We start from the raw sequence: 72089 nt of genomic DNA on the forward strand, positions 1-72089 counted from the left end.
TGCCTTCAAGCAACCCACCTAACATAAAGGTTCTTTTAGATTAAAGGTAAAGAAGTGGGAAAAAAATTCTATGCAAATGGAAAATAAAAGTGAGCAGGAGTAGCTGTTCTTATATCAGGAAAAACGAACTTTAAATCAACAGCAAAGAAGACAAAGAAGGTAATTATAAAATAATATAAAGTCAAATAAGGTCATTATATGATGATAAAGGGATCTATTTCAGAAGAAGATATAACAATCCTAAATATATATGCACCTAATACCAGAGCTTACAGATTCATAAAACAAATACTATTAGACCTTAAAAAAGATAGAGGCAGCAATACAATAATAATGAAGGAGTTCAACATTCCATTAACTGCACTAGAGAGATCATTGAGGCAGAAAGTTAACAAATAAATACTCAACTTAAACTGGACTCTAGAACAAATGGATCTATCAGGAATTTACATAATATTCTACCCCAAACCTGAAAAAGATACATTTTTCTTATCAGCACATGGAATATTCTCCAAGATAGGCCATATGATAGGCCACAAAACAAGTCTCAATACATTTTAAGAAAATCAAAATTATGTAAAGTATCTTATCAGACCACAGTGAAATAAAACTAGAAATCAATTCCAAGAGGAGCTCTCAAAACTATACAAATACATGGAAATTAATCTGCTCCTGAATACTCTTTTGGTCAATAATAAAATCAAGATGAAAATTTCCACAATTTATGATAACAGTAATAGAAGTTATAAAAATCCCTGGGATAGAGCAATAACAGTGCTAACAGGAAAATTTATACTGCTAAATTCCTACATCAAAGAAACAGAAAGATCACAAATTGACAAGCTAATGTTACACCACAAGGAACTAGAGAAACTACGACAAAGCAAACCCAAAGCTAGCAGAAAAGAAATAGCAAAGATCAGAACAGAAATAAATGAAATTGAAGAAAAAATTACAAAGGATCAATGAAATAAAAGGTTGTTTTTTTGAAAAGATAAAATTACCAGACTGCTATGTAGATTAAGCAAGAGAAGAGAAGATTCAAATAAGATCAATCAGAAATGCAAATGGAGACATTACAATGGATACCACAGAAATATGAAAGGTCATCTGAAACTACTATGAACACTTCTATGTACAGAAACTATAAAATCTAGAGGGAATGAATAAATTCCTTGAAATAAACATCCTCACAAGCTTGAATCAGGAATAGATAGAAATCCTGAAGAGACTAACAGAAAGCATAGTCATTAACTCTGTAATAAAAAATCTCCCAACAAATAAAAGCCCAGTACCAGACACATGCATAATTGAATTCTACCAGACATTTAAAGAACTTACACACAAAAGCTATATGATCAATTTAATAGATGCAGAAAAAGCATTTGACAAAATCCAAAGTTCCTTCATGATAAAAACCTTCAACAAACTAGGCATAGAAGGAACATATCTCAAATTAATAAAAGCCATATATGACAAACCATCAGCCAGCATCATACTGAATGGGGAAAAGTTGAAAGTATTCTTCCTGTGATCTGGAATAAGGCAAAGATGCTCACTTTCACCACTTCTATTTAGCATAGTAATAGAAGTCCTAGGCAGAGCGATCAAACAAAAGAAAAAAATAAAGGGCATCCAAATTGGAAAAGAGAAAGCTAACCTATCTCTGCTTGTTGATGATAAGATCTTATACCTGGAAAACCCTAAAGACTCCTCCAAAAAACTCTTAGATGTGATAAATGAATTCACTAAGGTCTCAGGTTAAAAAATATATGTATACAAATCTGTAGCACTGCTATATAACAATAATGACCAAGATGAAAATCAATTCAAGAACTCAATTCAATTTACACTAGCTGCGAAAAAAAAAAAAAAAAAAACTAGTATACATAACCAAGGAAGTGAAAGCTCTCTACAAGGAGAACTACAAAAACACTGCTGAAAGAAATCAGAGATGTTACAAACAAATGAAAAAACATTCCATATTCATGGATTGGAATAATCAACATTGTTAAAATGACCATACTGCTCAAAGAAATACACACATTATATGAGATTTCTATTGAAACATCAATGCCATTTTTCAGAGAATTAGGAAAAAATAAGTTCTAAGATTCATATGGAACCACAAAAGAGCCCAAGTAGCTAAAGCAATTCTAAGTAAAAAGAACAAAGCTGGAGGTATCCCATGACCCAAATCAAAATTATACTGTAAGTTTATAGTAACCAAATATGCATGGTACTAGTATAAAAGTAGATACATAGACCCATGGAACGGAATAGAGAACCTAGAAATAAAGCCCAACATGTATAGCAACTGATCTTTGACAAAACAGACAGAAGCATACACTGGGAAAGTAACTGTTCAATAAATGGTGCTCAGAAAATTGAATAGTCAGTGGCAGAAGAATGTAACTGGTTCCCTATCTCTTACCATATACAAAAACTAACTCAAGATGGATTAAAAACTTAAATCTAAGACCTGAAGCCATAACAAACCCAGAAGGTAACAGGAAAAGCTCTTCTGGATGTTGGATTAGGCAAATAATTTATGAGTAAGACCCCAAAAGCCAATGCAATAAAAATACAGAATAAATAAGCGGGAATTAACTAAACTGAAAAGCTTCTGCACAGCAAAAGAAATAACAAGAAAATAGACAACCTACAAAATGGGAGGAAATATTTGCAGTCCATATATCCAACAAATAACTAATATCTAAAATCTATAAGGAACTCAAATCAAGAAATAAATGAATAATGTTATTAAATAATAGGCAAATGCCATGAATAGAAATTTCTCAAAAGAAGATATACAAATGACAAACAAACATATGAAAAAATGTTCAACATCACTAATGATCAGGGAAATGCAAATTAAACCACAATGAGATAACACCTTACCCCAGCCAGAGTGACTATTATTAAAAAGTCAACAATAGATGTTGGTGTGGATTTGGTGAAAGGGAAATGCTTATACACTGTTAGTGGAGTGTAAATCAGTACAACCTCTATGGAAAACAGCATGGAGATTTCTCAAAGAACTAAAAGTAGATCTACCACTCAACCCAGCAATCCTACTGCTAGGTGTCTACCCAAAGGAAAATAAGTCGTTATATACAAAATACACCTGCACATGTATGTTTATTGCAGCACCATTTACAGATGCAAAGAGTTGGAATAAACTTAAATGCCCAATAACCTATGAGTGGATAAAGTGTGCGATATATATACACACACATACACACACACATATATATACATATACACACACATATATATACATATAAACACATATATATATCTACACATATATATGATGAAATATTAGCCACAAAACAGAATGAAGAAATAATATGTTTTGCAGCAACGTAGATGGAACTCGAGGCCATTAACCTAAATGAAGTAACTCAGAAATAGAAAACCGAATACCACACGTTCTCACTTAAAAATGGGAGCTAAGCTATGGGTACATGACGGTATACAGAGTGGTACAATGGACATTGGAGACTGAGAAGTAGGGAGTTTGGGAGGGGGGTGAGGGATGAAAAATTACCTGTTGGGTACAATATACACTATTCTGGTGATGGGTACACCCAGAGCCCAGACTTCACCACTACACAATCCACCCATGTAATGAAAAATCTCTTGTACCCCTAAAAATATTTAAATAAATTTTAAAAAACCTAAAACATTAAGATGTGCAAAGGAAAAAATATAATCAAAGTGGCAAATTTTATGTAATATATATTTTACTACAAGAAAGAAATCATCTGTGAAATTTTCTACACCTTTTTGTTTTGTTTTGTTTTTGGCCAAAGTCTACCTAGTGCTCATCTCTAATATCATCCCTGGATAATTAATCTCTGTTTAGCTCTCAAGTTTGACTCTTAATATTTGCCTTAGTTCCTTTTTTTTTTATTTTTTTATTATACTTTAGGGTTTTAGGGTACATGTGCACAATGTGCAGGTTTGTTACATATGTATCCATGTGCCATGTTGATTTCCTGCACCCATTAACTCGTCATTTAGCATTAGGTGTATCTCCTAATGCTGTCCCTCCCCCCTCCCCCCACCCCACAACAGTCCCCGGAGTGTGATGTTCCCCTTCCTGTGTCCATGAGTTCTCATTGTTCAATTCCCACCTATGAGAGAGAACATGCGGTGTTTGGTTTTTTGTCCTTGCGATAGTTCCCTTTTTTTATGATCCCAGTGTTGAGCCCTCGCCATTCTGCCTCCAGGATAATTACGACACTTGGCTTTCTTCTCACATAATTGTAGCTTAGCATTCTAACCAAAGCCCTGAAGAATCAAACAAACAGTACTATTTCCTACCCAACATTCCCAAGAGGTAAAAGGAATCAGACACTTACTTTGTGCCACTACTGCCTGTTATGAAAATCGTTCCTTTTTGTATCAATAACACTATCTTGAAATATCTGCTCCTGTGCCTTTATTCCATATTAGCTATTAAGTTCTTGAGGACAGGGAAAATAAATTCAAACATTTCAGAAATAACTAAGTTTATACATTTTGATTTTTTTCACGGTGGATTTTATTTTAGATCTTTTTATAAACAAGAAAATAAAATGAAATACTTAGAACCTCTTCTGATTTTCTGATTTTCACCACAAGAGGGAACCATCAGAATTTATATCACAGAGAAGGACAAAAAAAAAAAAAAAATTGAAGCCAAGGCTGTGAGAATTGATACAATTTTCAATAGTACTCAAGTAAATAAATACTGAATAAAAATTTATTATGTATTGCTTGGAACAGAAAAAGGGACTTGAACTTTCGGTGTTCTAGGCCTATATCTCCTGTTTTAAATTAACACCATATATGTTTTTCAGGGGATATTTTGTAGGATAGATCAATATAATTTTATATAAAATGTTTAAAGTAAATATTGGGTGTCTCAAAAAGTAAAACACACTTACTGTCAGTCTCACTAGAAGGATCTTCATAGTTACTGTTTTTAAACTTTTTTTTATTATTCTGACATCTAAAACAGAAAATCCTTAAAACTTTCTCACAAAATGGGACCCTATGGATTATCACCAATTTTCTTAGTTTAGGAAAATCCAGGAAAGCTAAAATGCTGCCTCTTCCAAATGTTTAGAAAGTGAAATGCCTTTTTATAACTTTAATGAAGGCATTATTAATTTGAATAGTCCAATCAGATCATATCAACTGATGTTTATTTCTTTCCTTTTTTTAAACCATTGAACAAATAATGATTGAATGCTTATCAATTGCAAGGCACTACTTTTAAAAGACACAGAAAGATAAATACCAGATGATCTCACTCATATATGTAATCTTGAAAAGTTAATCTCAGGGAAGTACGGTAGAATGGTGGTTACAGGGGCTACGGTGGTTAGGAGGAAGGGGAGGTAGGGGAGATGTTGGTTGGGAGATAGGAAGAATATATTCAAGAGATCTATTGTACAACAAGGTGACTATATTTAACCATAATATATTGTATTCTTGACAAACGCTAAGGGAGTGCATGTTAAGTGTTCTCATTATAAAAATGAGAGCAATGTGAGGTAATACATTACCAGCTAGATTTAACCATTCAACAACATATGTAAACTTCAAAACATCATGTTGTACATGATAAATATATACAGTTTTATCAAAAGGAAAAATGAATTAAATAACATAAAGGCACAAAGAAATAACTTACCATTCTAGAATCCCTTGGATTCCTGACCTTCTGCTAGTTCTGCTTTGCCATTCCTCATCTTTGGGAAATACTCATTTTGTGCATATATACCTGGGCCTCTCAAAGTTGCTCAAAAATGTCACAAAGCTTATATCTTTGTTCCATTACAAACGCATGCCATTTAAAATATAACTTTTTTTGCAAAGAAATAAGACTTTTGAATAATAAAGTCCATAAGCTGATGACATGAGGGCCAGATTTGACCTACAGACTTTTAAAATTTTGGATTTTTTGCCTAACAGCCCAAATGCTCTAGTTTTCCTAAAAAAGAAAATTCTAGCAGCACTGAGTTTCTAATTAATTAATGACAACAGTTGGCAGGAGTTGAAAAGTCATTGTAACCTTTAGATAGAACATTGTCTTTCTAATATTTCAGTTCCAAGAAATATCTACTGGATGATACTTGAGTCACTTAGCTCATTTTTATGACTATTCTGGCCATTGTAAGCTGTTTACTGTTCTCTAGTTTATATGTTGTATCAGTATACCATCAGCGGCCAGTCCACTCAAGATGATAACTCAGCACTCTTAACCAATGACCAATATCTTTTTTAGGAAATGAAGGTGAGATATCTAAAATAGGCAAATTCATAGAGACAGACAGTAGATTAGAGGTCACCAGAGGCTGCGGGTAGATGATGGTAGTGAGGAGTTATTGCTTAATGGTTATGAGTTTCTGTTTCGGGTGGTATAAATGTTTTGGAAACAGATGGTAGTTATGGTTGCAAAATGTTGTGAAGGTAATTAATGCTAAAAACTGAACAATTAAATATGGTTAAATTGGCAAATTTTATGTAATATGTATTTAAATACAATAAAGAAATCATCTCCGACCAATAGCAAAAGAAAACTAGGTATGAGCTCATAATGCTTCTTTCTTGTGCACCTCTGTGTTCAATTGTCCTTTTCTCTTTTTTGTCCATTTTACAGATAGTGCGGCAGATCTCACCAAAACTAGAGGCTGCTCAAATTGTGGTAGACCCCATCCATACAAGTATCCTCCTTGCTGCTCCCATGTAACCTAAAGACAGCTCTCACCAACCTAAGGGGTGGCATAGGCAAGAACAGAAACACATATCAAAGTCAGAACAGGTTAAACCTGCAATCCTTTGTTAGTTCTCTCATCAATAATGGACTTCTTAAGATCAGTAAGTGATCCAATTTCTGTTACCCTTAATGGCCAGCTAAAAGATAATGCCTCTCTAAAACTATTTCCTCTGTATTATTAACTCCCTATGACACTGCACACATCCTTACCCCAGCTCTTTTCAGCACCACCACTGGCCTTCATCCCTACAATTCTGCTGTTACTTTGTGAACAAATCTCTTTACATTCTAAATTCTTATCACAGAATAATTTCTCTTCCTTTGCTTTAAAAAACATTGTTCTTTCACAGGATAAATAAAAATATTCTCTAGTGGATGCTATCTTTAATTTCACCATTCATGTGGAATTGGACTGTGATGTGGAGATGGGATTCTCTTCACATTTCAATAATTATTCTTTCCCTTTTATGTAAGAAACATTGCTTATCTTGATGTTTATACCATTTGATGATGTCAGTGCTATGCCCCTTTTTATAGTGCCTTGTTTGGAATGTAGAGGGTGGGGAAAAAGAAGATGTTAAAGATAAACTCTTCTATTTACTTTATCTTAAAGAATTGGTTACCATTATTTATCTAACCACTCACTTATGAAGATCTGATGTGATACCTTCTTTTCCCTTACTTTTATGTAATTCAATTAATTGCAAAGTAAAGTTTATTTTACCACTAATGGTACATGTTGAATCCTATGACTTTTTCTATCATATCAGGAAATTCGTAATAATGCTACCATGATGCATTGCTTCTAATACAGAGTCCTTACATTTTTATCAATGTCTCTAATCTCAATTTATTCTATTTAACTCTTTATCCACTGTATTCTTTTTCTTTAACTGAAAATATGTTTAACTCTATTCTAACTTTAGAATTATTTCACTTCATCCTTATGTTGTCTTTTTATTCATAGATTCAACAGATATTATTGATCATCAACTATAATCTAGGCACTGTGACAAAAACTAAGCTTGATATCTTTATCTCTTTTCTTGTTTTTCTTATCTGATACCTGGATTGGTATTTTATTCATTTTTTAACCTTTCATTTTTACACATATTGTCTTATTAATACACTAATTTGTTTCAATTATTGTCTTTAGGTATATAACTCCATATCTATACTCAAATCTTCTCTTGAGTTTCATGCGGTCATTTCAAGGTCCCTGCTTAATAACCTGCTTGGATAGTCTCAGAGAAACTTCAAGTAAAATATGTAGTCTGAATCAAGTTGATTGCCTGATAAAACAAACAATAATTTCCTAGATTCCAAATAATTTTAAAATGTTGGAACTATCAGACCAAAACTTTTATTGATTGATTGATTGATTTTTTTTTTTTGCAGATTGACAAGGTAGACATTTATTTCTAGCAATTATCTGAGAATGTATAGGGTAGTGACAAGATATTCATTTACTTATAGCAATTACCCTACATTTGTTGGCTGAAACAATTTTATATACTTAAAATTTTTTTCTCTATGTTTATTGTTCTTAAAAATTGCATGGAATTTAACTAACTGGAATGTCAAATTGTTGATGATACACCTCAGAGGATAAACGTTGTTGAGGTTGGAATAGGCATGAATCAAGAATTAATTCTAGTCCCTAATTTCCATGAAGCATAGAACTTATAGTTCATTGAATTCATTATAAATTAGTTTCAGTTTCTCCTAACACTGTTGATTTTATTTTGTGATGGAGCTCTTATAATATGTAAATTATTATCATGATTTTGAGTATATTTCCTTTATGAAACTTTTATTTTCTTCTACTTTTATTTTGGATTCTAGGGGGTACATGTGCAGGTTTGTTACATGGGTAAATTTTGTGTTGCTGAGGCTTAGTGTATGAATGATCCTGTTACCTAAATAGTAAGCATAGTACATAATAAGTTGCCTTCCAGCCCACACTCTTCTCCCACTCTCCCCTCTCAAGCAGTCTCCAGTGTCTATTGTTCCCATCTTGTGTCCATGTGTATTGTGGTATTTGGTTTTCTCTTCCTGCATTAGTTCACTTAAGATAATGGCCTTCAGTTGCATTTTTGTGTACGCAAAAGACATGATTTCATTTTTTTGTGGTTGTGTAGTATTCCATGGTGTATATGTACCACATTTTCTTTAACCAGTCCACTGTTGATGGGCACCTTGGTTGATTCTATTGCTGTTGTGAATAGGGCTGTGATGAACATATTAGTGCATATGTCTTTTTGATATAATTATGTATTTTCTTTTGGGCATATATCCACTAGTGGGATAGCTGCATGGAATGGTAGTTTTGTTTTAAGTTCTCTGAGAAATCTCGAAACTGCCTTCCACAGTGGATGACCTAGTTTACATTTTCACAAGCAGGATATAAGTGCTCCCTCTTCTCTCCAACCTCGCCAGCATATGTTGTTTTTTGACTTTTTAGTAATACCCGTCTTACTAGTGTGATATTCTATCTCATTGTGATTTTGATTTGCATTTGTTGAAATGTGATTGACACACAAATGCTATACATATTTAATGTATATACAACTTGATAAGTTTGGAGATAAGGATACACTTGTGAAGTCATCACCAAAATCTATGTCATAAACCTATCACCTCCAAAAACTTCCTCGTGCTGTCTTTACTTATTATCATTATTACTATTATTACTGATAATATAAGAACACTTCATATAAGATCTAAACTCTTTGCAAAATTTTTAAGTAAACAATACAAAATTGCTAACTATAGGCACTAGGCTGTACAGTTAATCTCTGTAATTTATTTATCTCGTGTAACCAAAACTTAGTACCCTGTAACATAACAGCTATTCTAACTGTGTTCCATGAGGTAAAGGTAAACATACTTGTCATAAATAGAAAGATAGAAGTTATCAGAGAAAATATAAAATATAATACAAGAACAAAATGGAATATTTAGAACCAAAAGTTCAATATCAGCAATTTTTAAAATTAACATAGGAAAGAATCAGGGAAACTAAAAAGAAAATCATCAGATCACCAGAAATTATCCAAATTGTAAAAGGGAGAATAATAAAAATTGAAAAAATGAGCAATGGGTCTTGTGGAACACTATCCAAAAGTAATTAGAATTCTAGAAGAAGAGAAGGAGATTGAAGTGGAAAATTTATCTGAAGACATAATGACCAAAAACCTCTCAAATGTAGGGAAAAGCATACATTCACAGATTCAAGAAGTTCAACAGTCTTCAAATAGAATAAATTCAGAAGAGGCTATGTCTATACACATCACAATTAAACTGCTGAAAACCAAAGCTAAAGAAAAAAACCTTTAAATCTTCCTCCCAAAATAATAAATTACACACAGTGGAACAAGAGTTCAAACACTGTAGAAGTCTCATCAGAAACTATGAAGTCCAGAAAACAATGGAACAAAATCTTTGAAGTTAAAAAGAAACAAAAAATGTCAACCATGCATTCTATTTTCCTAGCACATCAAGAATAAACAATGGCATTTTCAGATGAAGGAAATCTAAGAGATTTCATCACGAATAGAGCTACTCTACAAGAAATACTAAAGTTATTTGTGACTATCAAAGAGAAGCTTGAATCTTCTGGAAGGAAGGAAGAACAACTGAAATGGTATATATCTATACCGAACTATAAAAGACTATTTTCTCTTAAGTTCTTAAAATATACACAACTTTGGAAAGTAAATATAATATAGTATGGTGTGGTTTTCTGTGTATGAAAACATAATTTTTTGACAATTGTAACAATAACATCAATAAAGAGAAACTAGTTGCAAGATTTCTACATTTGGGGTTAAATGGCACAATATTTACCACCACAGGTAAGCAAAAAAAATATCTTGCATTCAAAGGGTTGGACACCTGTGCAAATGCTTAAATTAAAAGGTTGCCATTGACAGAGTGGAAAAAAACAGCACTCTACTATATCTGTCTCTAAGAGACACACTTTCAATATAATTATACGAATAGATTAAAGGTAAATATAGAAAAATGACATCTTACAAATATTAAGCATAAGAAAGCTAGAGTGATATTTTAGTATCAGATAAAATATATTTCAAGACAAAGCAGGTTACCAGAGATAAAGAGAGACACTTCATAATGATGAATATGATGATGTATTAGGAAGCCATACATTTATAAATGTGTACGTGCATGCTGAAAACAGAGCACACTAAGATAGAATATTTGCATCACAGATATAAGACACAAGACTGGTGTCTGGAATATGTAAATATATCTTTCTACTCAATAAGAATACAAACCATCCAAAAAGGAAATGGGCAAAATATTTGAATACACTATATAATCATGAGCCACATAATAAATTTCAGCCAAAAATAGACCACATACCTGACAGTGGTTCCTTAAGACTATAATAGAGCTGAAAATGTTCTTATTACCTAGTGACATCCTAACCATTGTAACATCATAGCACAATGTATTACTCATGTGTTCGTGGTGATACTAGTGTAAACAAATCTACTGCACTGCCATTGATATAAAAGCATAATATAAAAGTTATGTATATATATAACACCTGATAATGATAACAAATGACTGTTACTGGTTTATGCGTGTATTATAGTATATTTTTATTGTATTTTAAAGTGTACTCCTTCTATTAATACTTATAAAATAAGTTAACTGTGAACCTTTCAGACAGATTTTTCAGTGATATTCCAGAAGAAGGCATTGTTATTATAGAAGAAGAAAGCTCTACAAATGTGATTACCCCTGAAGATCTTCTAGTGGGACAAGATGGGAAGAGGGAAGGCAGTTATATTGAATATCTTGAAACTGTGTAGGCCTAAACTAATATGTGTGCTTGTATCTTGTTTCTAATAATAAAAGTTAAAAAGTTTAAAAAAGTAAAAATTAAAAATAGCAAACAAATCTTATAGAATAAGGGTATAAAGAAAGACATTTTTCGCAGCTGTACAATGTGTTTGTGTTTTCAGCTAAGTGTTATTACAAAAGAGCCAAAAGTTAAAAAATTAAAAAGTTTATAAAGTAAAAAAGTTACAGTAAGTTAAGTTATTATTGAAGACAGAAACTTTTTAAATTTAGTCTAAGTATACAGTGTTTATAAAGTCTACAATAGTGTACAGTAATGTCCTAGGCCTTCACATTCACTTACCACTTACCAATTGACTCATAGCTACTCCCAGCCCTATAAGCTCTATTCATAATGGTAAGTGCCTTATGCAGATGTATCATTTTTTCACTTTTTATACCATATTTTCATTGTAGTTTTTCTATGTATAAATACATAAATATTTACCATTGTGTTAAAATTGCCTACAGTATTTGTTACAGCAATGTGCCATATATGTTTGAAGTCTAGGAGCAATAGGCTATATTATGTAGCCTGGGTGTGTAGTAGGCTAAACTGTCAAAGTTTGTTTAAGTACACTGTATGATGTTCACACAATGACAAAATAGCCTAAGGATACGTTTTTCAGAATGTATCCCTATTGTTTAATGACACATGATTTATAGATAAAAATATATGTAAATAGCCAATAAACACAGGAAAAGATGCTTAAAATCATTAGCCATTAGAGAAATGTAAATCAAAATCACAATAAGATATCATTACATGTCCATTAGAATGTCCAAATTTTTCTTTTAAAGATCATTCCTAATTCTGTCAAGGATGAAAAGAAACACTGATACACTGTTGATAAAAATGTAAACTGGTACAGTGACTTTGGAAAACAGTTTGGCCTGTCCACATGTTGTTAAAAATACATTTTACCATATGATCTAGTGAAACCATTGCCAACTATGACATATTTTCATACTTGTATATGAATATTAATAGCAACTTAATCTGTAATAGCAAAAAACTGGAAACTATCTAAATGTTCATTAACAGGAGAATGCATAAACAAATTGTGGTATTCCCACAATGAAATACTACTCAAAAAGAAAAACAAATATCGATATACATGACAATATGAATAAATATTAAAAGATTTGATTCATACTAAATTCTAGAAAATGCAAACTAATCTCTAATGAGAGAAAACACATTAGTACTTGTCTTACAAAAAATGACGGTTATGTATCTAAGATGTACTAACTCAGTTCTAGGTTCTACGTGTCCATCAGTGAACAGTACAAATGAGCTCCATACAATCCTGGAACTTAGTGCATTAAGCAGTGGAAGAAGCAGAAAATAAACAAATAAGCAAAAAATTACAAATTGTGGTATACTACTGTGAAAGAAAATAAAAGAATGAAGAATAGATAATACTGTGGGGTGCCAGGACTTACTTTAAATCTGGTGGTCAGGGATACATTTTCTGAGTAACTAGCAGTAAACTGAGACCTGAAGGATGAGAAGGGGCTGGCCATGCAAGAGTTGAGGAAAAAGGCATTCAGTAGACGAAAGAACATATTCAAAATTTGAGTTGGGAAAGAACTTCTCTTAGAGAATTTAAATAAAGGCCACTGTATCTGAACTCAGACATTAATGTGTGCAATGAGGCAGAGAGGTAGTTCTAGGTAAGATCATGTAGGAATTTGTAGATATAAATTCTATTTCCAATGCAATGGTAAATAATGAGGGCTTCAAGCAGGGTGATGACATGATCATATCCCAGCTTTAAAAGATTAATATCTCACTCTTTGGAGGACTGTAGGGAAGCAAAAAATTGTAATCAGGGAGAAGAGTTACTCTTAAAGTACACATTTTTTTTTTTACAGGAAGACAAGGAACTCTTGACAATGTTTGCCTTTGAGTGATAGAATAAGGAAGAGGCAGATGAAAATAAGGATATAGATGCTTTTTATTTAATAACTTTATGTATTGTTCGGACTGGCAAAAAGCGTTTTATTTATTGGTACTGGGTATGAGAAGCAAGTTTTATGTGTCTTTGTAAGAGGAAAGTAAAATGAGAAATAAAAGGTCAAATTGATATTTTACTTGTAAAAATGTTTGACAAATGTCTTTCCTGAAATAGTCTTTTTTTTAACTTATCTGATACTACTCCTATGATATTATCCTAAGCAAATTAATGCAGCAACAGAACAAAAAACATCGCATGTTCCCACTTATAAGTCTGAGCTAATCTTTGAGTACACATGGACACAAAGAAGAGAGCAACAGACACTGGGGCCTACTTGAGGGTAGAGGTCGGGAGGAGGGTGCAGATTAAAAAACTACCTATCAGTTATTATACTGATTACCTGGGTGGCAAAGATCTTGTTTCTCTCTAATTAATTTTCACGTAATCTATCTTCAAATTCACATATTCATTCTTCTGCTTCATCAGTTCTTCTGTTTTTGCCTTCTATTGCTTTTTCATTTTATTCATTGTGTTCTTCAGCTTCAGAATTTCTTTTTAATGATTTCAGTATATCTCTCTTATATTTTTATTTTGTTTATTGTTTTTCTAATTTCATTAAATTGTGTTCCCACATTTTCTAGTTCACTGAGCTTCCTTATAACAATTATTTTAAATTTTTGTCAGGGCGTTTTTATATCTCCATTACTTGTGGGTCTTGGTTATTTCCTTTCTTCTGCTGGGTGTGGGTTGGGTTTGTTCTTCTTTCTCTAGTTCCTTGAGGTGTGACCATAGAATGTCAGCTTGTGCTCTTTCAGTCTTTTAGATGTAGGTGTTTAGGGCTATGAACTTTACTCTTAGCATCATCTTTACTGTATCCCAGAGGTTTTGATAGGTTGTGTCATTGTTCAGTTTGAAGAATTTTTTAATTTTCATTTTGATTTCCTTTTTGACCCAATAATCATTCAGGGGCAGGTTATTTAGATTCTATGTATTTGTATGGTTTTGAAGGTTCCTTTTGGAGTTGACTTTCTTTCTTGATGGCCCATTTCTAGTGTTCTCAGTGGAGTATTGAAGTCCCCCACTTTTATTGTGTTGCTGTCTATCTCATTTCTTAGGTCTAGTAGTAATTGTTTTATAAATTTGGGAGCTCCAGTGTTAGCTCCATGTATGTTTAGGATTGTGATATTTTCCTGTTGGACTAAAGCCTTTTGTCATTATAAAATGTCCCTCTTTTTCTTTTTTGATGACTGTTGCTTTAAAGTTTGTTTTGTCTGATGTAAGAATAGCTACCCCTGCTAGTTTTGGTGTCCATTTGCATGAAATGCCTTCTTCCACCACTTTATGTGAATCCTTATGTGTTAAGTGAGTCTCTTGAAGGCAGCAGGTAGTTGTTTGGTGATTTCTAATCTATTCTGCAGTGCTGTATCTTTTAAGTGGAGCATTTAGGTCATTTACATTCAATGTTAGTATTAAGATGTGAGATACCCTTCCATTCATCATGCTATTCATTTCCTATGTATTTTGGTTTTTGTTTTTTGCTTTTTAAATTGTATTTTTGTTTTATAAGTCCTGTGTGATTTATGCTTTATAGAGGTTCTGTTTAGATATATTTCTGAGATTTGTTTCAAGATTTAGAGATCCTTTTAGCAGTTTTTGTAGTGGTGACTTGGTAGTGGCAAATTCTCTCAGCATTTGTCTGAGAAAGACTGTATCTTCCCTTCACATATGATTCTTAGTTTCACTGGATACAAAATTCTTGGCTTATAATTGCTTTGTTTAAGGAGGCTGAAGATAGGGCCCTAATTCCTTCTAGCTTGTAGGATTTTTGCTGAGAAACCTGCTGTTAATCTGAGAGGTTTTTTATTATAGGTTAACTAGTGCTTTTGTCTCATAGCTCTTAAGATTCTTTCCTTTGTCTTTACTTTAGATAACTGGATGACAATGTGCCTAGGCAATGATCTTTTTGCAATAAATTTTCCAGGTGTTCTTTGTGCTTCTTGTATTTGGATATCTAGGTCTCTAGCAAGGCTGGGAAAGTTTTCCTCAGTTATTTCCCCACATATGTTTTCCAAACTTTAAATTTATCTTATTTCTAAGGATCACTGACTATTTTTAGGTTTGGTCATTTAACATAATCTGAGACTTCTTGGAGACTTTATTCATATTTTCTTATTTTTTTTCTTTGTCTTTGTTTGATTGGGTTAATTCGAAGACCTTGTCTTTGAGCTCTGAATTTCTTTCTTCTGCTTGTTCAATTCTATTGCTGAGACTTTCCAGAACATTTTGCATTTCTATAAGTGTGTCCAATGTTTGCTGAAGTTTTGATTGTTTTTTCTTTATGCTATCTATTTCCCTGAATATTTCTCCCTTCACTTCTTGTATCTTTTTTTTTTTTTTTTTTTTGGATTTCCTTTCACTGGGCTTTGCCTTTCTCTGGTGCCTCACTGATTAACTTAATAACTAACCTCCTGAATTCTTTTTTAGGTAAATCAGGGATTTCTTCTTAGTTTGGATCCATTGCTGGTGAGCTAGTGTGATTTTTTGGGAGTGTCAAAGAGCCTTGTTTTGTCATATTACCATAGTTGGTTTTCTGGTTCCTTCTCATTTGGCTAGGCTCTGTCAGAGGGAAAGACTAGGGCTGAAGGCTTTTGTTCAGATTCTTTTGTCCCATGGGGTATTCCCTTGATGTAGTACTCTCCCCTTTTTCCTATTGATGTGGCTTCCTGGAAGTTGAGCTGTCATGGTTGTTCTTAAGAAATTGAAATAATATTAAGTGTCTTTCCCTATCATAATTGTATGAAACCATAAATCAATAAAAGAAGAAAATTTGAAAAATTCACAAATATGTAGAAATTAAACAACATGCTACCGAACTACCAATGCGTCAAAGAAGAAATTAAAATAAAAATTTAAAAAATCTTGAGACAACCGAAATTGGAAAACAAAACATACTAAAACTTATGAGATTCAGCCAAAACATTCCTAAGAGGAAAATTTACAGCAATAAACACCTACATCAAAAAAGAGGAAAGATTTAAAATAAACAGTCTAGTGTTATACATCAAGAAACTAGAAACAGAGCAAACTAATCTCAAAATTAACTGAAGGGAGGAAATAATAAAAATAAGGGAAGGCATAAATGAAATACAGAATAGAAAAATGATAGAAAAAAATCAACAAAGTAAAAACTGTTTTTCTGAAATGGTAACATCAAAAAACCTTTAGTTAGACTAACAAAAAAAAGAGAAGACTCAAATAAATAAAGTCAGAAATAAAAGAGACATTATGACAATTGCCATAGAAATGCATAGAATCATAAGCCTACTATGAATAATTATATGCCAACTTTTGAATAATCTAAAAAAATGGATAAATTCCTGGAAACATACAACCTATGCAGACTAAATTATAAAGAAACAGAAGATCTGAACTGACCAATAACAAGTCAGGAGATTAAATCAGTAGGTAAATGTGTCCCAAAAAAGAAAAGCCCAGAACCTAATGGCTTAACTGCTGAATTTTATCAAACATTTAAAGATGCCATTCTTTCCCAAATTATTCCAAAAAACTGAAGATAAAATAATACTTCCAAATGAATTTTGTAAGTCTATCATTACTCAGATACTAAAGCCAGATAAGGACATTTCAAGAAAAGAAAATTACAAGCCAATATCCCTGAGGAACATAGATGCAAAAATACTCAATTAAATATTGTAAGCCCTGGTCATGCACGGTGGCTCACACCTGTAATTCCAGCACCTTGGGAGGCTGAGGCAGGCATATCATTTGAGGTCAGGAATTTCAGATGTGCCTGGCCAACATGGTGAAACCCTGTCTCTAAAAATACAAAAATTAGCCAGGCGTGGTGGTGTGCACCTGTTAATTTCAGCAACTTGGGGGGCTGAGGCAGGAGAATCACTTGAACCTGGGAGGCAGAGGTTGCAGTGAGCCAAGATCACGCCACTGCACTCCAGCCTGGGTGACAGAGGGAGACTCCATCTCAAAGCATTAAAAAAATAATAATATTAGTAAGCCCAAATCAGCAGCACATTAAAATTTTCATTCACGACTATCAAGCAGAATTTATTCTTGAGAAGAAAGGATGGTTAAACATACGCAAATAAACAAATGTGGTACACCACATTAACAGAATGAAGGACAAGAACAATATGATTATCACAACAGTTGTCGTAAAAACATTTGACATAATTCAACATCCTTTCATTATAAAAACTCTCTACTAATGAGTTTTTCAGGAGCGTACTGCTATACCATAAAGACCATATAAGAGAGGCCCACAGCTAATGTTATACTCAACAGTGAAATGTTGAAAGATTTTTTTTTCCTCTATGTTAGGAACAAGAAAAGGTGCTCATTTCCTCCACTTGTATTCATCATAGTATTGGAAGTCCTAACCAGAGCAATTAGGCAAAAAGAAGAAATAAAATGTTTCTGAATTGGAAAGGGTAAAGCTAAATCATCTCTGTTTGCAAATGGTATGATCTTACATGTAAAAAAAGAGAAAAACCTCAAAAGACTTACACAAAATAACTGTTGAAAATAATAGTAAATGTCAGTAAAGTTGGAAAATACAATATGAACATACAAAATCTGTAACTTTTCTGTACACTAATGAAAAACTATATAAAAATAAGTCAAAAATACCATTTACAAAAGCTACAAAAAAACCCAAAATACTTGGAAAAATTTAACCAAGGAGATGAAAAATTTGTAAACTGAAAATTATACAATACTCATAAAAGAAATTGTAGAAGGCACAAATAAATGGAAATATATTCTATGTGCATGGATTTGAATGATTAATATTGTTAAAATGACCATAATACTCACAGCAATCTACAGATTCAGTGCAATCTCTATCAAAATTTCAAGGATATTTTTTACAGAAATAGAAAAACAATTTTGACATTTATATGGAACCAGAAAAGAACCCAAATAGCTAAAGCAATCTTGAGCAAAAAAGAACAAAGCTGAAGGTGTTACACTATGTGATTTGAAAATCTCCCACCAATGATAGCAATAAAAACAGCCTATTACTGGCATGAAAAACTGACACATTGACTAAGGGAACAGATTAGAAAGTCCAGAAATAAATCCAAATATCTGTGGTCAATTGATTTTTGATAAAGATGCCAAGAACACACAATGGGGGAAACACAGTCTTTTCAATAAGATGTTGGTAAAACTGCATATCCACATGCAGAAGAAAAAGAAATTAGACCTTCATCTCACATCAGATGAAAAATCAACTCAAAATAAATTAAAGAGTTAAATGTAAAACCTACAACTGTGAAACTACTAGAAAAAACATAAAGGAAAACCTCTACAACATTGGTTTGGGCAATAATTTTTATATATGACACCAAAAGCACAAGCATTAGAAGCAAAAATAGACAAATGGAATTACATCACACTAAAAAGCATATACACAACCAAGAAAACAATAAACAGAATGAAGTGATAACCTATGAAATGGGAGAGAGTATTTCCAGGACATGCATCTGATAATGGGTTAATATCCAAGATATAAAAAGAACTCAAGCAACTCAATATTAAGAAAATATATAACCCATTTCAATGGGAATAGGATCTGAACAAACATTTTTCAAAAACAGTCAAACAAATTCCTAACAATTATATTTTAAAATACTAAATGTTACTAATCATCAGAAAATTGCAAATTAAGACTACAATAATATATCACTTCACATCTGTTCAACTGGCCATTATCAAAAAGACAAAAGATAAGCGTTGGTAAAAATATGAAGAAAAGGGAACATGTGTGTATTATGGGTGGGAGTGCAAATTATTAGTCATTATGGAAACCACTGTGGAGGTTTTTCAAAAAATTTAAAAAAAAACACTGCCATATGATCCAGCAATCTCACTAGTGGGTATATATCCAAAGAAAATTAAATCAATATGTTGATGAGATATTTGTACTCCCATGTTCATTTCGACATTATTTTTTACAATAGCAAACATAAGGAATCAACCTAATTGGACATCAATGAATGAACAGATAAATGTGGATTTTATACACAATGGAATACTATTCTGTCTTTATAAAGGAGGAAATTCTGTAATTTGTGATGATATGTATGAACCTAGAAGACATTATGATAAGTGAAATATGCCAGGCACAGAAACACAAGTACTGCATGATCTCATACATAAATAGAATCTAAAACAATTGAACTCATAGAAGCAGAGAGTAGAATGTCAGTTATCAGAGCCTGGGAGTGAGGGGGATTGGGGAGCTATTGGTCAAAGAATATATAATTTCAGTTAGATAATAGTTTCAAGAGACTTATTTTACATCATAGTGACTATAACTAATAAGAATAAATAAATTATACAATTGAACATTGCTAAGAGAGTATAAGCATTCTCATCCCATAAAAAGGTGACTTTGTTGGGCAATACATATGATATTAATTAGCTTGGTTTAGCTATTCCATCATGTATACACATATCAAAACATATTATACACTTAAATGTATAAAACTTTTGTCAAGTAGAAGGAAAAAGGAGGTGGAGAAGAAGAAAAAGAAATAAAAGCAATTAGAATAAAGAGCCCAATATTAAAACCCTTGCATATAGGGTCAGCCAAGACTACCGAATGTGGAAAGTATGGTTTCTTCAACAAATAAACATGTGTAAACTGGATATCCACATGTGAAAGAATAAAGTTGGACCTTTAACTTATACCATATGCAAATATTAACTCAAATTGGATTAAAGACCTAAACATAAGAGAAAAAACTATAAAATCCTTAGAATAAAGCATAGAGGGAAAAGTTTATACATTGGGTTTCACAATGATATTTTTGATATGATACTAAAAGCACAGGAAACAAAATCAAAACCAAACAAGATGGACTGCATTGAAAAACACATTCAACATAGTAAAAAGGAAACCAAAAAATGGGTGAAAATATTTGCAAATTGTGTGTCTGATGGGGATCAATATCCAGAATACATAAAGAACTCTTACAACTCAACAACAAAACAAAACCCAAATGACTCAAATAAAAAAATGGACAAAGACTTGAATAAACATTCCTCTAAAGAAGATATACAAGTAGCCAACAAGCATATAATAAAAGATGCTCAAAATCTCTAATCATTAGGGAAATGCAAATAAAAACCACAATGAGTGTCATCTCATACCAATTACAATGTCTAATATAAGAAAGAGAAAATAAAAAGTGTTGTGAGAGAATGCAAAGAAATCAGAACTCTTGTACATACATAGTTTGGTAGCTTTTCAAAAAGTTAAAAATAATATTACCATATCATCTAGCAATCTCATTTCTGGGTATATTTGCAAATAATTCAAAGCAGGATATTGAAGAGATAATTGCGCACTCATGTCTAAGCATTATTCAAAATAGACAAAAGTAAAAGAAATCCAAGTGATCAATGGATAAATGGATAAATAAAATGTAGTATATATACAGGCAATGTAATATCATTCAGCCTAAATAGAATAAAAATTCTGACACACACTACAACATGGATGAACCTTGAAGACATTAAGCTAAGTAAAATAAGTCAGTAACAAAAAGACACATGCCGTATTATTTAACTTATATGAGATATCTAGAGTATCATTTTCACAGAAATAGAAAATAGAATGGTGGTTCCCAGGGGTTGGAAATAGGGGAAAATGGGGAGATTTGTTAAATGATTATAAAGTTTCAATTTTGCAAGATGAAAAACTTCCAGAGATTGGCTGCATAGTGATATGAATATAGTTAACATGAATGAAGTGTATAAATAAAAATTGGGGGTGATTTAGCAGAACTTGGTGAGACCCACTACTATGCAGGTTTCAGGTCTGACTGAGCACTGTCATAGTGGTGGTAGCCACAGAGGTGATAGCGAAATACCACCCCAAGCTCCAGGTGGCTGAGAACAGAGACAGACTATTCATTTCGTAGAAAGTAAGGGAAGAGAAAAAGTATCTCCGCCTGGTAATCCAGAGAATTCTTCCAGATCTTGTCCAAGACCATCAAGGTGGCACCTCAGTGAGTCTGCAAGAACCACAGTGTTACTCGGATTGGGGTGACTTATAAGCAAATAGAGCTTAGACCACAACACTGAAGTCCTTTCAAATATCTGGAAAGCCTTCCAAAGAAGAACAGTACAAAGAAGTCTAGGCTGAGAAGACTAAAATATATACCTAACTCTTCTGTGCCCAGACACAGATGAACATCTACAGTATCAAAATCATTCAGAAAAACACGACCTTACCAAATAAAGTAAATAAGCACCAGGGACCAATACCAGAGAAACAGAAATGTGTGACCTTTCAGACAGAGAATTCAGAATAGTTGTATTGAGGAAACTCAAAGAAATTCAAGATGACACAGAGAAGGGATATCAGATAAATTTAACAGAGATAGAAATAACCATAAAGAATTAAGCAGAAATCCTGGAGCTGAAAAATACAATTGGCAGACTGAAGAATGCATCAGTCTCTTAATAGCAGAACGGAGAAGCAGAATAGAGTTAGTGAGCTTGAAGACAGGCTATTTGCATATACATAGTCAGAGGAGACAAAATAAATAATAATGAAGAACAATGAAGTACATCTACCGAATGTAGAAAATAGCCTCAAAATGACAAACCAGAGAGTATTTTAGCTTAAAGAGGAAGTAGAGAAAGAGACAGGGGAAGAAAGTTTATTAAAGGGGACAGTAAAAGAGAAATTCCCAAACCTGGAGAAAGATATCAGTATCTAAGTACAAGAAGGTTATACAAAACCAAGCAGACTTTTCTCAAAGACTACTTGAATACCTTTAATGATTAAACTCATAAAGAATAAGGATAAAGAAAAGATCCTAAAAGCAGCGAGAGAACAGAAACAAAATAACAAACAATGGAGCTCCAATATGTCTGGCAGGAGATTTTTCACTGGAAATCTTACAAGCCTGGGGAAAGTGGCATGACATATTTATGTGTTGAAAGAAAATAAAAAAAAAAACAAAAACTTCTACCATAGGATAACATATCTGGCAAAAATCTTCAAACATGAAGAAGAAATAAATATTTTCCTATACAACCAACAACTGAGGGATTCCATCAACATCAGACCTGTTCTACAAGAAATGCTGAAGGGAGTACTTTGATAACAAAGCAAAAGATATAAATGAACAATGAGAAATCATCTCAATGTACAAAACTCACTGGTAATAGTAAGTACACAGAAAAACAGAATATATAACACCATAACTGTGGTTTGTAAACTACTCCTATCTTAAGCAGAAAGACAATAAATCATCTAAAAATTGTAACTACAGTAACTTTTCAATACATAGTACAATAAGATATATAGAGAAAAGACAAAAAGTGGAGAGAAGAAGTTAAGGTTTACAGTCTTCATTACTTTTCTTTTTGCTTGTTTGTTTATTCAAAAAGTATAAAGTTGTTATCAGCTTAAATTAATGAATTATAAGAGACTTGTTGAATGGCTTTGCCCAAAATGCTTATATATGATATGGAAAATAAAGTCCAGGCTGAGGTGGTCTCAGATGGGAGTGAGAAACTTGTTGGGAACTGGAGCAAAGATGATTCTTATTACGTTTTAGCAAAGAGACTCATAGCATTTTGTCCCTGCCCTAGAGATTTGTGGAACTTTGAATGTGGGAGAGATATTTTAGGGTATCTGGCAGAACAAATTTCTAAGCAGCACAGCATGAAGAAGTGACTTGGGTGCTGTTAAAGGCATTCAGTTTTAAAAGGGAAACAGCAAAAAAGTTTGAAAAATTTGCATCCTGACAATGCAATAGAAAAGAAAATTCAATTTTCGAGGAGAAATTCAAGCTGGCTGCAGAAATTTGCGTAAGTAACAAAGAGGTGAAAGTTAATTCTCAAGACAATGGGGAAAATATCTCCAGGGCATATCAAAAATCTTCGCGGCAGCCCCTCCCATCACAGGCCCAGAGGCCTACAAGAAAAAGGTGGTTTTGTGGGCCAGGCCCAGGGTCCCTGTGCTGTGTGCAGCCTAGGGACTTGATGCCCTGTATCCCAGCTGCTCCAGCCTTGGTTGAAAGTGGCCAAAGTAGAGCTTGGGCCATGGCTTCAGAGGGTGCAAGCCTCAAGCCTTGGCAGCTTCCACGTGGTGTTGAGCCTGTGAATGCGCAGAAGTCAAGAATTGAGGTTTGAGAACCTCCACCTAGATTTCAGAAGATGTATGGAAGTTTGCTGTAGGGCAGGGTCCTTATGGAGAACCTTGGCTAGGGCTGTGCAGAAGGGAAATATGGGGTGGGAACCCCATATAGAGGTACTGGGGTACTGCCTTACTGGGGTACTGAGTCCTCCAGACCCCAGAAAGATAGATCCACTTACAGCTTGCACTGTATTCCTGGAAAAGCCAAAGACAGTCAACACCAGCCTGTGAAGGAAGCCAGGAGGGAGGCTGTACCCTGCAAAGTCATGGGGACAGAGCTGCCCAATACTATGGGAATCTACCTCTTGCATCAGCATGGCCAGGATGGGAGACATGGAGTCAAAGGAGATTATTTTAGTGCTTTAAAATTTGACTGCCATACTGGATTTCAGACTTGCATGGGGCCTGTAGTCCTTTTGTTGTGGCCAATTTCTTCCATTTGGAATGCTTGTATTTACCCAATGCCTGTACCTCCATTGTATTTAGGAAATAACTAAATTGCTTTTAATTTTATAGGCTCATAGGCAGAAGTAACTTGCCTTGTCTCGGATGAGACTTTGGACTTCGGACTTTTGAGTTAATGCTGAAATGAGTTGAGATTTTGGGAAGGCATGTTTGGTTTTGAAATGTGAAGATATGAGATTTGGGAGGTGCCAAGGGTGGAATAATAAGGTTTGGCTCTGTGTCTCCACCCAAATCTCACCTTGTAGCTCCCATAATTCCCACATGTTGTGGGAGGGATCCGGTGGGAGATTGGGAGATGATTGAATCATAGGGGTGGGTCTTTCCCGTGCTGTTTTTGGGATAGTGAGTGGGTCTCACAAGATCTGATGGTTTTAAAAATGGGAATTTCTCTGTACAAGTTCTTTTTTTTCTTGCTTGCCACCATCCATGTAAGAAGTGACTTGCTCCTTCTTGCCTTCTGCCATGATTATGAGGCCTCCCTAGCCATGTGGAACTGTTAAGCCCAATTAAGCCTCTTTTTTTGTGTGTAAATTGCCCAGTCTCAGTCTCAGGTATGTCTTTATCAGCAGTGTGAAAACGGACTAATACACCTTGTTTGCAGATGATATAATCTTTTATTTGGAATAACCAAAAGACTCCACCAAAAAAACTACTAGAAGTGATAAATTCAGTAAAGTTGCAGGATACGAAATCAACATAAAACGTAGGATTTCTATATGCCAACAGTGAACAATCTGAAATGGAAATCAAAACAGTAATTCCAATTACAATAGCCACACATAAAATTAAATACCTAGCAATTAACTAAACACAAGAAGTGAAGGCCGGGCGCGGTGGCTCACGCTTGTAATCCCAGCACTTTGGGAGGCGGAGGCGGGCGGATCACGAGGTCAGGAGATCGAGACCACGGTGAAACCCCGTCTCTACTAAAAATACAAAAAAAATTAGCCGGGCGTGGTGGCGGGCGCCTGTAGTCCCAGCTACTTGGAGAGGCTGAGGCAGGAGAATGGCGTGAACCTGGGAGGCGGAGCTTGCAGTGAGCCAAGATCACGCCACTGCACTCCAGCCTGGGCGACAGAGCGAGACTCCGTCTCAAAAGAAAAAAGAAAACAGAAAAGAAAAGAAAAAGAAGTGAAAGTTCTCTATAATAAAAATTATAAAACACTGATGAAAGAAACTGAAGAGGAAACAAAAAAATGAAAAAAAATCCATGTTCATGGATTGTAAGAATCAATGTTTTAAAAATGCCCATACTACTCAAAGCAATCTACAGGTTAAATGAAATCCCTATCAAAATAGAAATAACATTCTTCACAGAAATAGAAAAAAAGCTCTACAATTTATATTGAACCACAAAAGACCCAGAATAGCCAAAGCCATGCTGAACAAAAAGGCTAAAACTGGAGAAATCATATTACCTGACTTCAAATTATACTACAAAGCTATAGTAACCAAAGCTGGAAGGCACTGACACAAAAACAGACACATGACCAGTGGAAAAGAATAGAGAACCCAGAAACAAGTTCACACATTTACAGCAAATTCATTTATGACAAAGGTGCCAAGAACATACATTGGGGAAAAGACAGTCTCTTCAATAAATGTTCCTGGGAAAACTGGATATCCATATGCATAAGAATGAAACTAGACCCCTATCGCTCAGCATATAAAAATCAAATCAAAATGAATCAAAAACTCAAATCTAAGACCCTGGCTACTAAATTACCACAAGAAAACATCTGGGAAAATCTCCAGGACATAAGTCTGGGCAAACATTTTTTAAGTAATACCCCACAAGCACAGGCAACCAAAGCAAAAATGTACAAATAAGATTACATCAAGTTAAAGAATTTGTGCACAGCCAAGGAAATAACCAACAAAGTGAAGATGCAACCCACATAATGGGAAAAAACATCTTCAAACTAACCATCTACCAAGAGGTTAATTACCACAATATATAAGGAGCTCAAACAACTCTACAGAAACTATTTAATAATCCAATAAAAAATGGGCTAAATATTTGAATAGATATTTTTCAAAAGAAGACATACAAATGGCAAACAGGCATATAATGAGTAGGTTAACATTATCGATTATCAGAGAAATGCAAATCAAAACTACAATAAGCTATCATCTCACACCAGTTAAAAAGGCTTGTATCAGAAAGTCAGGAAATAACAAATGCTGAGGAGGATGTGAAGAAAAGAGAACCATCATGCGCTGCTGGTGGGAATGTAAGTTAGTATAGTCACTATGCAGAACAGTTTGGAGGTTCCTCATAAATACTAAAAATAGAGCTACCATGTGATACAGCAATCACACTACTGGGGATATACTCAGAAGTAGGGAAATTAGTATATCAAGGAGATATCTGCACTCCCATGTTTGTTACAGTACTGCTCACCATAGCCCAAATTTGGAAGCAACCTATGTGTCCATCAACAGATGAATGGATAAAAAAAAGTGGTACTTATACAAAATAGAGTACAGTTCAGCCGTAAAAAAAGAATGATATCCTGTCATTTGCTACAACATTAATAGAACTTGAGGTCATTATGGGCTAAGTGAAATAAGCCAGGCAGAGACCGCAAACATCACATGTTCTCACTTGTTTGTGGAATTAAAAAGTCAAAATAATTGAACTCATGGAGATAGAGTAGAAGGATGGCCACCAGAGGCTGGGAAGGGTGGTGGGAAGGTGGAGGACTGTGCAGGGGGGGAGCACGGGGATGCTTAATTGGTACCAAAAATAGAAAAAAATAGAGATCTAATATTTGATAGCACAAATGGGTGACTATAGTCATGAACAATTTAATTGTATGTTTAAAAATAACGAAAAGGGTATAATTGGACTGTTTGTCACAAAAAGGATAAATGGTTGAAGGGATGGGTACCCCATTTGACATGATGTGATTTTTATGCATTGTATGTCTGTATCAAATCATCCCATGTACCCCATAAATACATACACCTACTATGTACCTACAAAAATTAGAATAAAAAATATTTGACAAATAAAATAAAACTATATCCTGAAATATGGTCAGCTGTCTCACGCCATAGTGACTCCAAAAACATAAAAAGGTAAAATGTGCTTATATTTAACTGTTAGGTTTTCAATCATATAACTAAAAATATTGTTGTAGGCCATTGGTTACAAGGCAAATTGGGTAGGAAGTTTTAAATAAATCAGTGCAAAACTAACAGTACTGAGGATGCCTCATTAGAGTGCCTTTTTGTATAAAGGAGACTGACCTTTTTATGTCATTTTTTTAACATTTCTATGAACCTGGGTGAAAGGAAACAAATTAAGTTACTTATAATATTTGTATTTCAACAGTAAATGTGCTGACAATGTATATATTATTTTGCCTGGTTTATGAGTTATATTTTTATCAGTAGCCTTTGCTTTAGATATGTTTACCTTTCAAAGTGTGGGTAATATAGTTAATGAAATATGACTTGCCTAAAATAGTGACATAGAAATTATGTGAACCTGGCTTCATTATTATGAAGGAGTTGGGAATAAATTGAAAATCCTTCTCTGTTCCCTGTAACATTAATCACTTCCTCAAAGATGCAGAGTTTGCCATTTCCTTTATGTTTGAGAGAAGTCTGAGACATAGGATAGATTTGTGTTCTCTGATATTGTGATGGTTTTTGTACAATTCTAGAGAACCTTTTTTTTCCTCTTGATTGTGTTTATACTTATATTGTTTCTTCCCAAACTGAGAAAACATAACAAAGTGCATAGGTTGATAGATATTTTACCTTGTTCAATCAGATGGTTTTTTCTTTGGATTGCTTTCATCTTTTTTTTTTTTTTTTTTTTTTTGAGATGGAGTCTTGCTCTGTCGCCCCGGCTGGAGTGCAGTGGCGTGATCTCAGCTCACTGCAAGCTCGGCCTCCTGGGTTCATGCCATTCTCCTGCCTCAGCCTCCCCAGCAGCTGGGACTACAGGCGCCCACCACCATGCCCAGCTAATTTTTGTATTTTTAGTAGAGACGGGGTTTCACTGTGTTAGCCAGGATGATCTCGAACTCTTGACCTTGTGATCTGCCCTCCTTGGCCTCCCAAAGTGCTGGGATTACAGGCATGAGCCACTGCGCCCGGCCTGCTTTTATCTTTCTTTCTTGCTATGTGGTCACTTAAACAGCTGTAGATCTGTTGCTTTTATATTAGAAATCTCAGACTCATGGGTGAATTTGACAACAAATGATTTGTTATATTCAGTGTTCTTTTTCTTTTCAAACTATTCAAGAAATAATAGAGAGGGAAAAAGCAAATTGTGACACATTATCTTGTCCTCCTCAAACTCTGTATGAGGAGACTCAGGAGGTATTACCTTCTCAGCTGATTTTTTAATTTCTCCCCCTTCACATATTATCTGAAAAGTATTCTCTCCTGGTTATTATTTTGAGATTGAAAAGGACCCTGACAGCAACAAAAATACAGAATAAGATGTTCTAATGCTTTGCAGAAGCTCTTCCATGTCTAACATTTGAAAGAAAAATTTTGGAAGTTTTACGTATAGAATGACAAGACTTTCACTTGAATTCTGGGCTGTAAATAATTTACAGTCTCTGGAGAAATTAATGGAGATGCAATGGGTGGCAGATCAAGGGTGTGTTGTTTCTTTTATATCCTTAAAAAGGGAAGGGGTTATAATCTAATTTAGGCAGTCAGGACCTTCTCTTATTATATATAAGCATACAATAGCTTATTATCCACATCACATTAAGTTGTGAAAGAAAGAATCAATGAGTGTCCACAGTATGGTAGATGATGGTTTTCTAATACGCAGCTTTTCGTGGTTGCCAAGGAAGTTCAGCAAAGCAATTAGCAATTCCCTAAGAATAGTGTATTTTGGTTCTTACAAAAAGCACTGACATTAAAAAGCCCAGATACACTAACTTTTTTTTTTCCGGATTGTTATCGCCTGTCTATTTAAAAAGCATTTTTCAATACTCTGAATTTCATTTCATGACAAATGTGATTGTTCTCTTTGGATCTCAAATTACCTTCTAATCATTTTCTCATTATCTCTACTATGTACCATTCTAGAGGAAGGGAAGAGGTGCAGGTGGATGTCTGTGAAGTATGGCTGAATAGAGAGAAAAAATTCTTCTTCTATTGATGCACAGGGTTGGTGTGGGCTTTTCTTTGAATTTGTAATTTGATTTTTAACTTAAATTTATTTTCCCATTCTTAATTTTCCTGACTCTATTTATGTACACATGGATAAAATTAGATAACAGTGTCTGAGGTTTTTGGATAACCAAATATAACTCAAAACTTTTCTCCATTGTTTTCTTTCAGTTATGCTCTTATTCTAAATAATTCTGATAATCTTGATTGTTTTTAACTTTTCTCCACTTCCCACTAGGTGATTCCATAGCTCCTTCTCATGTGAAACACAATCACTCCACATCAGAATGTTACATTACTTTTCTGAAGGCTAGCAGTGTGGAATAGGTGAATGAAGATAACATAGATCAAGACGAAAAATTGTAAAGTGCCAAATATTGCAACTTGTTGCTGTCTCATGAAACTGCCAGTAATTTATTCATTCAATAAATATTTACCCAGTCTATTATATACTTGGCACTCTGCTGGGTATTGGATGTGTAACAGGAATGCGGTTATAATAATGAGTGATATTATATTGCAAGATGAACTATAAAAATTAATAAGTCTAATTTTACATATGGGCTATATTATTTTAAAAATTAAGAGCTGAATACAATTTTCACACACAATAGGAAAGTACCAAATATAAAGACATCCCACCTAGTCCCAAAATAAGATTTTTTATTCTACTCACCATTTGTTGAGACTTTATAACACTTGTAAACCCTTTAATCTTCACAGTTAAAATATAATCCAATAATGGAAACCAAATGTGATAATCAAAATAATTAAACGTTTATAAAATAAAACCCAAGAGACATTGTTGGCAGAATTGAGAACATCTTGAGAAAAAATTATTTAATTTGGGAGAATAGTACAACAATATAGAGACAATTATTCTCATTAGTCTATGAAGGCAGAGGAAGTATTTAAATATGTAAATTATAAACTTAGAGAAAATGTAGAACTTTAAAAAATCAGGGCAGTGAAAATTATTGCCAAGGGAATCTGTACATAACTGGAGATGGTTGAGTTTACTGTTCCTAGATAAAATTTGCTCTAAAAATGGTGACTAAAATTTTGGAATACCTCAAAGGTAAGTTTTCTCTCTGAGGCTTGGCCATTTTTTTCTATATTTATTGTAATATTAATTTTAATCATCTGTGTTTAAACATCAGTCAGATACTTTCAAAATAAGTATCATAATCATTAAAAAACAAAATCGGATGATAGAAACTTTATCTCCTTTACTTCATTTCTGTATGTTGTTTTGATGGAATATTTCATATTTTGCCCAGCTCCATTTTGTCTTCAGTAGATAGATTTCTGTAACTGTCTTTACAGAATCATGACACACAAATACTTGTACTGATGTTCAAAGCTGTATATTTTTAATTTACATCTCATCTTTAGTTGATGTCTAAACCTTGGATTTTGAAGTGAAAAAAAATCACCTTTATTGTATAAAAGGTTGAATGGCATAATTGAGATTTGGAGTTTTAGTAAATTCTCACAGAGGTGCAAAATAATAGAAATAACTTAAAAGTAGAGAGGTTATATGAAGTTTAAGAATTTAGACACAATAGGCAGTATTAGTTTTACAGTGAGTATGTTTTTTCTTTTTATGTGTTTAGCTCTATAATACTGATAATTGACAAATAAAATATTTTGTATCATAGGATGCTTCTATCCAGGCATTTAATGTGTTTTTCAGATTGTAAGATACTTTTCCTCCATTGGAATAAATTGTTTTCTAACTCACACACCAATAGTTTCACTTTGAAGCGTTCTCACTTTTGAAGAAATATGTCGAAGAAAATGATCTGGATGATTGAGTAGAAAGAGGTTGATGAATAGCCAACTAAAAATAGCACCTGTAGCCATGTAAATTCACAGGGAATTTACAGGAAAATAATTGAAAATAATTACAAAATCAAGAAATTGATCTTTATGCAGCACATTCTATGGCCCAAAGAATCTAGTAAGCCATTCTGCTTGTCAAGACTATTTTCTGAATTCTTATGGATGACATATATGTTATGGGGATATGTGGTAAGTGTCTTCTGTCCTTAACAAAACTATTGAGGCCCATAAGAAGGATATTAAGCTAATAATAAAATATTTTAAAAATTATTTTAATGTGACCTCAGAGGAATACGTCTGAGATTTTTTTTTAATTTCAGCTTTTATTTTAGATTCAGAAAGTACATATGTAAGATTGTTACAAGGGTATATTTGACCCAGGTGGTAAGCATAGCACCCAATAGGTAGTTTTTATTTATTTATTTATTTATTTATTTATTTATTTTTTGGTATGCACACTGAAATTTTACTCCACCTTAAAGGACATTCAGACACTTTCTACAACATGAACCTTGAGGATACTGTGCTAAGTGAAATAAGCCAGTCACAGAAAGACAAATATTCTGTGATTCCACTTCTGTGAAGAAAGTAGCGTAGTCAAAATCATAGAGACAGAAAGTAGAACAGTGGCTGCTAGGGTTGGGGAAAAAGGGAATGGAGAGTTGCTGTTTACGGGGACAGTTTTAGTTTGTTTTTTTTTTTTCTCCCCCACTTACCCCAACTTGAAGCTCAGAGTTTTAGTTGCACAAGATGAAAAGAGTTCTGGAGATGTGTGGGGGTGATGGCTGTACAACATCGTGAATGTATTTAGTGCCCCTGAACCACACACTTACATATGGCTAAGATGGTAAATGTTATGCTATGTATATTTTACTACAATAAAGTATTTTGGAAAAAAATTTTGATGTGATAATGCAAACTTACAGCAACTCACACCTGCTTTATCGGGAGTTTCAGAAGGGGCAGGAGGGAGAGGACACGCTAAGCAGCCAGGGGCTATTGACATACCAGAAGCACCCCCAGGGACTGCCTTTCTCAACATCACCCTCTGTAATGACAGCGTCAGCCAAGAGTGCACTGCCATTGGTTTTACTGACCAAACCTAAAGAAATGGCTGCGTTCCCATCAGATTTGCTCACTAAATCATGCCGACACACAGACACGCATCTTCCAGCCTGTTCGGCAGCAGTGCAGACAACATGGGGGTCCCAGATCCTCCACTAGAATGATTCTGGTCCTGCCTGAGCCTTCGCCTGAGTCCCCATCAGACATTGTAAAGGTCAACTTAAGGATGATGGGCAGGCAGAGGCAGGAATAAGGACTGATATGGTTTGAATCTGTCCCCACCCAATCTCTCATTGGTTTAGCACCATCCCCTTGGTGCTGTTCTCATGATAGCTGGTTGTTTAAAAGTGTGAGGCACCGGCCCGGCGCAGTGGCTCACGCCTGTAATCCCAGCACTTTGGAAGGCCGAGGCGGGTGGATCATGAGGTCAGGAGATCGAGACCATCCTGGCTAACACGGTGAAACCCCGTATCTACTAAAAATACAAAAAACTGCCAGGCGTGGTGGCGGGCGCCTGCAGTCCCAGCTCGGGAGGCTGAGGCAGGAGAATGGCGTGAAACTAGGAGGCGGAGCTTGCAGTGAGCCGAGATCGCGCCACTGCACTCCAGCCTGGGCGACAGAGCAAGACTCTGTCTCAAAACAAAAAAGAAAAAAAATGTGTGGCACCTCCCCTGGCCCCTTGTCCCTGCTGTGGCCATGTGACGTGCCTGCTCCCACTCTGCCTTCACTGTGACTGATTCTGAAGCATTCCCAGAAGCCGAGCAGATGCCAGCACCATGCTTCCTGTACAGCCTGTGGAACTGTGAGCCAACTAAACCTCTTTTCTTTATAAAATACCCAGTCTCAGGTATTTCTTTATAACAGTGTTAGAATGGCCGAAAACGACACCCAGATGCAAACATTACCTGCAGGCCACCGCATGCTGACTCTCTTGCCAAGCAGGAGCAGGCCCCTCCCTCACGCGGAGCTGCTGGCACGGACAGCCCTGGGGAGGTCAGGCTGAGCGTCCTTTCCTCTGTGCACCTCCGGAGGGTGTTCCCATTGGCATTCTCAGACAGCACCATCTCAGGGTCCAGCTGGCCATGGCCTGGATTAAGTTTAAAATGCTGGGCCAGTCCCCACTTCCCTATATATGACTTTTTACAAATCTGACACTTAAAGCTTTTGGGCCTCAGGGAGCAGCTTGATAAGTCAAAGAGCGCCTGCCTCTCCCTCTGATCTTCTTCCACACTGAGTTCTGAATAATCATCAGAATCTGGCAGATGACCGTCGGCCAAATCATCCCTTTTTATGAACTTATCTTTAGCTTTATACTTGGCAGGTCGAGATACCCGTCTCAACGTGTCTTCGCTTTTAACGATGGTTTTAGTTTCTCAGTATGTTTTGTATGCAAGTTGGAAATAAATAAACGTCCCGAACTGGATGAAACATGTCACAGTCGGCGAACTGGAGGCCGACAAAGGGGTCAACGTGGTGCCCTGTCCATTTGGAGCCTTGGGGGCTGGGACTCTCTTTGCAGGGACCACCTAGAGGGCTGGCAGTGGTCTCTCTACAAACCCCTGAGCAGGAGGCTGATGTAGGAAACATGACTGTGGCTCGGTTCTCACGAGGGGCCGTACCCTGAGCAGCTGGGGGCTGGTGACGTGGAGTCCCACCAGGCAGGAATTCCTCCGCGGCGGCTGGCTCTGTCTTGCAGATTGGGGCTGGACTGTGGCCAGTAGGGACATTGGCCGTTCCTGACCTTTTGTTTCCCCAGATGTTACCTTGACACAAATGGCTTCTAGCTGCTTTCCACATTATCCACGTGTTCTGACGTCATCGTGCATCCCAATCAGCGGAGGATCCTGTCTGGATATGCGGAGTCCTAGGTCCACCAGCAAACGTTTAGGTTTATAAACCCACGGTGACCAGCGTGTCGAAGTCCTGAAGGCGGTTGGCAGGCAGCTCCGGCGACCGCGCCTCGGGGCTGGGGCAGAGCGCGGGCGCCCAGTCCGGGGTCTCCTCTGCCACCGCCGCCTGGGCCAGCCCGGGCGCCTCCAGGGGACGCACTCAGGTCCGGGGCGCCGGGCCGGGCCGGAGCGCACGGGGAGCCGGGCTTCCGGGGACGCAGCCTCGGAGGGCGGCGCGGCGGCATCAACGGAGGCTGCTCATGCGCGCCATGCGGCTTGTGGAGGCCAGGACTCGGCCCACCCGGCCCGGAGCCCGCAAGACGCCAATGCGCCTTCCGGTGCGCGCGCGGCCCGGCGCGGCTGACGGAGCGGCGGGGAAAATGGCTGGGCGGCGCTCACTGCACTAGCAGCAACGGCCCCAGGTGGGAGCAGCCGCCGGCCTCGGGGGGCGGGCACGGAGCGCCGGGAGGCGGCGGGGGCCGCGGCCCGGGCTTGTAGAGCGAGGTGGGAGCCCTGCACATTCCCAGTCTCGCGCCCGCTGCCTCCTGCAGCTCGGTAGCCGCGTGTGCTCCAATAGGTAGTTTTTAAACCTATGCTTCCCTCCCTTCCTCCCTCCTCTAGCAGTCTGTAGCATTTTCCCCCCACCATGTTTATGTGTATACTTTCTCAATGTTTAGCTCCCATTTATAGTAAAAAAAAAAGCATGCAGTATTTGTTTTTCTGTTCCTGTGTTAATTCGCTTAGGCTAATGTCCTCCAGCTCCATCCATGCTGCTTCAAAGGACATGATCTCATTCATTTTTGGGACTGTGTACTATTCCACAAGGTATATGTACTATACTTTATTTATCCAGTCCACCGTTGATGGGCACCTAGGCTGATACCATGTCTTTGCTATTGTGAATAGCACTGCAATGAACATATGAGTGCATATATCTTGTTGGTATAATGATCTATATTCCTTTGGGTATTTACCCAGTGTATTAATTACTTCATTCTCACATTGCTATAAAGAACTATCTGAGTCTGGGTAATTTATAGGAAAGAGGTTTAATTGTATTACACTTCCACAGGTTGTACAGGAAGCATGGCTGGGGAGGCCTCAAGAAAATTACAGTTATGGCAGAAGGTGAAGGGGAAGCAGGCACATCTTACATGGCTGGAGAAGGAGGAAAAGAGTGAATGGGAAGGTGTCACAAACTTTTAAACAACCAGGTCTTGTGAGAACTCACTGTCACTAGAACAGCAAGGGGGAAATCCATCCCCATGATTCAATCACCTCCCACGAGGCTCCTCCTCCAACATTTGGTTTCACAATTCGACATGAGATTTGGGCGGGGACACAATCCAAACCCTATCACCCATGGTTTAGGTTTAGTGGGTTTAATGGTGGCTCTGTTTTAAGATCTTTGAGAAATATCAAACTACTTTCCACAGTGGCTAAACTAATTTACATTCCCACAGGCAGTGTACAAGCATTCCCTTTTCTCTGCAGCCTCACCAGCAACTGTTGTTTTTTGACTTTTTATTAATAGCCATTCCGACTGGTGTGAGGTAGTATTTCACTGGTTTTGATTTGCATTTCTCTAAGGGTTAGTGATAATAAGCATTTTTCATATATTTCTTGGCCACATATGTGTCTTCTTTTGAAAAGGGTTCATGTCCTCTGCTCATTGTTTAATGGGGTGATTTGATCTTTGTTGAATTCTTGAAGTTTATTGTAGATCCTACATATTAGACTTTTGTTAGGTGTGTAATAGTTTGTGAATATTTTCTCCCGTTCTGTATCCTGTCTGTTTACTCTGTTAATTGTTTCTTTTGCTGTGCAGAAGCTCTTTTATTTAATTAGGTCTTGCTTCATTTTTTATTTTTATCGAAATTGGTTTTGGGAACTTGGCCATAAATTCTTTGCCTAAGCCTATATTGAGAAAGGTATTTTCTAGGTTTTCTTCTAGGATTTTTATGGTTTGATGTCTTACATTTAAATTTTTAGTTCAATTTGAGTTTGATTTTGTACATGATGAAAGGCAGGCATCTAGTTTCATTCTTCCACATATGGCTAGCCAGTTATCCCAGCAACATCTATTGATGAGGGAGTTTTTTCCCCATTGCTTGTTTTTGTTGGTCTTGTTGAAGATCAGATGGTTGTAGATGTGCAGCTTCATTCCTGAGATTTTTTTTTGTTCCATTGATCTCTGTGTCTGCTTTCGTATCAGTATCACCTTATAGCATAGTTTCAAGTCAGGTTATGTGATGCCTCTGGGTTTCTTCTTTTTGCTTATTATTTGGGCTCTTCTTTTGGTTCCATATGGATTTTCAAATAGGTTTTTCTAATTCTGTGAAAATTGTCATTGGTAGTTTGATAGGAATTGAATATAATCTGTAGATTACTTTGCCATTTTAATGATATTGATTCTTCCAATGCATGAGCAGTGGAATGTTTTTTCATTTATTTGTGTCATCTCTGATTTTGTTCAGTAGTGTTTTGTAGTTCTCCTTGTAGAAATTATTTACCTCCTTGGCTAGCTGTACTTTTATGTATTTCATTTGGTCTATGGCTATTGTAAATGTGACTGTTTTGTTAATTTGACTCTCAGCCTGGACATTATTGGTTTACAGAAATGCTACTGATTTATATGACATTGATATGTATCTCGATGTCTTGCTAAAATCATTTATCAGTTCTAGTAGCCTTTTGGCAGAGTCTTTAGGTTTTCTAAGTATAGAATTGTATCCTCAGTGAAGACAGAGAGTTTGACTTTCTTTCTAATTTGGATGCCTATTATTTACTTTTCTAGCTTGATTGCCCTGTTTAGGACTTCCAGTTACGATGTTGAATGGGAGGGGTGAGAGTGAAAATCCTTCCCTTGTTTCAGTTTTCCAGGGGAATGTTTCCAGCTTTTGCCCAGTCAGTGTGATGTTGGCTATAGGATTGCCATAGATGGCTCTTATTATTTTGAGTTATGTTCCTTTGTTTCCTAGTCTGTTGAAATTTTTAATTATGAAGGCATGTTGGATTTTATCAAAAGCTTTTTCTGCATCTATTGAGATGATCTTTTTTTTTTATTTTAATTTTGATTATGTGGTGAATCACATTTTGACTTGCATATACTGAACCAACCTTGGATCTCAGGAATAAAACCTACTAGATCATGGGAAATTAGCTTTTTAATGTGGTTTTGGATTCAATTCACTAGTATTATGTTGTGTATTTTTGCGTATGTACACCAGAGATATTGGTCTGAAGTTTTCTTTATTTATTGCGTCTCTGCCAGATTTTGATATTAAGCTGATGCTGGCTTCATAGGAGTTTGGGAGGAGTTCCTCCTCATCCATTTCTTGGAATAGTTTCGGTAGGATTTGGACCAGTTTTTCTTTGTATGCCTGTTAGAATTTTGCTGTGAATCCATCTGTTCCAGGGCTTCTTTGCGTTGGTAGGTTTTTATTATTACTGATTCAACTTCAGAGCTCAATATTTGTCTATTCAGTGTTTCAGTATCTTCTGATTCAGTCTGGAGAGACTGTGTTTCAGGTATTTATCCCTTTCTCACGGATTTTCTAATTACTATGCACGAGTTTGTTAATAGTTTTCCAGAAGGATCTTTTGTATATCTGTGGGATTAGTTGTCCTGTCATTTTTGTCATTTCTGATTGTACTTTTTGAGTCTTCTCTCTTTTTTCTTTGCTAATCTAGCTAGACATATATCATCAATCTTATTCATGTTTTAAAGAACCCACTCTTGGTTTCATTGGTCTTTCGTAGGGATTTTTTTCATCTCAATAGCATTCAGTTCTGTAATTATAGTTATTTCTTTTCCTCTGCTAGCTTTGAGGTTGACTTGTTCTTTTATTTCTGTTTCTTTAGGTGCAAGGGTAGCTTGTTAATTTGAGATCTTTCTAACTTCTTGATGAAGGTATTTATAGCTATAAACTTTCAAATTAACCCTGCTTTCGCTGTATCCTCAAGATTTAGGTAACTTATGATCACGTGTTCATTATTGTCACATATTTTTTTTTTATTTCTACCTTAATTTGAAGTTCACCAAGGAGTTACTCTGGAACAAGTTGTTTAATTTCCATGTATGTCTGTAGTTTTGGTATATCTTCTTGACATTGATCTCTATTTTAATTGCATTGTGGTCTGAGGATATGCGTGGTATGATATCACTTTTTTGGAACTTATTGAGTTTAAAAAAACTTTATGACTGAGCATGTGGTCAATTTTAGAATAAGTTCCATATGCAGTTGAGAGGAATGTATATTTTTTGGTTGTTTGATAGAGCGTTCTGTAGATGTCTATTCGGTCCAATTGGTCGAGTGTTGAGTTTAAATCTAGAATTTCTTTTGCCTCAATGATCTGTTTAATGCTATCAGTGGGGTGTTGAAGTCTCCCACTATTAATGTGGTTCTTTAATTCCTTTTGTAGGCCGAGAAGTTGTTTTGTAAATCTGGATGCTCCAATGTTGGATGTTTATATATTCAGGGTAGTTAGGGCTTCTTGTTAGATTGTACCTTTTATTATTATGTAATGCTCTGCTTTATCTGTATTAATTTTTATTGGTTTAAAGCCTACTTTATCTTATATAATAACAACTTCTGCTCTTTCTTTTTCTATTTGCATGGTAGATCTTTTTCCATCTTTTTACTTTTAGCCTGTGGGTGTCATTAAAAGTGAGATGGGTCTCTTGAAAATAACAGATGGTTGGGTCTTTTCTTTTTTTCCAGCCTGCCACTCTATGTTTTTCAAGCAGAGCATTCAGCCCATTTACATTTAAGGTTAGTATTGATATGTGTGATTTTAATCCTGTCATCATGTTGTTAGCTGATTGTTATGTAGACTTGATTGCATAGTTACTTTATAGTGCCTGTGAGCTATGTGCTCAAGCGTGCTTTTGTGGTAGCAGGTGTCATTATTTTTGTTCCCTGTTTAGCACTCTCTTAAGAACCTCTTGTAAGGCTGGTCTAGTTGAAACATATTCCCCCAGCATTTGCTTGTGTGAAAAGAGCTTTATTTCTCCCTTACTTATGAAAATTAGTTTGGCAGGATATGAAACTCTTAGTTGGAATTTATTTTCCTTAAGGACACTGAAAATTGATTTTTAATCTCTTCTGGCTTGTAAGGCTTCTGCTGAAAGGTTTGCTCCTAGCCTGGTGGCACTCCCTTTTTATGTGACCTGGCCCTTTCTCTAGCTGCCTTTAAGACTTTTGTTTGTTTCTTTGCATTCTCTTTCATGAAGCTGATGATTATGTGCTTTGTGGATGGTCATCCTACATAGTGTCTAGCCAGGGTTCTCCCTATTAGTTGGATTTGCATGTCAAACTCTATGAAGATTAGAAAAATATTCATGAACTATGTCCTCAAACATTTTCCAAGTTGGTGATTTTCTTTCCTCCCTCAGAAATGCTGATGAGTCATAGATTTGGTCTCTTTATGTAATCTCATACATCTCAGAGGTTTTGTTTATTTTTTTATTTCATTGCAACTAATGTTTTAGATTTAACTGGTCCATAAGCAGGTTTGTTACATGGGTAATTTGCATGTCATGGGGTTTTGGTGTACAGAAAATATTGTCACCCAGGTGATCAGCATAGTACCTCATAGGTAGTTTCTCAATCCTCACCCTTTTTCCACCATCAACCATCAAGTAGGCCCCAGTGTCTATTGTTCCCTTTGAGTCCATGTAAATTCAGTGTTTAGCTCCCACTTATAAGTGAGAACATGCAGTATTTGGTTTTCTGTTTTTGTGTTAATTTACTTAGATGAATGGCTTCCAGCTCCACTGTTGCTGCAAATGACACAATTTCATTCTTTTTTATGAATCTGTAGTATTCCATTGTGTATATGTACCACATTTTCTTTATTCAGTCCACGGTTGATAAGCATCTAGGTTGATTCCATGTCTTTGCTGTTACGAATAGTGCTGTGATGAACATATATGTGTATGTGTCTTTAGTAGAATGATTTATATTTCTTTGGGTATGTAGCTAGCAGTGGAATTGCTGGGTCTAATGGTAGTTCAGTTTTAAGTTCTCTGAGAAATCTATTTTTCACAGTGGCTGAAGTAATTTACATTCCCCCCAGCAGTGTATAAATATTCCTTTTTATCTGTAACCTTACTATCATTTGTTATTTTTTGACATCTTAATAATAGCTATACTGACTGGTGTGAGGCGATATATTTTTGTGGTTTTGTGATTAGTGATGTTGCATATTATTTTATAGGCGTGTTGGCTACGTGAATGTCTTCTTTGGGAAATGTCTGTTCATGTCCTTGACGCATTAGTAATTTTTCTTTTTTCTTTCTTTTTTTTTTTTTTGGCCTGTTGATTTGCTTAAGTTACTTATAGGTTCTGGATATCTGGATATTAGATGTTTTTCAGATATATAACTTGCAAATATATTCTCAAATTCTGTAGGTTGTCTTTTTACCCTGTTTATAATTTCTTTTGCTTTGCAGAAGCTCTTTAATTATGTCTTCTCAATTTTGATTTTTGTTGCAATTGCTTTTGTAGTCTTTGTCATGAGGTCTTTGCCAGGGCTGATATCCAGAGTGGTCTTTCTTAGGTTTTCCTCTAGGGTTTTTATAGTTTTAGGTTTTACATTTAAGTCTTTAATCCATCTTGAGTTGATTTTGTATATGATGAAATGTAAGGGTCCAGTTTCAATCTTTTGTATATGGCTAGCCAGTTATTCCATCACCATTTATTGAATAGGGATTCATTTTCCCATTGCTTGTTATTGTCAACTTTGTTAAAGATCAGACGGTTACAGGTGTGTGGCTTAATTTCTGAGTTCTCTAACCTGTTCCATAATTCTATGTGTCTGTTTTTATTATTATTATTATACTTTAAGTTTTAGGGTACATGTGCGCAATGTGCAGGTTTGTTACATATGTATCCATGTGCCATGTTGGTGTGCTGCACCCATTAACTCGTCATTTAGCATTAGGTATATCTCCTAATGCTATCCCTCCCCCCTCCCCCCACCCCTGTTTTTTTATCAGTAGTAAGTTGTTTTAGTTACCGTATTCTTGCAGTATAGTTTGAAGCTGGGTAGTATGATACCTCCAGCTTTGTTCTATTTGCTTAGGATTGCTTTGGCTATTTGGGCTCTTTTTGGGTTTCAAATAAATTTTAGAATTTTTTTTCTAATTCTGTGAATAACGTTATTGGTAGTTTGATAGGAGAAGCATTGAATCTGTAAATTGCTTTTGGCTGTATGATCACTTTTACAACATTGATTTTTCCTATCAATGAGCTTGAAATATTTTTCAATTGTGTGTGTCATTTCTGATTTCTTTCAGCAGTGTTGCTTTGTCATTTTTAAGAGATCTTTCACACCTCAATTTAACTGTATTTCTAGGCATTTTATTCTTTTTGTGTCTATTGTGAATGGGATTGCATTCTTGATTTGGGTCTGAGCTTGGACATTATTGGTGTATAGAAACACTACTGACTTTGTTTTGTTTTGAGATGGAGTTTCCCTCTTGTTGACCAGGCTGGAGTGCAATGGGGCGATCTCGGCTCACCGCAACCTCCTCCTCCTAGGTTCAAGTGATTCTCCTGCCTCAACCTCTTGAGTAGCTGGGATTACAGGCATGCACCACCATGCCCGGCTAATTTTGTATTTTTAGTAGAGACAGGGTTTCTCCATGTTGGTCAGGCTGGTCTCAAACTCCAAACTTCAGGTGATCCACCTGCCTTGGCCTCCCAAAGTGCTGGGATTACAGGCATGAGCCACCATGACCGGCCTGACTTTTTACATGCATTTTGTATATTGAAACTTTGCTGAAGTTGTTTATCAGATCTAGGAGTCTTTGGGAAAAGACTATGGAGTTTTCTAGATATAGAATTATATGCTATGAGAGACAGTTCAACTTTTTCTCTTTCTACTTGGATGCTTTTGCTTTCTTTCTCTTGCCTGATTGCTCTGGCTAAGGCCATCAGTACTATGTTTAAGAGGAATGGTGAGAGTGGGGACTTTTGTCTTGTTTCACTTCTCCAAGGGAATGCTTACAGCTTTCATCCATTCAGTATAATGTTTGCTGTGGGTTTTTTATAGATGGCTCCTATTGTTTTGAGGTATGTACCTTCAATGCCTAGGATTTTCCATTTTTAATATGAATGGATGTTGAATTTTATGGAAAGCCTTTTCTAACCTAATCTATTGAGATTATCATGTTGCTTTTTTTTTAAGTTGTGTTTCTGTGATGAATCACATTTATTGATTTGGGTATGTCCAAACAACCTTACACTCCAGAGATAAGGCCTACTTGATCATGGTGCATTAGCTTTTTGATGTGTTGTTGGATTCAGTTTGCTTGTATTTTCTTGAGGACTTTTGCATACATTTTTATCAAGGATATTGACCTGAATTTTTCTTTCATTATGACTCTGCCAGTTTTTTGGTATCAGAATGATGCTGGCCTCATAGAATGAGTCAGGGAAGATTCCCTCCTTCTCAATTTTTTGGAATAGTTTCAACAGGATTGGTGCCAGGTCTTTATTTGTCTGGTAGAGTTTGGCTGTGAATCTGTCTGGTCCATTGCCTTTTCTGGTTGGTAAGATTTTTTATTGCAGATTCAATTTCAAAACTAATTAGTGGTGTGTTCATGGTTTCAATATCTTCCTGCTTCATTATTGGGAGGTTTTGTGTTCACAGAAATTTATACATTTCTTCTAGGTTTACTAATTAGCATAAAGGTGTTCATAATAGTCTCTGAGTGTATTTTGTATTTCTGTGGGGTCAGTAGTAATGTCCCCTATTTCATTTCTGATTGTGTTTATTTGGATATTCTCTTTTTTTCTCTTCATTTGTGTTGCTAGAATTCTAGCAATCTTTTTTTTTCAATAAAACCACAATTTTTGGTTTTGTTGATCTTTTGTACCACATCTCAATTTTGTTCAGTTTAGCTCTGATTTTAGTTTTTTCATTTATCCTGCTTGCTTTGAGGTTAGATTGCTCTTGTTTTTCCAACTCCTTTAGGTGTGATATTAGATTGTTAATTTGAGGTATTTGTAAATTTCGTATGTGGGCATTTAGTACTTTAAACTTTATTTTTAACAGTGTTTTAAGTGTGTCCCATATATTCTGGAATGTTTTATGTTTTTTATCATCTGTTTTACAGAATTTTTAGATTTCTGCCTTAATTTTATTGTTTACCCAAAAGTCATTTAGGAACAGTTTGATTTCCATTTAACTGTATGATTTTGAGAGATCTTGGTATTTATTTCTTTTTTTATTGAGCTGAGAGTGTGGTTTGTATGATTTTGGTCTGAGAGTGTGGTTTGTATGATTTCATTTTTTTTAATTTGTAGAAAATTGCTTTGTGAAAAGAATGATATCATGTCCTTTGCAGGGACATAGATGGAGCTGGTGGCTATTATTCTTAGTAAGCTAACACAGGAACAGAACACCAAATACTGCATGTTCTCACTTGTAAGTGGGAGCTAAATAATGAGAACACATGGACATAGAGGGGAACAACACACTCTGCTGCCTTTTGGAGGGAGGAGGTTTGGAGGAGAAAGAGAATTAAAAAAATACTAATGGGTACTAGGCTTAATACCTGGGTTATAAAGTAATCTATACTACAAACCCCCATGACACAAGTTTACCTATGTAACAAACCTACACTTGTAACCCTGAACTTGAAGTAAAAGTTAAAAAAAACTGCTTGATGGCTGAGTGTGAGTTTGATTTTAGAGTCTGTGCTATGTGCAAATGAGAATAATGTATATTCTGTTGCTTTGAGCTGGAGATTTCTGTAGATGTCTATTAGGTCCATTTGGTTAAGTGTCAACCTTAAGTCTCACATCATTTTGTTAGTTTTCTGTATCAATCATCTGTCTAATACTGTCAGTGGGGTGTTAGAGTCTCTCACTGTTATTGCATGACTAAGTCTCTTCATAGGTCTCAAAAAACTTGTTTTATGAATCTGGGTGCTCCTATGCTGGGTGCATATATAGTTAGAATATTTACGTCTCCTTGTTGCATTAGGTAATGCATTTCTTTATCCTTTTTGATTCTTGTGGTTTAATGCTTGTTTTCTCTCAAATTAGAATAGCAACCTATGCACTTTTATGTTTTATGTTTGCTTGATAAATCTTTTCTCATTCCTTTACTTTGGGTCTATGGTTGTTCTTTCATGTGAGATGGGTATCTTAAAGACCATGTACAGGTGGGTCTTGCTTCTTTACTCAATGTTCCACTCTGTGCCTTTTCAGAGAGGTGGTTAGCCTGTTTTTATTCAAGGTTAATATTAATATTTGCAGATTTGATGCTGTCCTCATGTTGTTAGCTGATCGTTACGTGGTCTTGTTTGTGTATTTGCTTTATAGTGTCAATCGTCTATGTACTTGAGTGTGTTTTTAGGGGTGGACAGTAATGGTCTTTTTTTCTTCATACTTAGCACACCCTTAAGGAACTGTTGTAAGATAGATCTGTCAATATTAAATTCCCTCAGCACTTGCTTGTGTGAAAAAACTTTATTTCTTCTTGGTTTATAAAGCTTAGTTTCACTGGATATGAAATTCTTGGTTGGAATTTCTTTGCTTTAGGGATGCTGAATATAGGCCCTCAATCTTTTCTGGCTTGTGAGATTGAGGTCTGCTGTTATCCTGATGGGGCTCCCTTTGTAGGTGACCCGCCCCTTCTCTCTAGCTGCCTTTAATGTTTTCTCTTTCAGATTGACATTGGAGAATCTGATGACTGTGGGTCTTTGTGTATTTTGGGTGGTTTTCTTGTTTAGTATCTCCCAGGGTTTCTCTAAATTTTCTGAATTTGAGTGCCGTCCTGTCTAGTGAGGTTGTAAAAATTTTTATGAACAATATGCTCAAATATTTGTTCCAAGTTGCTTTCATGCTCTCTCTCTCTCTGCTCTGCCTTCTCTCTCAGACCTCTACGAGTGACAGATTTGGTCTCTACATAATCCAATATTTCTCAGACATTTTGTTCATTTTTTTCAAATTATATTTTCTCTGTTTTTTTCTGACTGAATTAATGCAAAAAAGTGGTATTTTAACTCTGAGATTATTTCCTTAGTTGGTCTATTCTGTTGCTAGTGCTATAAATTGTGTTATGAAATTACTGTAGTGTGTTTTTCAGTTTCATGAGCTCAAATCTGGTTATTTCCTAAAATAACCATTTCATTTTTCATCTCTTGAATCATTTTATTGGATTCTTTATATTTCTTTGGAATGGGTTGCAACTTACTCCTGGATATCAATTATCTTTGTTGTCATCCAGGTTCTGACTTCTATGTCTGTAATATCTGCCATTTCATTCTGGTTGAGAAGCATTGCTGTGGATCTAGTGCAGTTGTTTGGAGGTAAGGATGCACACTGGCTTTTAGTTGCCAGAATTCTTGCCCTGGTTGTTTCTCATCTGTGTGGGCTGATGTTCTTTTAACTGTGATGTAACTTGATTATACTCAGTTGGCTTCATTTCTGGATGTTTTCAGAGGGCTGAGGCTTTGTGTAGGCTCTTTATTTGTTTTTTTTAATTTTTTTTATTTATTTTTTATTTTTTGTAATTATACTTTAGGTTTTAGGGTACATGTGCACAATGTGCAGGTTTGTTACATATGTATCCATGTGCCATGTTGATTTCCTGCACCCATTAACTCGTCATTTAGCATTAGGTATATCTCCTAATGCTGTCCCTCCCCCCTCCCCCCACCCCACAACAGTCCCCGGAATGTGATGCTCCCCTTCCTGTGTCCATGAGTTCTCATTGTTCAATTCCCACCTATGAGTGAGAACATGCGGTGTTTGGATTTTTGTCCTTGCGATAGTTTACTGAGAATGATGTTTTCCAGTTTCATCCATGTCCCTACAAAGGACACGAACTCATCATTTTTTATGGCTGCATAGTATTCCATGGTGTATATGTGCCACATTTTCTTAATCCAGTCTATCGTTGTTGGACATTTGGGTTGGTTCCAACTCTTTGCTATTGTGAATAGTGCCGCAATAAACATACGTGTGCATGTGTCTTTATAGCAGCATGATTTATAGTCCTTTGGGTATATACCCAGTAATGGCATGGCTGGGTCAAATGGTATTTCTAGTTCTAGATCCCTGAGGAATCGCCACACTGACTTCCACAATGGTTGAACTAGTTTACAGTCCCACCAGCAGTGTAAAAGTGTTCCTATTTCTCCACATCCTCTCCAGCACCTGTTGTTTCCTGACTTTTTAATGATGGCCATTCTAACTGGTGTGAGATGGTATCTCATTGTGGTTTTGATTTGCATTTCTCTGATGGCCAGTGATGATGAGCATTTTTTCATGTGTTTTTTGGCTGCATAAATGTCTTCTTTGGGAAGTGTCTGTTCATGTCCTTCACCCACTTTTTGATGGGGTTGTTTGTTTTTTTCTTGTAAATTTGTTTGAGTTCATTGTAGATTCTGGATATTAGCCCTTTGTCAGATGAGTAGGTTGCAAAAATTTTCTCTCATTCTGTAGGTTGCCTGTTCACTCTGATGGTAGTTTCTTTTGCTCTGCAGAAGCTCTTTAGTTTAATTAGATCCCATTTGTCAATTTTGGCTTTTGTTGCCGTTGCTTTTGGTGTTTTAGACATGAAGTCCTTGCCCACGCCTATGTCCTGAACGGTATTGCCTAGGTTTTCTTCTAGGGTTTTTAGGGTTTTTATGGTTTTAGGTCTAACATGTAAGTCTTTAATCCATCTTGAATTGATTTTTATGTAAGGTGTAAGGAAGGGATCCAGTTTCAGCTTTCTACATATGGCTAGCCAGTTTTCCCAGCACCATTTATTAAATAGGGAATCCTTTCCCCGTTGCTTGTTTTTGTCAGGTTTGTCAAAGATCAGATGATTGTAGATATGTGGCATTATTTTGAGGGCTTTGTTCTGTTCCATTGATCTATGTCTCTGTTGTGGTACCAGTACCCTGCTGTTTTGGTTACTGTAGCCTTGTAGCATAGTTTGAAGTCAGGTAGCATGATGCCTCCAGCTTTGTTCTTTTGGCTTAGGATTGACTTGGCAATGCGGGCTCTTTTTTGGTTCCATATGAACTTTAAAGTAGTTTTTTCCAATTCCGTGAAGAAAGGCATTGGTGGCTTGATGGGGATGGCACTGAATCTATAAATTACCTTGGGCAGTATGGCCATTTTCACGATATTGATTCTTCCAACCCATGAGCATGGAATGTTCTTCCATTTGTTTGTATCCTTTTTTATTTCATTGAGCAGTGGTTTGTAGTTCTCCTTGAAGAGGTCCTTCACATCCCTTGTAAGTTGGATTCCTAGGTATTTTATTCTCTTTGCAGCAATTGTGAATGGGAGTTCACTCATGATTTGGCTCTCTGTTTGTCTGTGAAACCAAACACCGCATGTTCTCACTCATAGGTGGGAATTGAACAATGAGAACCCATGGACACAGGAAGGGGAACATCACATTCCGGGGACTGTTGTGGAGTGGGGGGAGGGGGGAGGGACAGCATTAGGAGATATACCTAATGCTAAATGACGAGTTAATGGGTGCAGGAAATCAACATGGCACATGAATACATATGTAACAAACCTGCACATTGTGCAAATGTACCCTAAAACCTAAAGTATAATAAAAAAAAGAATACATAGACATGCAAAAAAAAAAGAACAGAAATTAAAAGATAGAATTGTATGTTATATTTTAGTAGAGCAATATTGAAGAATAATGAAAACAAGAAATGATATGACTAAATATGAACATATCGAGAACAGAATAGTATTTTGAAAATTTTTAGTTTCTAAGTTTATCTGAAATTTGTATTTTGGTTTCTTATGTAATACCACAGTTATTAGGAAGGTATTAGCTAATAACACTATTTTCAGTGATATTTTAAGTATTTGTCCTAGAAAAATTTCTATTTTTTAAAATGTATATTTAAAAATACATTAAATGTGTATATACATCAATCATATGTATCGATTTCCGTTTTTTTAAATTGCAAATGAAATTCGTATTTTTGTGTTCTTAGAATAAAATAAACTTGAATGGATTGTAATATGTTAAAAAAAAAAAAGAAACTTTTCCTGGGAGCCCACTGACTATACAAAGGACAAAGGCATTTCTATGCCAGGCCTTGTTCCCTTATCTGAGTGAGCTGGAGGTTTGTGCAAGGTTTTATCCAAATGGGCTGGAGGTTTATCTATCTGTGCATCTGTGGGCATGTCTCCAGGTGCAGAACCCTGTGCTAGTTCCCTTATCGGTGCCTGCAACTTGAATGTTTTTTCCAGGCTGCTTTTTACGTTATGTGGGAATGAGACACTGGCACATGGGCCAGGGACTCTCTGGGAAACTTCCCTTGATATCTACCTAAGGTAAGCTAACTAACTCCTTTCAATATCAATACTTCAATGTATTTTTTTTCACAGAAATAGAAAAAACAATGTGTAAATTTGTATGCAACTACAAAAGATACAGTATACAAAAACAATCTTGAACAAAAGAACAAAGCTGGATACATCACTCTCCCTGATTTCAAAGTATATTGTGAAGTAATTGTTTAAAAAACAAAACAAAACAAAAAACATAGTACCAAAGACATTGAATGGCCAAGGCTGGAGGATTGCTTGAGCCCAGGAGTTCAAGCCTAGGCAATGTAGCAAAACTTCCTCTCTACAAAAAAATACCAAAAAACTGTTAGCCAGGAATGGTGGAATTCACGTGTAGTATCAGCTATTCAGGAGGCTGAGTCAGGAGGATTGCTTGAACATGGGAGGTCGAGGCTTCAGTGAGCTAGGGCACCACTGCATTTCAACCTGGGCAATAAAGTGTGAGTGTCTCAAACACACACACACACACACACACACACACACACACACTGACAAATGCACCAGAATTAAAATCTTAAAAATAATCCCATGCGTTTATGGTTAACTATTTTTGACAAAGGTATTAAGAACACACAATGAGAAAAAAAGTCTCATTGGTAAATGGTGTTGGAAAAATTGAATATCCACATGCAAAAGAATAAAATTAGACCCTTATCTTACACAATATACAAAAGTCAACTCAAATGACTTAAAGATTTGAATATAACACGTACATATTAAAACTACTCGAAGAAAACATAAGGGAAAAGCTCCACAAATTCGTAGTTTTTATTAGCGTATTTTGACCAGTTAGGTTTAAAGTAATTATTGGGTTATTCTTAAGTGTGTCATTTATTAGTTGTGTTTTGTTTTTTTCTCCTGATTCTTGTTCCTCTGTTTCTTATTTTTTCTCTCGGGTTACTTGAAAAATTTTTAGTATTCTATCTTAATTTCTTTATTATTTTTGGAAGAGTATTACATTTCTAACTATAGTGATTGTATTGAACATTGTAATATACGTATGTCACTTGTCACAGTGTACTATTATCAGTATTTTACATCTTCAAGTTTAGTGTAAAAACCTCACTTAAATTTACTTTACCTTTCACACTTTAACTATTGTTGTCTTGAGTATCAGAAGGCTGTATAATTCTGGTTTTAATCATATCTAATCCATAAAAATCATGAAGATAAGAATAGTCTGTTACATGTGCCCACATTTCTGCCCTTACTGTTGTTCTGTTTCTATTCCTAATCCTCCAAGATTTCTTCTTTTATTATTCACTTTTTGCTTAAAGAACTTCTTATAAACAGTCAAAAGAGAAGAACTACTAGCAACAATTTATTTTAATTTTTCTTTATTTAATAAAGTCTTTATCCTTCATTCTTAAAAGTTATTTTTGCTGGATATAGAAGTATCAATAGACAGTTCTTTTCTTTCAACATTTGACAAATATTGTGCTGCTTTATTCAAGCTTCAATAATTTTAGATAAGAAATTCCTTGTCATTCTATTCAGTGTTTCTCTATAGGGTGTATATTATTTTGTCTGCATGCTTTCAAGATTTTTTTTCTTATCTTCAGTTATTGAAAGTTTATTATGTGTCTTGGCATGGATTCCTAAGCAATTATATTGTTTGGAGTTTTCTCAGCTTTGTGGGTCTACAGTATTGTTGCTATTTAAATTCTGAGATGTTTTCAGTCACTTTTGTCTTGAAATACTGTTGTTAGCCACCCCTTCCCTCTCCTGAAGTTGGAGACTCTAATTACACAAATGCTGGATCTTTTGTTATTGTCCTGCAGGCCCCTGAAACTTTTTTTAAACTTTATTTTGGTTTTAGTCTATTTTTACCTTTGTTGCTCAGATTGGGTGAATTCTATCATTCTTTCTTCAACTTTACAGATTCCGTCCTTATTTTTCTTTGCTGTATTATTGAGTCAATCCAATAAGTTTTTATTTCTGTAATTATAATTTTAGCTATTTAATTTCCATTTTTTCTTTTCTGTAACTTCTATTTCTGTGATGATATTTTAAAATTTATTTATTTCAAGAATATTACTAAGAGTTGAAGTGTTTTTATAATGAATGCTTTGGGATTTTATTGATTCTAGCAGGACCATGTATTTTAAATTGTATTCTAGACATTTGTCTATTATGTTAAATTGTGAGTTATGTTTATATTTATGTAAATATTTGTATTTTGTTAGGCTGTTACTCTTTTCCAGTTAAGCATGTCAGTCTTTGGCTACTTTTGTGGGCTATGGACCCAATGCCAGTTTAATTTTAAGAACTTTTGCAGTGTTATTTTGACCTTCTTGGTATATCCAGTGTGCTATTGAGACCCACATTGGTTCTTGCTGTTGTACCTGAAAAACTGGTATTTCCCCAGGGATACCCCTTGATAAGGTAGGGTTCTGGTGTAATCCCCTACTGTTGCCCCTCCTTCCACCAGCATTCCTGATATTTCTAATTACCTTTGTTTTGTTACACTGGTGTTTATGATGGCAAAATATCAATCAGGAGGTATATAAACATATTCTGGAAATGCAGCATGGTTCTGAATGCTATCAAACTCCAAGAAATACTTCAGGTTTAAAAATTCTGTTATTTGGCTAATATGCTTAAAAATAGGACCTCTAGACATAAAGCTGTTATGTCTATAATTTGTAAGACTTGTCAAATGTTGGTAAATTATGTAGGGTTCTTATAAGTCTTAGTGGTGAAGGTATTTAGTATTTTGTTTGCTTTTACATAGGAAGAGACAACTTTGTGAAGAAAATAATGGCCAAAATATGAAGGAGTCCTTGTCAAATGACAGTGTAGTTGACACAAAATAATGTGGCATTTTATGAGTATCACCCTTGTGTTTTTCTTGAGTGTAGTTGGAATCTTTGACTCTCTTCTAAACAATAGAATATAGTAAAAGTAATGGCTTGATATGCTTATGACTGTGATATGTCGTTTGTCAAAGTTGGACTCTGCATATACAAACAAGATCTGTAATGAGTTAATTTTGAGTTAAGTAGAAGAATTATACTGGTGGGCCTGACCTAATTCGGAAAACCCTTTAGAAAATGGTTAATGCCTTTCCAGAATGTAGATACTTGAAGATGTAGAGATGCTCCCTGCTAAACTCAAAGAAACAAGTAGCCATGTTGTCATCTGCCTATAAAAGGTGATGATCTCTATGTGCCTGGAGCTGTCTTACAACAACAAAAAAGTGAATTCTTTAGCGAGATGATGTAATAAGCCTCTTTTCCTTCCAGGAGCACACCAATTCAACGACAACACATAGAACAATGTATTTTTGTGAGAAATCTAGAAACTAATTGAGAGGCTGCTGTATCCTAGCCAAGTAAGAAACCAGTCATAGCAAATCTTGTAGCAGTAATCAGGACAACCCCTTGCCATAACCCTTACCCCCAGCACAGCATCATATGATCAGTAGAAAACCCCAGTTCCCAGCTTTCCTCTTGGCAGGGAAAACAGGGATTAGACTGTATGTGCAATATTTTGTCTTTTCTGACAAAACTTTGGAAGTTTTCCAAAGTGCTAGCTTCTGTCTTTCCTGTCTCAGAGAAGTGATGGACCCCAACATACTCTAGTCACCTCAAATTCACTGAGAGCAGATGATAACTTGAACTAGAAAGCTATCTTGTGACATGGTCTCAGCCTCCGTCTCAGCTCATATTTGTCAGGTAAGAATACCCAGCTATCAGATTCTCACTGAAAAGAGAGGAAAAGATAGGACCATGTATCCAATGTTCTGATATTTCTTGGACCTTCTTGAGGCACTAGCTTCTGTTTCACCTATCTCAGAATGCTTATAGTACCTGGTATATCTAAACACCTAGAGACCATTGAGAAAGAATGGCATTCTGAAATATCAAAGTTTTGAGATACCTTCCAGAATCTTTGGCCAAGATGATTGATCAAGGTCTTCTCTAGTATAAGGTCAGTTTGTGAACACTGGCTATGGTGGCTGTTGTGTCTAATGTGCATGCACCAACACAAACTGTCAATGTAGAAATTAAAACAGTATGGTACCATAATATAGAGAGATATATAGACCAACAGAACAAAATAGTGATTACAGAAATAAATACACATTTATAGGTCAATCTTTGAGAAGAGTGCTGTAATTACACAATGTATAAAGAATTGACTCTTCAACAAATGGTATTGGGCAAACCCCATACACAGAAATTAACCCCAAATGAATGAAAGACCTAAATATAAGATCTGAAACTGTAAAACATCTAAAAAAAAACAGGGAAAAGTTTAAAACATTAATCTTTGAAATTCTTGGATATATCATCAAAAGCACAGGCAACAAAAGCAAAAATAGATAAATAGAAGTACATGTACCTAAAAAGCTTCTATATTACTAATGAAAGAATCAACAGAGCAAAAAGGCAATTGACATAATGTGAGAAAATCAGAGATATGCAAATCATATTTCTGATAAGGGTGTTAATATTCAAAATATATAAGGTGCTCATACAGCTCAATCACAATAAAAACAAAAATAACTCAATTAAAAATGGGTAAAGGCTTTGAATAAAAATGTGTCAAAAGAAGACATACAAGTGACCAACACATATATTTTTAGATGCCCAATATAACTAATCATCAGATAAATAGAAGCCAAAACTATAATGAGATAACACCTCATACCTTTTAGGATAGTTATGGTAAAAAATAAAAAGATAACAATTGTTGGCAAGGTTGTAGAGAAACTTGAAACCTTATACACTGTTGGTAGGAATGTAAATTAGTACAGTCATAATGGAAAACTCTATGTTGATTCCTCAAAAAATTAAAGTTAGCATTACTATATTATCCAGCAATAGTACTTCTGGATGTTCACTTGAAAAAATTTAAACCCAGGATATTGAAGACATGTCTGCACTCCCATGATTATTGAAGCATCATTCACAATAGCCAAAATGTAGAAACAACCCAAATATTCACTTACATATAAATGGATAAAGAAAATGTGGTATATACATACAATGGAATATTATGCAGCCTTATAAAACAAGGAAATTTTGCCATATGCAACAATAGGAATGAAACTTGAGTACATTATGCTAAGTGATATAAGCCAGTCACAGAAATACAAATAATACATGATATCACTTATGTGAGTGATATAATTTACATATGTGTCCCAGCCCAAATCTCATGTTGAGTTGTAATCCGCAATGTTGGAAGTGCGTGGTGGAAGGAAACTGAATCGTGGGGGTAAAGTTCTCATTATGGTTTAGCAGCATCACCCCTTGTTACTGTATAGTGAGTTCCCACAAGATCTGGTTGTTTAAAAGTGTGTGACACCTGCCTCCTCCCTCTCTTCCTCCTGCTTCAGCCATGTAAATCGCTGCTCATTCTTTGCCTTCAGTCATGATTTTAAGTTTTCTTGTGGACTCCACAGGCTATCTCTATTAGGGTAGTGTGGCAGGGAAGTGTGATGTTGGAGCCCCCACACAAGGTCCAACTGAGGCACTGCCTAGTGAAGCTGCAAGAAGACAGCCACTGTCCTCCAGACCCCAGAATGATCGGTCCACCAACAGCTTGCACACTGTTCCTGGAAAAGCTGCAAGCATTCAACATCAGCACATAAGAGCAACCACAAGGGATTCACCCTGCAAAGCCACAGGGGCAAAGCTGCTGAAGGCCTTGGGAGACCAACCTTTGCCTCAGTGTGCCCTGGATATGAGATATGGAATCAAAAGAGATTATTTGAGAACTTTAAAATTTAACTATTTTTCTGCTGAGTTTTAGACTTGCATGGGCCCTGTAGTCCCTTTCTTTTGGTGATGTCTCCCTTTTGAAATGTGAGTACTTACCCAATGCCTATATCACCACTGTATCTTGGAGGTAACTAACTTGTTTTATTGTTTTACAGGCTAGTAGGTAGAAGGAAGTTAGCCTTACCTCATGAGACTTTGGACTGTGGATTTGTGAGTTAATGCTGGAATGAGTTAAGACTTTGGAAGTCTGTTGAGAAGGCATGATTATATTTTTTAATGTGAGAAGGACATGATATTTGGGAGGGAGCAGGGGCAGAATACTATGGTTTGGATATGTGTCCCTGCCAAAATGTCATGTCGAATTGCAATCCCCAGTTTTGGAGGTGGGGCCTGGTGGGAGATGATTGGATCATTGGGGTGGAGTTCTCATGAATAGTTTAGCACCATCCCACTCTGCTATTGTATAGTAAGTCGGTTATCATGAGATCTGGTTGTTTAAAGATGTGTGCCACTTCTCTCCCTCTTCTTCCTGCTCTGGCCACGTGAATTGCTGCTCACCCTTTTGCTTTCTAACACAATGGTAAGGTTTCCTGTGGCCTCCCTAAAAGCCAAGCAGATGCTACCAGGCTTCCTGTACAGACTGTGAGATCATTAGCCAATTGAACTTCTTTTCTTCATAAATTACCCAGTCTCAAGTATTTTTATAGCAGTGTGAGAATGGACTAATTCAAAGAAGTATATGAAATAGTTAAATAGAAGCAAAGTAGAGTAGTGATTGCCAGGAGCTGGGAGAAGGGAAAAAATGGGGAGTTCCTATTCAATGTGTATAAAGTTTCAGTTATGTAAGATAATTACACTTTAGAGATATGTTGTACAACATCAGGCCTACAGTTAACAATAACGTATTTCATGCTTAAAAATTTGTCTAAAAGATAGTCCTCGTGTTAAATGTTCTTACTGTAATAAAAAGTGAATTCTGCCAACAATATGAATGAAGTTGTTTGAGGATCCCATGCTTCAGATGAGACCAATAGCCCTGGCTGACACCTGATTGTAGTTGTGTGGGACGCTATAATGGAGATGTAGATAAACTGTGCCTGATTTTTGGCCCAGTGAAACTGTGAGATGATAGATATGTTTCATTTTATATTGATAAATTTGTAATAAGTTGTTACTCAGCAATAGAAAACTAACATAAATAGATGTTTTGTTTCCTTTCTTTTCAGATGAAGTCTCACTGGAGTGCGGTGGTGCAATCTCAGCTCACTGCAGCCTCCCCATCCTGGGTTCAAGCAATTCTGCTGCCTCAGTCTTTCACGTAGCTGATACACCTGGCTAATTTTTGTATTTTTAGTAGAGATGGGGTTTCCACATGTTTTCCAGGCTGGTCTGGAACTTCTGAACTCAAGTGATTTGCCCACTTCAGCCTCCCAAAGTGCAGGGATTACAGGTGATGTTTTGTTTCTTGATCATTTCAACTTAATTAATTGAGGTAATTTTGAGATGTATCAACAAGATCATGAGACAGGTGTTATATAAAATATAAAGTAGTCGACCATATTGAAATGGCAAGTCTTATAATGTAAGGCAATACAGTTTATTTTGTCATCTTTTGGTAAACCTGTAGATAATTGTAAACCTAGGTGTATTAGTTCATTCCCATCCTGCCAATAAAGACATACCCAAGACTGGTTAATTTATAAAGAAAGAGGTTTAATGGGCTCACAGTTTTACATGGCTGGGAAGGCCTCACAATCATGGCAGAAGGCAAAGGAAGAGCAAAGGCATATCTTGCATGGTGGCAGGCAAGAGGGCATATGCAGGGGTACTATGATTTCTAAAACAATCAGATCTCCTGAGACTTATTCACTGTCACGAGAACAGCATGAGGAAAACCTGCCCCATGATTCAATTACCTCCTACTGGGTCCCTTCCATGACACATGGGGATTATTATGATTCAAGGTGAAATTTGAGTGGGGACATAGAGCTGAACCATATTATTGCATCCCCGGCCCCTCCCAAATCTCATGTTATCACATTTCAAAACACAGTCATGCCTTCCCAACAGTCCCCCAAAGTCTTAACTTTTTTCAGCATTAACTCAAAAGTCCACATTCAAAAGTCTCATCTGAGACAAGGCAAGTTCCTTTTGCCTGTGAAACTGCAAAATCAAAAGCAAGTTAGTTACCAGATACAATGGGGTTATCTAGTTACTAGATGTAATAGGGGTACAGGCATTGAGTAAATACAGCCATTCCAAATACAAGAAATTGGTCAAAACAAGGGACTACAGGGCCCATGCAAGTCCAAAATCCAGCAGGGAAGTCAAATCTTAAAGCTTCAAAATGATCTCTTTTGACTCCATGTCTTGCATCCGGGTCACACTGATGAAATAGATCAGTTCCCATGGTCTTGGGCAGCTCCATCTTTGTGGTTTTGCAGGTACAGCCTCCCTCCTGGCTGCTTTTGTGGTCTGGCATTGAATGTCTGCAGTTCTAAAAGCACATGGTGCAAGCTGTTGATGGATCTACATTCTGGGCTCTGGAGTGCAGTGGCCCTCTTCTCACAGCTCCTCTAGGCAGTGACCCAGATGGGACTCTGTGTAGGGGCTGCAACTTCACAATTCCCTTCTTCACTTCCTTAGCAGAGGTTCTCCATGAGGGCCCCAACCCTGAAGCAAATTTCTGCCTGGATATCCAGGCATTTCCATACATACTTTGAAATCTAGGTGGAAGCTGCCAAACCTCAATTTCTGACTTCTGTGCATCCGCAAGCTCAATATCATGTGGAAGCTGCCAGGACTTGGGGCTTGAACCCTCTGAAGCCACAGCACAAGCTGTAGCTTGGCCCCTTTTAGTCATGGCTGGAGCAGCTGGGATGCAGGGCACCAAGTCCTTAGGCTGCACAGAGCAGGGGTCCCTGGGCCCAGCCCACACAACCATTTTTTCCTCCTAGGCCTCCAGGCCTGTGATGGGAGGGGCTGCCATGAAGACTTCTTACATGTCCTGGAGACATTCTCCTCATTTTCTTGGTGATTAACATTTGGTTGCTTGCTTCTTATGCAAATTTCTGCAGCTGGCTTGAATTTCTCCTCAGAAAACAGGTTTTTCTTTTCTATCTTATCATCAGGCTGCAAATTTTCCAAACTTTTCACTCTGCTTCCCTTTTAAACATAAGTTCCAATTCCAAACCATATCTTTGTGAATACATAAAACTAAATGCTTTTAACAGCACACAAGTCACATCTTGAACACTTTGCTGCTTAGAAATTTCTTCCATCAGATTCCCTAAATCATCTCTCCCAAGTTCAAACTTCTACAAATTTATAGGGCAGGGGCAAAATGCCACCAGTCTCTTTGCTAAAGCATAACAAGAGTTACCTTTGCTCTAGTTCCCAACAAGTTCCTCATCTCCAGCTGAGACCACCTCAACCTGGACTTCATTGTCAGTATCACTATCAGCATTTTGGTCAAAACTATTCAAAAAGTCTCTAGGAAGTTTGAAGTTCCCCACATTTTCCGGTCTTCTGAGCCATCCAAATTGTTCCAACCTCTGCCTATTACCCAGTTCCAAAGTCTCTTCCACCTTTTTTGATATCTTTACATCTGCACCTGACTCCTGGTACCAATTTACTGTATTAGTTCAATCTCATGCTGCTAATAAAGACATACCTGAGACTGGGTAATTTATAAAGGAAAGAGATTTAATGGCCTCAAAGTTCCACATGACTGTGCAGGCCTCACAATCATGGCTGAAGGTAGCAGAAGAGCAAAGGCACAAGATCTTGCATGGCACCAGGCAAGAGGGCATGTGCAGGGAAACTCCTCTTTATACAGCCATCAGGTCTCCTGAGACTTATTTACTATAATGAGACCAGCACAGAAAAAACCCACCCCCATGATTTAATTACCTCCCATTGGGCCCCTCCCACTACACGTGGGGATTGTTATAATTCAAGCTGTGATTTGGGTGGGAACACAGAGCCAAATCATATCACCATATCACTAGGTAAAAGTAAATCCAAACCACAATGAGATATCACCTCACACCTGAGAAAACAGCCATTATCAAAAGGACAATTGATAACAAGTTTTGGCAAGGATGTGGAGAAAGGGAACTCTTGTACATTGTTTCTGAAATGTATATTTATGTGGCCATTTTGAAAAATAGTATGGAAGGTATTCAAAAACCTAAAAGTAGAATTACCACATGAGCCATCAATCCAACTTCTGGGAATACAGTCAGCCCTCTGTATCTCTGGGTTTCACACCAGTGCATTCATTCAACTGTGGATGAAAAGTGAAATATTTCTGCAATGCCAGCTTCTTAGAACTAAAGGGCAGACTTTTTATATCCTCAGGATCAACAGGGTGAACAGGGGAATTGAGCGTACAGAGCTTTTTATATCCTTGGGGTGTCTTGTAACAATTATACTGAAATATGGAGGGCTGAGGGTATATCCAAAGGCATTGAAATTGGTATGTAGAAGAGATATCTGCACTCCCATGTTCATTTCAGCATTATTCATAATAGCAAAATGTGGAAATAATCTAAGTGTTCATCAACTGATAAATGGATAAAGAAAATGTGGCACACATATATAAGAAAACACTACATAACCTTTTTAAATAAAGAAAATTCTGCCATTAATGACAACATCGATGGAAGTTGAGGACATTATGCTATGTAAAATATGCCTAAGACAGAAAGACAAATACTGCATATTCTCGTTTACATGTGAAATGTAAAACAATAAAACTTATGCTGGGTGCAGTGGCTCACTCCTTTAATCCCAGCACTGTGGAAGGCCAGCACAGGTGGATCACCTAAGGTCAGGAGTTCAAGACCAGCCTGGTCAACATGGTGAAACCCCCATCTCTACTAAAAATACAAAAATTAGCTGGGTCTGGTGGTGGGCACCTGTAATCCCAGCTACTTAAGGGGCTGAGTCAGGAGAATCATTTGAATCCAGGAGGTGGAGGTTGCAATGAGCTGAGATCATGCCATTGCACTCCAGCCTGGGCAAAAAGAGTGAAACCCCATCTAAAAAAGAAAAGGAAGGAAAGAAAGGAAGGAAGGAAGGAAGAAAGAAAGAAAGAAAGAAAGGCGAAAGAAAGAAAGAAAGAAAGAAGAAAGAAAGAAAGAAAGGGAAAGAAAGAAAGGAAAGAAGAAAGAAAGAAAGAAAGGGAAAGAAAGAAAGGAAAGAAGAAAGAAAGAGAAAGACAGACAGAAAGAAAGAAAGAAAGAAAGAAAAAGAAAGAAAGAAAGAATAAAACTTATGAAATCATAGAATCAAAAGGTGTTGACTGGATCCTAGGGGTAGGGAAGGGAAGGGGTAGAAAAAGAGAAGATGTTGGCTGGGCATGGTAGCTCAGGACTGTAATCACAGCACTTTGGGTAGCCAAGGCAGGTGGGTCACTTGAGGTCAGTAGTTCAAGACCTGCCTGGCCAACATGGTTTCTACTAAAAATACAAAAATTAGCTGGGTGTGGTGGCCTGTAGTCCCAGCTACTCAAGAGGCTGAGGCATGAGAATCACTTGAACCCATAAGGTGGAGGTTGCAGTGAGCCAAGATTGCACCAAAAAAATGACAAAAAAAGAGGAGATGTTGATCAAAGAGTACAAGGTATCAGTTACACTACAGAATGAAGTTCAGTGTTTGATTGCATTGCATGATGACTAGAGTTAAGATTGGAATATTATATGTTTTTAGATCAGTAAAATCACATATTTTAACTTTCTCACTACAAAAACAAATTGGTGAGGTAATGGATTTGTTAATTAGGTGGATTAACTTTTCTACAATGTATAAACAGAACAAAACATCACATGGGGCCAGGCACAGTGGCTAATGCCTGTAATCCCAGCACTTTGGCAGGCTGAGGTGGGAGGATCACTTGAGCTCGGGAGTTCAAGACCAGCCTGGGCAACATAAGAAGACAACCCTGTGATGATTAATATTAGGTGGCAACTTGATCGGATTGAAGGATACCCAGATAGCTATTAAAGTATTATTTCCAGGTGTGTCTGGGAGGGTGTTGCCAGAGAAGATTGATATTTGAGTCATCAGACCGGGATAGGAAGACCCACCCTCAATGTGGATGGGCATCATCCAATCGGCTGTAAGCACAGCTAGAACAAAGCAGGCAGAAGAAGTTGGGATAACCTTGGTTGCTGAATCTTCTGGCTCCCTTATTTCTCTCACGCGGAATGTTTTCTTCACGTCCTCCTGTCCTCGGGCATCAGACTCCAGGTTCTTTGGCCTTTGGACTCTGGAACTTGCACCAATGGCTTGCCAGGTACTCTCCAGCCTTTGGCTACAGACTGAAGGCTTCACTGTCAGCTTCCCAGGTTTGAGGCTTTCATATTTGGACTGAGCCACTACCAACTCCTCTCTTTCCCACCTTGCAGATGGCATATCGTGGGACTTCACCTTGTAATCATGTGAGCCAATTCTCCCTAATAAACTCCCATATATAAATATATCCTACTAGTTCTATACCTCTGAAGAACCCCGACTAACACGCCCCCTGTCTACAAAAAATTAAAACATTAGATTAGCATAGTGGCACATGCCTGTGGTCCCAGCTACTCCGAAGGTTGAGGTAGGAAGATCACTTAAGCCCAGGTGGTCAAGGCTGCAGTGAGCCATGATTGCACCACTGTACTCCAGCCTGGTGACAGAGCAAGAACCTGTCTCAAAAAAAATCACATAGTACCACATAAATATACATAATTATGATGTTGCAATTAAAATAAATTAATTTTTATACTACAATGTTGTATTAACCAACAGAACATGGTACTGGTATTGAAATAGACACATAGATCAATGAAACAGAATAAATAACCTGGAAATGAAGCCATATACCTCCAGTTGACTGGTTTTTGAAAAAGTTAACAAAAATATACACTAGGGAAAGGGCATCATATTAATAAATGGTCTTGAGAAAATTAGATTCCATATGGAAAAGAATAAAACTAGACCGCATCTCACACTATATGCAAAAATTAACTCAAGGTGAATTAAAGACTTAAATGTAAGACATGAAACTATGAAAATACTAGAATAAAATCTAAGAGAAACTCTTCCAAACATTGGCCTAGGCAAATAACTCATGACTAACACATCAAAAGCAAACGTGACAACAAAAATAGACAAACGAAATTTACTTAAACTAAAAAGCTTTTGCACAGCAAAAGAAATGATCAACAGAGTGAACAGACATGAAAAGTTGCTCAACATCATTGGTCATCAATAAATGCAAATCAAAACTACAATGTGATATGATCTCATCCCGGTTAACATGGCTTACATCCAAAAGACAGGCAATAACAAATGCTGGCAAGGATATGGTATAAAAGAAACCCTTGTACACTGTTGTTAGGAATTTAAATTAGTACAACCACTACAGAGAACAGTTTGGAGGTTCCTCAAAAAACTAAAAATTGAGCTACCATATGATCCAGCATTTCCACTTCTGGGTATATAGCCAAAATAAGAAAATCAGTACATCGAAGAGATATCTGCATTACTATGTTTGCTGCAGCACTGTTTACAATAGCTATAAAAAGGAATGAGATACAGTCATTTGCAATGACATGATGGAACTGGAAATTATTATGTTAAGTGAAATAAGCCAGACATAGAAAAATCAACATTACGTGTTCTCACTTATTCATGGAATCTAAAATTCATGGGATCTAAAATTCAGAACAACTGAACTCGTGAATATAGAAAGTAGAAGAATGGTTCCAAGAAGAGTCTTGGAAGGGTAGTGGGGTTCTGTGGGAGGGGAGATGGGGACGGTTCATAGGTACAAAAATAATTTGATATCACAATAAGGTAACTATAGTCAATAACTTAATTGTGCATTTTAAAATGACTTAAAGAGTGGAATTGGACTGTTTTCACCTCAATTGATAAATTTTTTAGGAATTGGACACCCCATTGTTTATTATGGGCTTATTTTACACTGCATGCCTGTGTCAGAATATCTCATGTACCCCATAAATATATACAACTACTAGGTATACAGAAAAATTAAAAAGTAAAAAAAAAAAAAAAAAAAGAACTGAGTCCTAGAAGCTTCTAGAACTGAGTCCTAGAAGCTTCTGGATAGCTAAATATGTGAAGGTTCCTGGAGGTTGATACAACCAAAGATGACATGGAAGCTCTGTGCTCCTTCTCCCATACTTTGCCCTATGTATCTCTTACATTTGGCTGTTCATCTGTATCCTTTGTAATACTTTCATAGTAAATGGGAAAATTTAAATAAAATGATCCCCTGATTCTGTGAACCACTGTAGAAAATTAATTAAACCCAAGAAGAAATTCACGAATCAGTCAGAAGCACAAGATCAATCAAAAGCACCATCTCTAGGTAGATAGTGTCAGAACTGAGTTAAATTAGAGGACACCCAACTGGTGTCTGCTTTCATCTACAAAATTGCTTGGTGTTATGAGGGAACTCCTGACACATTTGAGGTCACAGAAGTGTTCTGTGAAAGTATAGTAAAAGAAACTGAATTTGGTGTTCTCATGTTTGTTACATATATGTTTTTTCACGTTGTATATGATTAATTTTTAAATTTTTGTATAAAGTATCTAGAAGTGCATTTTTAATAAATTTTTATTTTTACACCTCAACAGCTCTTTTACTCTGAGTTTATCATTCTTCTAAACATTTTGTAACTCTTTCTAGGTTTATTGAGGTATGACTGGCAAATAAAAATGTATATAAGGTACTACATGATGTTTTTATGCAATTATTCTCTGTGTAATGATTACCCAAATCAATCTAATTAACATATACATCATCTGGCATATTTACCTTTTCGTGTATATATGTGTGTAGGGGAGTAAGATAAGGACAGTTAGTATCTATTCCTTTTAGTTAATTTTGAGTCTATATTACATTATTATTAACTATAGTTACTATGATGTTCATCAGATCTCTAGAAATTATTCATCTTATAAATAAAAGTTTGTATCCTTTAACCAACATCTCCTAATTTTCCCCACCCAAGATCCCCTGGAAAACACCATTCCACTCTCTATTTATGGAAGTTTGATTATTTTAAATTTCACATATAAATGAGATTATGCAATGTTTTTTCTTTCTGGCTCTCATTTATTTCACTTACATATAATGAGTGAAATAATATGCTCGGCCGGGCACAGTAGTTCACGCCTGTATTCCCAGCACTTTGGGAGGCCAAGGTGGGTGGATCACTTGAGTCAGGAGTTCATGACCAACCTGACCAACATGGTGAAACCCCGTTTCTACTAAAAATACAAAAATTAGCTGGGCGTGGTGGCACGTGCCTGTAATCCCAGCTACTCAGGCTGCTGAGGCAGGACAATCGCTTGAACCTGGGAGGCAGAGGTTGCAGTGAGCCGAGATTGTGCCATTGCCCTCTAGCCTGGGCACAGAGTGAGACTCCACTTCCAAAAAAAAAAGGAAACAATATCCTCCAAGTATAATATCCTCCAAATTCTATTCCATTGTATATGTATACACTGCAATTATTTTATACATTCATCCATCCATAGATGCTTAAGTGCTTTTCATACCTTGGTTATTGTTAGTAATGCTTCAATGAACATGAAAATGCATATATCTCTTTGACATACGACTTTTATATTCTTCAGATAAATACCCAGAACTGGGATTGCTGGATCATGTAGGAGTTATATTTTTAATTTTTTAAGGAAGCCTCATTCTGTTTATCATAATGCCTGATCAAGTTTGCATTCCCACCAACAGTGTACAAGGGTTTTCTTCAAATTCTCGCTAATACTTGTTATCTCTTCTCATTTTTATAGTAGCCAACCTAACACATGTGAGGTGGTTTCTCACTGAGGTTTTGATTTGCATTTACCTGATGGTTTGATTTGCAGTTCTCTGACATGTTGGCCATTTGTATGTTTTCTCTGAAAAATTGTCTGTTGAGGTCCTCTGCTCATTTTTGAGGGGAGGTTGGGGAAAGGGTACGACTGTGTCGCCCAGGCTTGATGGCAGTGGTGCAACCTTGGCTCACTGCAACTTCTGCCTCCTGGGTTCAAGCCATTCTCATGCCTCGGCCTCCTCGGTAGCTGGGATTACAAGCGTGTGCCACCATGCCTGGCTAATTTTTTGTATTTTTAGTAAAGGCAGGGTTTTGCCATGTTGGCCCGGCTCGTCTCGAACTTCTGGCCTGAAGTGATCTGCCCACCAGAGTGCTGGGATTACAGACATGAGCCACCATGTCTGGCCTCTGCTCATATGTAATTGGAATTTTATTTTGCTATTGACTATTATGAGTTTCTAATATATTTTGGATATTAACCTGTTATTAAATATATGGCTTGTAAATATTTTCACCCATTATGTAGGTTGCCTTTTCTTTCGCTGTGCAGAAGGTTTTTAGTTTGATGTAGTCCCATTTGCTTACTTTTGCTTTTCTTATCTGTGAATTTGGTGTCACATCGAAATAAGTCATTTCTGGAATCACCACACTGTCTTTCTCAATGATTGACTAATTTACAGTCCCATCAACAGTTTATAAGTGTTCCTTTTTCTCCACAACCTCACCAGCATCTGTTATTTTCCTAATTTTTAATAATAGTCACTCTGAGTGGTGTGAGATTTTATCTCATTGTAGTTTTGATTTGCATTTCTCTAATAATCAGTGATGTTAAGCTTTTTTTGTCATATGATTGTTGATTGTATCAAAGACATAAAGACAGAAATACCATTTGGCCCAGCAATCCTATTACTGGGTATATACCCAAAGGAATATAAATCGTTCTATTATAAAGACAAATGCATACACATCTTCATTGCAGCACTAGTCACAATAGAAAAAAATATATAGAATCAACCTAAATATCCATCAATGATAGACTTGATAAATAAAATATGGTACATACACACCATGGAATACTATGCAGCCATAAAAAAATGAATGAGAGTATGTCCCTTGCAGGGACATGAATGGAGCTAGAGACCATTATTCTTAGCAAATGAATGCAGGAACAGAAAATGAAATACTTCACATTCTCACTTATAAGTGGGAGCTAAATAATGAGAACACATTGATACACAGAGGAGAATAACACACGCTGGGGCCTTTCAGAGGGTGTAGGGTGGGAGGAGGGAGAGGATCAGGAAAAATGACTAATGGTTACTAGGTTTAATACCCAGGTGATGAAATAATCTGTACAACAAACCTCCATGACACAAGTTTACCTATGTAACAAACCTGTCCTTGTATCCCCGAACATAAAATAAAAGTTAAGAAACCATGTTAAAAGCCAATATCAGTGACTGTATTTATTCTCTTCCAGAAGTTTTACATTTTCAGATACTACATTTAAGTCTAATCCACTTTGAGTTGATTGTTGTGTGTTATGTAAGAAAAGGGTCCGATTTCGCTGTGAATATTGTTTTCCCCACGTTCATGCATGTGGACACTGTTTTCCCCAATACCAATATATTGAGGAGATAATCATTTCCTCACAGTGTGTTCTTTGCCCCCTTCCTGGAAGATTAGATGACCTTTATCTGTATGCGTTTATTTCTGAAGACCTGAGTCTGTTCCATTGGTACGTAAGCCTATTTATAGGCCAGTACCATACTTTTTATGACTATAGCTATGTAATAGAGTTTTTAATCTGGAAGCGTGAAGCTTTCGCTTTTGTTCTTTCTCAAGAATAGCCCCTGTGCAAAGCAATTTTGAGATTTGCAGCTTTGTTCTCATTAACAACGCTGGAATCTTTCTTAATACTGCTTTGGCTATTCAGAGATTTTTGTGGCTTCATACTTTTTTTCAGATTGCTTTTTCTATATCATAAGAATTTTGATAGGAATTGCATGGAATCTACTGATCACTTTGGACAGTAAGGGCATTTTAACTATCAATTCTTGTAATTCATGAACACTGTGTTTTTCCATTTATTTATTTCTGTTTTCAATTTATTTTACCAATGTTTTGTAGTTTTCAAAGTACAGATATTCCACCTTTTTATTACAACTATATGTAAGTTTTTTAAAAAAAAATAGAATCAGGGAATACATGGGCAAGTTTATTGCACAAATATACTGTGTAATGCTGGTCTTTAAGCTTCTATTGAATCCATCATCCAGATAGTAAACATAGTACCCAATAGGCAGTTTGTCAATCTTTGCCTTTCCGCCTCCTTCCTTCCTTTCTCCCAGTGTTTATTTTTTCCATTTTTATAAATTTACATCCAGTTTTAGCTCACACTTATAAGAAAATGTAGTATTTGATTTTCTGTTTCTGCATCAATACACAAAGGATAAAGGCATCCAGCTGCATTCATATTGCTGCAAAGAACATGAGTTTATTCATTTTGATGGATACATCATATTCTGTGGTGTATATGTTCAAAAATTTTTCTTTATCCAATCCACCATTGATGGGCATCTGGGTTGATTCCGTGGCTTTGCTATTGTAAGTAGTGCTGTGATAGACATACAAGTACAGATGACTTTTTAATGGAACAATTTTTCTAGTGTGTGTAGATACCCAGTAGTGGACATGCTGAGTTGAATGGCAGTTCTATTATTAGTTATTCGAGAAATATCCAAATTGAGACTATCATTTCCTCGCTGTGTATTCTTTGCCCCCTTCTGGAAGACTAAGTGATCTTTATGGGCATGAGTTTATTTCTGAAGACCTGATTCTGTTCCATTGATATATGATGCCTATTTATAGGCCAGTACCATACATTTTTTTTTATTTTGCACAGGGGCTGAAGTCATTTACATTTCCACCAACAGTGTATAAGCATTCCCCTTTCTCTGCATCCTCACCAACATCTGTTATTTTTGACTGTTTAATAATAGCCCTTCTGACTGTTATGAGATGATATCTGATTCTGATTTTGATTTACATTTCTCTGATGAATAGTGGTGTGGAGAATGTTTTCATATATTTCTTGACTGCCTGTATGTCTTCCTTTGAAAAGTGTCTGCTCATGTATTTTGTCCACTTTTCATGAGGATGTTTGCTGCTTGTTAATTTACTTAAGTTTCTTATGGAGCCTGGATATTAGTCTTTTTTCAGATGCATATTCTGGGATAATTTTCTCCCATTCTGTAGGTTGTCTTTTTACTCTGTTGATATTTTCTTTCATGGTGTAGAAAGTCTTTAGTTTAATTAAGTCAATTTTTGTTGCATTTGTTTTTGAGATCTTTGACATAAATTTTTTGCCGAGGCCAATGTCCAGAAGAGGTTTTTCCTAGGCATTCTTTTAGTATTTTTTACACTAGGAGGTCTTATATTTAATTATTTAAATCATCTTGAATTAATTTTTGTTTATTGTGAGAAGTGGGCATTGGGTTTCATTCTTATGTATCTGCATACCCAGTTTTCCAAGCACCATTTATTGACTATGGTGTCCTTTACTCACTGTTAATTTTTGTCAACTTTATCAAAAATCAATTGGGTGTGGATGTGTGGCCTTATTTCTGGATTCTCTATTTTGTTTCACTGATCTACGTGTCTATTTTTGTACCAGTACCATGCTTTTTTGGTTACCATAGGGTTGTAGTTTAGTTTGAAGTTAGGCAATGTGATGCCTCTGGCTTCATTCTTTTTGCTTAGAATTACTGTGGCTATTTGCGCCCTTTGGGTGTTCAATTTGACTTTTTAAATATTTTCAACTGTTATTTTAGATTCAGAAAGTACATATGCATATTTGTTACACAGGTATATTGCATGGTGCTGATGTTTGGGGTAAATTGATTCTGTCATCCAGGTAGTGCAAATGGATAGTTTTTCAGCTCTTGTCCCTCTCCCTCCCTACTTCGGGGTCCCCAGTGTTTATTGTCCATATCTTTGTGTCTGTGTATATTCGATGTTAGCTTCCACTTATCAGTAAGAATATGTAGTATTTGGTTTTCTGTTCCTTTGTTAATTCACCTGTGGTGATGGCCTCCAGCTGCATCTATGCTGTTACAAAAGACATAGTTTTGTTCTTTTTTATGGCTACATAGTATTCCATGGTGTACATATAATACTACATTTTCTTCCTTCAATCCTATGAATGAAAATCCACCATTGATTGGTACGTATGCTGACTACTTGCCTTTGCTCTTGTGAATAGTCGTCTGTTAAACATATGAGTACCTGTGTCTTTTAGGTAGAACAATTTATTTTCCTTTGGAGAAATACTCAATAATGGGATTGCTAGGTCAAATAGCAGTTCTGTTTCTCTTTATTAGTTTTTTTAATTTGCATTCTCATCAACAATGTAAAAACATTCCCTTTTCTATGCAGCCTTGAGCCTTGCCATTAATCTTTTTTTAATTTATTTTTTATTTTTTATTTTTTACTTTTTCATCATAGCCATTATAATATGTGTGAGGTGGTACTTCATTATGTTTTTTTTTTTTTTTTTATACTTTAGGGTTTTAGGGTACATGTGCACAATGTGCAGGTTTGTTACATATGTATCCATGTGCCATGTTGATTTCCTGCACCCATTAACTCGTCATTTAGCATTAGGTGTATCTCCTAATGCTGTCCCTCCCCCCTCCCCCCACCCCACAACAGTCCCCGGAGTGTGATGTTCCCCTTCCTGTGTCCATGAGTTCTCATTGTTCAATTCCCACCTATGAGAGAGAACATGCGGTGTTTGGTTTTTTGTCCTTGCGATAGTTTACTGAGAATGATGTTTTCCAGTTTCATCCATGTCCCTACAAAGGGCACGAACTCATCATTTTTTATGGCTGCATAGTATTCCATGGTGTATATGTGCCACATTTTCTTAATCCAGTCTATCGTTGTTGGACATTTGGGTTGGTTCCAACTCTTTGCTATTGTGAATAGTGCCGCAATAAACATACGTGTGCATGTGTCTTTATAGCAGCATGATTTATAGTCCTTTGGGTATATACCCAGTAATGGGATGGCTGGGTCAAATGGTATTTCTAGTTCGAGATCCCTGAGGAATCGCCACACTGACTTCCACAATGGTTGAACTAGTTTACAGTCCCACCAACAGTGTAAAAGTGTTCCTATTTCTCCACATCCTCTCCAGCACCTGTTGTTTCCTGATTTTTTAATGATGGCCATTCTAACTGGTGTGAGATGGTATCTCACTGTGGTTTTGATTTGCATTTCTCTGATGGCCAGTGATGATGAGCATTTCTTCATGTGTTTTCTGGCTGCATAAATGTCTTCTTTTGAGAAGTGTCTGTTCATGTCCTCTGCCCACTTTTTGATGGGGTTTTCATTCTCATTTCTCTAATGATTAGGGATCTGGATCATGTTTTCTGACGTTTATTGGCCACTTGTATGTTTTCTTTTGAGAGGTGTTTATTCATTTCCTTTTACCATTTGTCAATGGAATTATTTGGCTTTTACTTTTAGAATTGTTTAAGTTTCTTATAGATTCTGGATATTAGTGTTTTGTTAGATGCATAGCTTGTGAATACATTCTCCTACTCTGTAGGATTTTTTTTTCTCTGTTGATAGTTTCTTTTGCTGTGCAGAACAGAAGCTCTTTAGTTTAACTAAGCCTCACTTGTCAATTTTTGTTTTTCTTGCAATTGCTTTTGTGGAATTAGTCATACATTCTTTCCTAAGGCTGATGACCAAAATAGTGTTTTCTAGTTTTTTTTCCAAGATTTTTATAGTTAGAGGTCTCATATTTAAGTCTTTGATTCATCTTGAGTTAATTTTATATATGGTAAAGGGTAAGAGTCTAGTTTTATTCATCTACATATGGCTAGCCAGTTATCCCACAAGCATTTATGGAATACAGAGTCCTTTTCCTATAGCTAATTTTTGGAAACTTTGCCACAGGTCGAATGGCAGTAGGTATGCAGTTCAACTTCTGGGTTCTATTTTCTTTTCTGTTTCTTTATGAGTCTGTTTTTGTACTAGGACGATGCTGTTTTGGCTACTGTAGCCATATAATGTAGGTTGAAGTTGGGTAATGTGATTTCTCCATCTTGGTTCTTTCCTTAGACTTGTTTCCACTAGTCAGGCTTTTTTTTGGCACCATATGCATTTTATTATAATTTTTCTAATTCTGTTAAGATGATGTTCATAGTTTGACTAGAATAGCATTGAATCTGTACATTGCTTTGGGTAGTATGGCCATTTTAATGATATTAATTCTTCCAATCTCTGAGTTGGAATATTTTTTCCATTTTTTTGTCATCTACAATTTCTTTCAACAGTGTTTTGTAGTTTTCCTTGTAGAGATATTTCACCTTCTTGTTTAGAGGTACTCCTAGGTCCTTTTATTTTTCAGATACAGCAAATGAAATTGCATTCTTGATTTGGATCTCAGCTGGAATGTTATTGAGGTATAGAAATGATACTGATATTTGCACATTGATTTTGTATCCTGAAACTTTATTGAACTAATTTATCAGATCTGGGAGTGTTTTTGAGGAATCTTTTGGGTATTCTACATCTATAATAGTATCAAAAATGAACAGAGATAATATGACTTCCCTTTAAATATTTAGATTCCTTTTATTTTTCTCTCTTGCCTGATTACTCTTGCTAGCACTTTCAGTACTGTGTCGAATAGGAGTAGTAACAGTGGACAAACTTGTGTTGTTACAGTTCTTAGAGGAAATGCTTCCAACTATTGCCCATTCAGTATGATGTTTGTTTTGTGTTTCTTATAAATGGCTGCTATTATATTGAGGTTTGTTCCTTCAATGTCTAGTTTTTTTCAGGGTTTTGTTATGTAGCGAGGTTGAAGTTTATCAAATGATTGCTCTGCTGCTACTGAGATGATAATATGGTTTTTGCTTTTAATTTTATGTGATAACAGAAATTTATTGATTTGCCTACGTTGAACCATCCTTGCATCCCAGGAATAAAGCCCACTAGATTGTGTTGAATGATGGGCCGTTGAATGTGGTTTGCTAGAATTTTGTTGAGGATTTTTCATCTATGTTTATCAGGGATATTAGCCTGTAGTTCTTTTGTTGTTGTTGTTGTGTCCTTGCCAGATTTTGGTATGAGGATTGGTATCAGGATTATACTGCCTCCAATGAATGAGATAGGAAAGAAACCCTCTTCCTAATTTTTTGGAAGCTTCAGTAAAATTGGTACCAGCTCTTCTTTCTACATCTGGTAGAATTTGACTCACCATTAATCTGGTGCAGGGCTAGATTCTTTTGGTAGCAGTTTTTTTAATTACTGATTCAACTTATTAACTCATTTTTGGTCTCTTAAAGGTTTCAGTTTCTTCCTAGTTCAATCTTGGAAGCTTGTCTGTTTCCAGGAATTTATCCATTTTCTCTCAATTTTCTTGTTTGTGTGTATAGAGATATTAATCCATTTAAGCCTGAGGCTGCAATTTTTTTAAGTTTTGCAGTCAGACTTTGGTGATGACCTTGAGCAGTATGATATAAATAACTCCCACATGCTTATTGTTCCAATAATGAAACACTAGGCATACTTGCAATCTCTGAGGATCTTTTGTATTTCTTTGGCATCTGCTGTAATGTCAACCTTGTCATTTTTAATTTTGCTTATTTTTATCTCTCTCTTTGTTAATTTAGCTAATAGTCTATCAATCTTTTATATCTTTTCAAACAATGAACTTTCGAATTTGTTGATTTTCTGTATCTATTTTTATTTTATTTTATGTTCTGGGGTACATGTGCAGGTTGTGCAGGTTTGTTACATAAGTAAATGTGTGCCATGGTGGTTTGCTGAACCTATCAACCTCAGTATTGATAAGTAAGTATCAACCTATCACCTAAGTATTAAGCCCAGCATACATTAGCTGTTTTTCCTGTTGCTCTACCTCCACC

General features: G+C 36.1%; 1 pseudogene; it reads right to left on the reverse strand.

Annotated features, from left to right (window-relative positions):
- Positions 1-34219: 34219 nt before the first annotated feature.
- LOC115833216 lies at positions 34220-50991 on the reverse strand (annotated as a pseudogene).
- Positions 50992-72089: the final 21098 nt, after the last annotated feature.

Source organism: Nomascus leucogenys, chromosome X (genome assembly GCF_006542625.1).
Source record: "Nomascus leucogenys isolate Asia chromosome X, Asia_NLE_v1, whole genome shotgun sequence".
In the NCBI taxonomy this organism is placed as follows: domain Eukaryota; kingdom Metazoa; phylum Chordata; class Mammalia; order Primates; family Hylobatidae; genus Nomascus; species Nomascus leucogenys.